Source organism: Rhamphochromis sp. 'chilingali' (genome assembly GCF_963969265.1).
Source record: "Rhamphochromis sp. 'chilingali' genome assembly, chromosome: 1".
Taxonomy (NCBI): Eukaryota; Metazoa; Chordata; class Actinopteri; order Cichliformes; family Cichlidae; genus Rhamphochromis; species Rhamphochromis sp. 'chilingali'.
The window spans coordinates 17648266-17720354 of record NC_137929.1 but is presented as its reverse complement, the minus strand read 5'-3'; positions in this window follow the sequence as shown (position 1 = coordinate 17720354).

The following is a 72089-nucleotide window of genomic DNA, read 5'->3' as shown; positions in this document are numbered from 1 at the left end:
CCACACCAGTGCCTGTGTCTTCTAGCTGAGGCGACTTACACCACACCAGGGCCTGTGGCTGCTGGCTGAGGCCACTTACACCACACCAGGGTCTGTGGCTCTTTCTCAGGCCACTTACACCACACCAGGGCCTGTGGCACTGGCTGAGGCCACTTACACCACACCAGGGCCTGTGGCTGCTGGCTGAGGCCACTTACACCACACCAGGGCCTGTGGCTGCTGGCTGAGGCCACTTACACCACACCAGGGCATGTGGCTGCTGGCTGAGGCCACCTACACCACACCAGGGCCTGTGGCTGCTGGCTGAGGCCACTTACACCACACCAGGGCCCTTTTGCTGCTGGCTGAGGCCACTTACACCACACCAGTGCCTGTGGCTTCTGGCTGAGGCGACTTACACCACACCAGGGCCTGTGGCTGCTGGCTGAGGCCACTTACACCACACCAGGGCCTGTGGCTGCTGGCTGAGGCCACTTACACCACACCAGGGCCTGTGGCTGCTGGCTGAGGCCACCTACACCACACCAGGGCCTGTGGCTGCTGGCTGAGGCCACTTACACCACACCAGGGCCTGTGGCTCTTGCTCAGGCCACTCACATTACACCAGGCCCTGCGCTTCTGGCCGAGGCCATCTTCACCAAACCAGGCCCTGTGGTTCTTGCTCAGGCCACTCACATCACACCAGGCCCTGCGCTTCTGGCCGAGGCCATCTTCACCAAACCAGGCCCTGTGCTGCTTGCTGTGGCCATGTACAACACACCAGGCCCTGTGCTGGTTCCTGAGGCCATCTTCAACAATCCAGGGCCTGTGCTGTTGGATAAATGCCAAACTGAGCCTTTGGGTTAGGGTATTATGCAAACATGCAGGTATGGTTATAGGATTGTCTTCGTAACTTCAGGTACTTGCCACCTAATCACTTGAATCCATAAATTGAGACATTGTGCTGGAGCCAGCAGCTTACGGCCATACCACCCTGAGCACGCCCGACCTCGTCTGATCTCGGAAGCTAAGCAGGGCTGGGCTTGGTTAGTACTTGGATGGGAGACTGCCTGGGAATACCTGGTGCTGTAAGCCTTTCATTTTCATGTCATTGAACCGCTTTTGATCCAGAGAAGGGGTGTATTAAAAGACCAAAAGCAGCTCCCCATTAATGAGGGCACATTAACGACACTGCTTTTGGCTCTTTTCCAATGTCTTGTGCTGCTAGCTGATGCAACCTACACCACACAAGGGCCTGAGTGACCGGCTGGGGCCACTTACACCACATCAGGGCCTGTGGCTCTGGCTGAGGCCACTTACACCACACCAGGGCCTGTGGCTGCTGGCTGAGGCCACTTACACCACACCAGGGCCTGTGGCTGCTGGCTGAGGCCACCTACACCACACCAGGGCATTAGTTGCTATTGAGGCCAATTACACCACACCAGGGTCTGTGGCTCTTGCTCAGGCAAGTTACATCACAACAGGGCCTGTGGCTGCTGCCTGAGGCCACATACACCACACCAGGGCCTTAGTTGCTATTGAGGCCAATTACACCACACCAGGGTCTGTGGCTCTTGCTCAGGCCACTTACACCACACCAGGGCCTGTGGCACTGGCTGAGGCCACTTACACCACACCAGGGCCTGTGGCTGCTGGCTGAGGCCACTTACACCACACCAGGGCCTGTGGCTGCTGGCTGAGGCCACCTACACCACACCAGGGCCTGTGGCTGCTGGCTGAGGCCACTTACACCACACCAGGGCCCTTTTGCTGCTGGCTGAGGCCACTTACACCACACCAGTGCCTGTGGCTTCTGGCTGAGGCTACTTACACCACACCAGGGCCTGTGGCTGCTGGCTGAGGCCACTTACACCACACCAGGGCCTGTGGCTCTTGCTCAGGCCACTTACACCACACCAGGGCCTGTGGCTCTTGCTCAGGCCACTTACACCACACCAGGGCCTGTGGCTGCTGGCTGAGGCCACTTACACCACACCAGGGCCTGTGGCTGCTGGCTGAGGCCAATTACACCACACCAGGGTCTGTGGCTCTTGCTCAGGCCACTTACACCACACCAGGGCCTGTGGCTGCTGGCTGAGGCGACTTACACCACACCAGGGCCCTTTTGCTGCTGGCTGAGGCCACTTACACCACACCAGTGCCTGTGGCTTCTGGCTGAGGCTACTTACACCACACCAGGGCCTGTGGCTGCTGGCTGAGGCCACTTACACCACACCAGGGCCTGTGGCTCTTGCTCAGGCCACTTACACCACACCAGGGCCTGTGGCTCTTGCTCAGGCCACTTACACCACACCAGGGCCTGTGGCTGCTGGCTGAGGCCACTTACACCACACCAGGGCCTGTGGCTGCTGGCTGAGGCCACTTACACCACACCAGTGCCTGTGGCTTCTGGCTGAGGCTACTTACACCACACCAGGGCCTGTGGCTGCTGGCTGAGGCCACTTACACCACACCAGGGCCTGTGGCTCTTGCTCAGGCCACTTACACCACACCAGGGCCTGTGGCTCTTGCTCAGGCCACTTACACCACACCAGGGCCTGTGGCTGCTGGCTGAGGCCACTTACACCACACCAGGGCCTGTGGCTGCTGGCTGAGGCCAATTACACCACACCAGGGTCTGTGGCTCTTGCTCAGGCCACTTACACCACACCAGGGCCTGAGTGACCGGCTGGGGCCACTTACACCACATCAGGGCCTGTGGCTCTGGCTGAGGCCACTTACACCACACCAGGGCCTGTGGCTGCTGCCTGAGGCCACATACACCACACCAGGGCCTTAGTTGCTATTGAGGCCAATTACACCACACCAGGGTCTGTGGCTCTTGCTCAGGCCACTTACACCACACCAGGGCCTGTGGCACTGGCTGAGGCCACTTACACCACACCAGGGCCTGTGGCTGCTGGCTGAGGCCACTTACACCACACCAGGGCCTGTGGCTGCTGGCTGAGGCCACTTACACCACACCAGGGCCTGTGGCTGCTGGCTGAGGCCACCTACACCACACCAGGGCCTGTGGCTGCTGGCTGAGGCCACTTACACCACACCAGGGCCCTTTTGCTGCTGGCTGAGGCCACTTACACCACACCAGTGCCTGTGGCTGCTGGCTGAGGCCACCTACACCACACCAGGGCCTGTGGCTGCTGGCTGAGGCCACTTACACCACACCAGGGCCCTTTTGCTGCTGGCTGAGGCCACTTACACCACACCAGGGCCTGTGGCTGCTGGCTGAGGCCACTTACACCACACCAAGGCCTGTTGCTCTTGCTCAGGCCACTCACATCACACCAGGCCCTGCGCTTCTGGCCGAGGCCATCTTCACCAAACCAGGCCCTGTGCTGCTTGCTGTGGCCATGTACAACACACCAGGCCCTGTGCTGGTTCCTGAGGCCATCTTCAACAATCCAGGGCCTGTGCTGTTGGATAAATGCCAAACTGAGCCTTTGGGTTAGGGTATTATGCAAACATGCAGGTATGGTTATAGGATTGTCTTCGTAACTTCAGGTACTTGCCACCTAATCACTTGAATCCATAAATTGAGACATTGTGCTGGAGCCAGCAGCTTACGGCCATACCACCCTGAGCACGCCCGACCTCGTCTGATCTCGGAAGCTAAGCAGGGCTGGGCTTGGTTAGTACTTGGATGGGAGACTGCCTGGGAATACCTGGTGCTGTAAGCCTTTCATTTTCATGTCATTGAACCGCTTTTGATCCAGAGAAGGGGTGTATTAAAAGACCAAAAGCAGCTGCCCATTAATGAGGGCACATTAACGACACTGCTTTTGGCTCTTTTCCAATGTCTTGTGCTGCTAGCTGATGCAACCTACACCACACAAGGGCCTGAGTGACCGGCTGGGGCCACTTACACCACATCAGGGCCTGTGGCTCTGGCTGAGGCCACTTACACCACACCAGGGCCTGTGGCTGCTGGCTGAGGCCACTTACACCACACCAGGGCCAGTGGCCCCTGGCTGAGGCCACCTACACCACACCAGGGCATTAGTTGCTATTGAGGCCAATTACACCACACCAGGGTCTGTGGCTCTTGCTCAGGCCACTTACACCACACCAGGGCCTGTGGCACTTGCTCAGGCCACTTACACCACACCAGGGCCTGTGGCACTGGCTGAGGCCACCTACACCACACCAGGGCCTGTGGCTGCTGGCTGAGGCCACTTACACCACACCAGGGCCCTTTTGCTGCTGGCTGAGGCCACTTACACCACACCAGTGCCTGTGGCTTCTGGCTGAGGCGACTTACACCACACCAGGGCCTGTGGCTGCTGGCTGAGGCCACTTACACCACACCAGGGCCTGTGGCTGCTGGCTGAGGCCAATTACACCACACCAGGGTCTGTGGCTCTTGTTCAGGCCACTTACACCACACCAGGGCCTGTGGCTGCTGGCTGAGGCGACTTACACCACACCAGGGCCCTTTTGCTGCTGGCTGAGGCCACTTACACCACACCAGTGCCTGTGGCTTCTGGCTGAGGCTACTTACACCACACCAGGGCCTGTGGCTGCTGGCTGAGGCCACTTACACCACACCAGGGCCTGTGGCTCTTGCTCAGGCCACTTACACCACACCAGGGCCTGTGGCTCTTGCTCAGGCCACTTACACCACACCAGGGCCTGTGGCTGCTGGCTGAGGCCACTTACACCACACCAGGGCCTGTGGCTGCTGGCTGAGGCCACTTACACCACACCAGTGCCTGTGGCTTCTGGCTGAGGCTACTTACACCACACCAGGGCCTGTGGCTGCTGGCTGAGGCCACTTACACCACACCAGGGCCTGTGGCTCTTGCTCAGGCCACTTACACCACACCAGGGCCTGTGGCTCTTGCTCAGGCCACTTACACCACACCAGGGCCTGTGGCTGCTGGCTGAGGCCACTTACACCACACCAGGGCCTGTGGCTGCTGGCTGAGGCCAATTACACCACACCAGGGTCTGTGGCTCTTGCTCAGGCCACTTACACCACACCAGGGCCTGAGTGACCGGCTGGGGCCACTTACACCACATCAGGGCCTGTGGCTCTGGCTGAGGCCACTTACACCACACCAGGGCCTGTGGCTGCTGCCTGAGGCCACATACACCACACCAGGGCCTTAGTTGCTATTGAGGCCAATTACACCACACCAGGGTCTGTGGCTCTTGCTCAGGCCACTTACACCACACCAGGGCCTGTGGCACTGGCTGAGGCCACTTACACCACACCAGGGCCTGTGGCTGCTGGCTGAGGCCACTTACACCACACCAGGGCCTGTGGCTGCTGGCTGAGGCCACTTACATCACACCAGGGCCTGTGGCTGCTGGCTGAGGCCACCTACACCACACCAGGGCCTGTGGCTGCTGGCTGAGGCCACTTACACCACACCAGGGCCCTTTTGCTGCTGGCTGAGGCCACTTACACCACACCAGTGCCTGTGGCTTCTGGCTGAGGCGACTTACACCACACCAGGGCCTGTGGCTGCTGGCTGAGGCCACTTACACCACACCAAGGCCTGTTGCTCTTGCTCAGGCCACTCACATCACACCAGGCCCTGCGCTTCTGGCCGAGGCCATCTTCACCAAACCAGGCCCTGTGCTGCTTGCTGTGGCCATGTACAACACACCAGGCCCTGTGCTGGTTCCTGAGGCCATCTTCAACAATCCAGGGCCTGTGCTGTTGGATAAATGCCAAACTGAGCCTTTGGGTTAGGGTATTATGCAAACATGCAGGTATGGTTATAGGATTGTCTTCGTAACTTCAGGTACTTGCCACCTAATCACTTGAATCCATAAATTGAGACATTGTGCTGGAGCCAGCAGCTTACGGCCATACCACCCTGAGCACGCCCGACCTCGTCTGATCTCGGAAGCTAAGCAGGGCTGGGCTTGGTTAGTACTTGGATGGGAGACTGTCTGGGAATACCTGGTGCTGTAAGCCTTTCCTTTTCATGTCATTGAACCGCTTTTGATCCAGAGAAGGGGTGTATTAAAAGACCAAAAGCAGCTGCCCATTAATGAGGGCACATTAACGACACTGCTTTTGGCTCTTTTCCAATGTCTTGTGCTGCTAGCTGATGCAACCTACACCACACAAGGGCCTGAGTGACCGGCTGGGGCCACTTACACCACATCAGGGCCTGTGGCTCTGGCTGAGGCCACTTACACCACACCAGGGCCTGTGGCTGCTGGCTGAGGCCACTTACACCACACCAGGGCCTGTGGCTGCTGGCTGAGGCCACCTACACCACACCAGGGCATTAGTTGCTATTGAGGCCAATTACACCACACCAGGGTCTGTGGCTCTTGCTCAGGCCACTTACACCACACCAGGGCCTGTGGCACTTGCTCAGGCCACTTACACCACACCAGGGCCTGTGGCACTGGCTGAGGCCACTTACACCACACCAGGGCCTGTGGCTGCTGGCTGAGGCCACTTACACCACACCAGGGCCTGTGGCTGCTGGCTGAGGCCACCTACACCACACCAGGGCCTGTGGCTGCTGGCTGAGGCCACTTACACCACACCAGGGCCCTTTTGCTGCTGGCTGAGGCCACTTACACCACACCAGTGCCTGTGGCTTCTGGCTGAGGCGACTTACACCACACCAGGGCCTGTGGCTGCTGGCTGAGGCCACTTACACCACACCAAGGCCTGTGGCTCTTGCTCAGGCCACTCACATCACACCAGGCCCTGCGCTTCTGGCCGAGGCCATCTTCACCAAACCAGGCCCTGTGCTGCTTGCTGTGGCCACTTACACCACACCAGGGCCTGTGGCTGCTGGCTGAGGCCACCTACACCACACCAGGGCCTGTGGCTGCTGGCTGAGGCGACTTAAACCACACCAGGGCCCTTTTGCTGCTGGCTGAGGCCACTTACACCACACCAGTGCCTGTGGCTTCTGGCTGAGGCGACTTACACCACACCAGGGCCTGTGGCTGCTGGCTGAGGCCAATTACACCACACCAGGGTCTGTGGCTCTTGCTCAGGCCACTTACACCACACCAGGGCCTGTGGCACTGGCTGAGGCCACTTACACCACACCAGGGCCTGTGGCTGCTGGCTGAGGCCACTTACACCACACCAGGGCCTGTGGCTGCTGGCTGAGGCCACCTACACCACACCAGGGCCTGTGGCTGCTGGCTGAGGCCACTTACACCACACCAGGGCCCTTTTGCTGCTGGCTGAGGCCACTTACACCACACCAGTGCCTGTGGCTTCTGGCTGAGGCGACTTACACCACACCAGGGCCTGTGGCTGCTGGCTGAGGCCACTTACACCACACCAAGGCCTGTTGCTCTTGCTCAGGCCACTCACATCACACCAGGCCCTGCGCTTCTGGCCGAGGCCATCTTCACCAAACCAGGCCCTGTGCTGCTTGTTGTGGCCATGTACAACACACCAGGCCCTGTGCTGGTCCCTGAGGCCATCTTCAACAATCCAGGGCCTGTGCTGTTGGATAAATGCCAAACTGAGCCTTTGTTTAGGGTATTATGCAAACATGCAGGTATGGTTATAGGATTGTCTTCGTAACTTCAGGTACTTGCCACCTAATCACTTGAATCCATAAATTGAGACATTGTGCTGGAGCCAGCAGCTTACGGCCATACCACCCTGAGCACGCCCGACCTCGTCTGATCTCGGAAGCTAAGCAGGGCTGGGCTTGGTTAGTACTTGGATGGGAGACTGCCTGGGAATACCTGGTGCTGTAAGCCTTTCATTTTCATGTCATTGAACCGCTTTTGATCCAGAGAAGGGGTGTATTAAAAGACCAAAAGCAGCTGCCCATTAATGAGGGCACATTAACGACACTGCTTTTGGCTCTTTTCCAATGTCTTGTGCTGCTAGCTGATGCAACCTACACCACACAAGGGCCTGAGTGACCGGCTGGGGCCACTTACACCACATCAGGGCCTGTGGCTCTGGCTGAGGCCACTTACACCACACCAGGGCCTGTGGCTGCTGGCTGAGGCCACTTACACCACACCAGGGCCTGTGGCTGCTGGCTGAGGCCACCTACACCACACCAGGGCATTAGTTGCTATTGAGGCCAATTACACCACACCAGGGTCTGTGGCTCTTGCTCAGGCCACTTACACCACACCAGGGCCTGTGGCTCTTGCTCAGGCCACTTACACCACACCAGGGCCTGTGGCACTGGCTGAGGCCACTTACACCACACCAGGGCCTGTGGCTGCTGGCTGAGGCCACTTACACCACACCAGGGCCTGTGGCTGCTGGCTGAGGCCACCTACACCACACCAGGGCCTGTGGCTGCTGGCTGAGGCCACTTACACCACACCAGGGCCCTTTTGCTGCTGGCTGAGGCCACTTACACCACACCAGTGCCTGTGGCTTCTGGCTGAGGCGACTTACACCACACCAGGGGCTGTGGCTGCTGGCTGAGGCCACTTACACCACACCAAGGCCTGTGGCTCTTGCTCAGGCCACTCACATCACACCAGGCCCTGCGCTTCTGGCCGAGGCCATCTTCACCAAACCAGGCCCTGTGCTGCTTGCTGTGGCCACCTACACCACACCAGGGCCTGTGGCTGCTGGCTGAGGCGACTTAAACCACACCAGGGCCCTTTTGCTGCTGGCTGAGGCCACTTACACCACACCAGTGCCTGTGGCTTCTGGCTGAGGCGACTTACACCACACCAGGGCCTGTGGCTGCTGGCTGAGGCCAATTACACCACACCAGGGTCTGTGGCTCTTGCTCAGGCCACTTACACCACACCAGGGCCTGTGGCTGCTGGCTGAGGCCACTTACACCACACCAAGGCCTGTTGCTCTTGCTCAGGCCACTCACATCACACCAGGCCCTGCGCTTCTGGCCGAGGCCATCTTCACCAAACCAGGCCCTGTGCTGCTTGCTGTGGCCATGTACAACACACCAGGCCCTGTGCTGGTCCCTGAGGCCATCTTCAACAATCCAGGGCCTGTGCTGTTGGATAAATGCCAAACTGAGCCTTTGGGTTAGGGTATTATGCAAACATGCAGGTATGGTTATAGGATTGTCTTCGTAACTTCAGGTACTTGCCACCTAATCACTTGAATCCATAAATTGAGACATTGTGCTGGAGCCAGCAGCTTACGGCCATACCACCCTGAGCACGCCCGACCTCGTCTGATCTCGGAAGCTAAGCAGGGCTGGGCTTGGTTAGTACTTGGATGGGAGACTGCCTGGGAATACCTGGTGCTGTAAGCCTTTCATGTCATTGAACCGCTTTTGATCCAGAGAAGGGGTGTATTAAAAGACCAAAAGCAGCTGCCCATTAATGAGGGCACATTAACGACACTGCTTTTGGCTCTTTTCCAATGTCTTGTGCTGCTAGCTGATGCCACCTACACCACACCAGGGCCTGAGTGACCGGCTGGGGCCACTTACACCACACCAGGGCCTGTGGCTGCTGGCTGAGGCCAGTTACACCACAACAGAGCCTGTGGCTGCTGGCTGAAGCCACTTACACCACACCAGGGCCTTAGTTGCTATTGAGGCCACTTACACCACACCAGGGCCTGTGGCTGCTGGCTGAGGCCACCTACACCACACCAGGGCCCTTTTGCTGCTCCCTGAGGCCACTTACACCACACCAGTGGCTGTGGATTCTGGCTGAGGCGACTTACACCACACCAGGGCCTGTGGCTGCTGGCTGAGGCCACTTACACCACACCAGGGCCTGTGGCTCTTGCTCAGGCCACTCACATCACACCAGGCCCTGCGCTTCTGGCCGAGGCCATCTTCACCAAACCAGGCCCTGTGCTGCTTGCTGTGGCCATGTAAAACACACCAGGTCCTGTGCTGGTTCTTGAGGCCATCTTCAACAATCCAGGGCCTGTGCTGTTGGATAAATGCCAAACTGAGCCTTTGGGTTAGGGTATTATGCAAACATGCAGGTTTGGTTATAGGATTGTCTTCGTAACTTCAGGTACTTGCCACCTAATCACTTGAATCCATAAATTGAGACATTGTGCTGGGGCCAGCAGCTTACGGCCATACCACCCTGAGCACGCCCGACCTCGTCTGATCTCGGAAGCTAAGCAGGGCTGTGCTTGGTTAGTACTTGGATGGGAGACTGCCTGGGAATACCTGGTGCTGTAAGCCTTTAATTTTCATGTCATTGAACCGCTTTTGATCCAGAGAAGGGGTGTATTAAAAGACCAAAAGCATCTGCCCATTAATGAGGGCACATTAACGACATTGCTTTTGGCTCTTTTCCAATGTCTTGTGCTGCTAGCTGATGCAACCTACACCACACAAGGGCCTGAGTGACCGGCTGGGGCCACTTACACCACATCAGGGCCTGTGGCTCTGGCTGAGGCCACTTACACCACACCAGGGCCTGTGGCTGCTGGCTGAGGCCACTTACACCACACCAGGGCCTGTGGCTGCTGGCTGAGGCCACCTACACCACACCAGGGCATTAGTTGCTATTGAGGCCAATTACACCACACCAGGGTCTGTGGCTCTTGCTCAGGCAAGTTACATCACAACAGGGCCTGTGGCTGCTGCCTGAGGCCACATACACCACACCAGGGCCTTAGTTCCTATTGAGGCCAATTACACCACACCAGGGTCTGTGGCTCTTGCTCAGGCCACTTAGACCACACCAGGGCCTGTGGCACTGGCTGAGGCCACTTACACCACACCAGGGCCTGTGGCTGCTGGCTGAGGCCACCTACACCACACCAGGGCCTGTGGCTGCTGGCTGAGGCGACTTACACCACACCAGGGCCCTTTTACTGCTGGCTGAGACCACTTACACCACACCAGTGCCTGTGGCTTCTGGCTGAGGCTACTTACACCACACCAGGGCCTGTGGCTGCTGGCTGAGGCCACTTACACCACACCAGGGCCTGTGGCTCTTGCTCAGGCCACTTACACCACACCAGGGCCTGTGGCTCTTGCTCAGGCCACTTACACCACACCAGGGCCTGTGGCTCTTGCTCAGGCCACTTACACCACACCAGGGCCTGTGGCTGCTGGCTGAGGCCACTTACACCACACCAGGGCCTGTGGCTGCTGGCTGAGGCCAATTACACCACACCAGGGCCTGTGGCTCTTGCTCAGGCCACTTACACCACACCAGGGCCTGTGGCACTGGCTGAGGCGACTTACACCACACCAGGGCCTGTGGCTGCTGGCTGAGGCCACTTACACCACACCAGGGCCTGTGGCTGCTGGCTGAGGCCACTTACACCACACCAGGGCCTGTGGCTGCTGGCTGAGGCCACTTACACCACACCAGGGCCTGTGGCTGCTGGCTGAGGCCACCTACACCACACCAGGGCCTGTGGCTGCTGGCTGAGGCGACTTACACCACACCAGGGCCCTTTTGCTGCTGGCTGAGGCCACTTGCACCACACCAGTGCCTGTGGCTTCTGGCTGAGGCGACTTACACCACACCAGGGCCTGTGGCTGCTGGCTGAGGCCACCTACACCACACCAGGGCCTGTGGCTGCTGGCTGAGGCCACTTACACCACACCAGGGCCTGTGGCTGCTGGCTAATGCCACCTACACCACACCAGGGCCTGTGGCTGCTGGCTGAGGCGACTTACACCACACCAGGGCCCTTTTGCTGCTGGCTGAGGCCACTTGCACCACACCAGGGCCTGTGGCTGCTGGCTGAGGCCACTTACACCACACCAGGGCCTGTGGCTGCTGGCTGAGGCCACTTACACCACACCAGGGCCTGTGGCTGCTGGCTGAGGCCACCTACACCACACCAGGGCCTGTGGCTGCTGGCTGAGGCCACTTAGACCACACCAGGGCCCTTTTGCTGCTGGCTGAGGCCACTCACATCACACCAGGCCCTGCGCTTCTGGCCGAGGCCATCTTCACCAAACCAGGCCCTGTGGTTCTTGCTCAGGCCACTTACACCACACCAGGGCCTTATTTGCTATTGAGGCCACTTACACCACACCAGGGCCTGTGGCTCTGGCTTAGGCCACTTACACCACACCAGGGCCTGTGGCACTGACTGAGGCCACTTAGACCACACCAGGGCCTGTGGCTGCTGGCTGAGGCCACTTACACCACACCAGGGCCTGTGGCTGCTGGCTGAGGCCACTTACACCAAACCAGGGCCTGTGGCTGCTTGCTGAGGCCATCTTCACCAAACCAGGCCCTGTGCTGCTTGCTGTGGCCATGTAAAACACACCAGGTCCTGTGCTGGTTCTTGAGGCCATCTTCAACAATCCAGGGCCTGTGCTGTTGGATAAATGCCAAACTGAGCCTTTGGGTTAGGGTATTATGCAAACATGCAGGTATGGTTATAGGATTGTCTTCGTAACTTCAGGTACTTGCCACCTAATCACTTGAATCCATAAATTGAGACATTGTGCTGGGGCCAGCAGCTTACGGCCATACCACCCTGAGCACGCCCGACCTCGTCTGATCTCGGAAGCTAAGCAGGGCTGGGCTTGGTTAGTACTTGGATGGGAGACTGCCTGAGAATACCTGGTGCTGTAAGCCTTTCATGTCATTGAACCGCTTTTGATCCAGAGAAGGGGTGTATTAAAAGACCAAAAGCAGCTCCCCATTAATGAGGGCACATTAACGACATTGCTTTTGGCTCTTTTCCAATGTCTTGTGCTGCTAGCTGATGCCACCTACACCACACCAGGGCCTGAGTGACCGGCTGGGGCCACTTACACCACATTGGGGCCTGTGGCTCTGGCTGAGGCCACTTACACCACACCAGGGCCTGTGGCTGCTGGCTGAGGCCACTTACACCACACCAGGGCCTGTGGCTGCTGGCTGAGGCCACCTACACCACACCAGGGCCTGTGGCTGCTGGCTGAGGCGACTTACACCACACCAGGGCCTGTGGCTGCTGGCTGAGGCCACCTACACCACACCAGGGCATTAGTTGCTATTGAGGCCAATTACACCACACCAGGGCCTGTGGCTCTTGCTCAGGCCACTTACACCACACCAGGGCCTGTGGCACTGGCTGAGGCCACTTACACCACACCAGGGCCTGTGGCTGCTGGCTGAGGCCACTTACACCACACCAGGGCCTGTGGCTGCTGGCTGAGGCCACTTACACCACACCAGGGCCTGTGGCTGCTGGCTGAGGCCACCTACACCACACCAGGGGCTGTGGCTGCTGGCTGAGGCCACTTACACCACACCAGGGCCCTTTTGCTGCTGGCTGAGGCCACTTACACCACACCAGGGCCTGTGGCTGCTGGCTGAGGCCAATTACACCACACCAGGGTCTGTGGCTCTTGCTCAGGCCACTTACACCACACCAGGGCCTGTGGCACTGGCTGAGGCCACTTACACCACACCAGGGCCTGTGGCTGCTGGCTGAGGCCACTTACACCACACCAGGGCCTGTGGCTGCTGGCTGAGGCCAGTTACACCACACCAGAGCCTGTGGCTGCTGGCTGAAGCCACTTACACCACACCAGGGCCTTAGTTGCTATTGAGGCCACTTACACCACACCAGGGCCTGTGGCTGCTGGCTGAGGCCACCTACACCACACCAGGGCCTGTGGCTGCTGGCTGAGGCGACTTACACCACACCAGGGCCCTTTTGCTGCTGGCTGAGGCCACTTACACCACACCAGTGGCTGTGGATTCTGGCTGAGGCGACTTACACCACACCAGGGCCTGTGGCTGCTGGCTGAGGCCACTTACACCACACCAGGGCCTGTGGCTCTTGCTCAGGCCACTCACATTACACCAGGCCCTGCGCTTCTGGCCGAGGCCATCTTCACCAAACCAGGCCCTGTGGTTCTTGCTCAGGCCACTTACACCACACCAGGGCCTTATTTGCTATTGAGGCCACTTACACCACACCAGGGCCTGTGGCTCTGGCTTAGGCCACTTACACCACACCAGGGCCTGTGGCACTTGCTCAGGCCACTTACACCACACCAGGGCCTGTGGCTGCTGGCTGAGGCCACTTACACCACACCAGGGCCTGTGGCTCTTGCTCAGGCCACTTACACCACACCAGGGCCTGTGGCACTGGCTGAGGCCACTTAGACCACACCAGGGCCTGTGGCTGCTGGCTGAGGCCACTTACACCACACCAGGGCCTGTGGCTGCTGGCTGAGGCCACTTACACCAAACCAGGGCCTGTGGCTGCTTGCTGAGGCCATCTTCACCAAACCAGGCCCTGTGCTGCTTGCTGTGGCCATGTAAAACACACCAGGTCCTGTGCTGGTTCTTGAGGCCATCTTCAACAATCCAGGGCCTGTGCTGTTGGATAAATGCCAAACTGAGCCTTTGGGTTAGGGTATTATGCAAACATGCAGGTATGGTTATAGGATTGTCTTCGTAACTTCAGGTACTTGCCACCTAATCACTTGAATCCATAAATTGAGACATTGTGCTGGGGCCAGCAGCTTACGGCCATACCACCCTGAGCACGCCCGACCTCGTCTGATCTTGGAAGCTAAGCAGGGCTGGGCTTGGCTAGTACTTGGATGGGAGACTACCTGGGAATACCTGGTGCTGTAAGCCTTTCATTTTCATGTCATTGAACCGCTTTTGATCCAGAGAAGGGGTGTATTAAAAGACAAAAAGCATCTGCCCATTAATGAGGGCACATTAACGACATTGCTTTTGGCTCTTTTCCAATGTCTTGTGCTGCTAGCTGATGCAACCTACACCACACAAGGGCCTGAGTGACCGGCTGGGGCCACTTACACCACATCAGGGCCTGTGGCTCTGGCTGAGGCCACTTACACCACACCAGGGCCTGTGGCTGCTGGCTGAGGCCACTTACACCACACCAGGGCCTGTGGCTGCTGGCTGAGGCCACCTACACCACACCAGGGCATTAGTTGCTATTGAGGCCAATTACACCACACCAGGGTCTGTGGCTCTTGCTCAGGCCACTTACACCACACCAGGGCCTGTGGCTCTTGCTCAGGCCACTTACACCACACCAGGGCCTGTGGCTGCTGGCTGAGGCCACTTACACCACACCAGGGCCTGTGGCTGCTGGCTGAGGCCACTTACACCACACCAGGGCCCTTTTGCTGCTGGCTGAGGCCACTTACACCACACCAGGGCCTGTGGCTGCTGGCTGAGGCCACTTACACCACACCAGGGCCTGTGGCTGCTGGCTGAGGCCACCTACACCACACCAGGGCCTGTGGCTGCTGGCTGAGGCGACTTACACCACACCAGGGCCCTTTTGCTGCTGGCTGAGGCCACTTACACCACACCAGTGCCTGTGTCTTCTAGCTGAGGCGACTTACACCACACCAGGGCCTGTGGCTGCTGGCTGAGGCCAATTACACCACACCAGGGTCTGTGGCTCTTGCTCAGGCCACTTACACCACACCAGGGCCTGTGGCACTGGCTGAGGCCACTTACACCACACCAGGGCCTGTGGCTGCTGGCTGAGGCCACTTACACCACACCAGGGCCTGTGGCTGCTGGCTGAGGCCACTTACACCACACCAGGGCCTGTGGCTGCTGGCTGAGGCCACCTACACCACACCAGGGCCTGTGGCTGCTGGCTGAGGCCACTTACACCACACCAGGGCCCTTTTGCTGCTGGCTGAGGCCACTTACACCACACCAGTGCCTGTGGCTTCTGGCTGAGGCGACTTACACCACACCAGGGCCTGTGGCTGCTGGCTGAGGCCACTTACACCACACCAAGGCCTGTTGCTCTTGCTCAGGCCACTCACATCACACCAGGCCCTGCGCTTCTGGCCGAGGCCATCTTCACCAAACCAGGCCCTGTGCTGCTTGCTGTGGCCATGTACAACACACCAGGCCCTGTGCTGGTTCCTGAGGCCATCTTCAACAATCCAGGGCCTGTGCTGTTGGATAAATGCCAAACTGAGCCTTTGGGTTAGGGTATTATGCAAACATGCAGGTATGGTTATAGGATTGTCTTCGTAACTTCAGGTACTTGCCACCTAATCACTTGAATCCATAAATTGAGACATTGTGCTGGAGCCAGCAGCTTACGGCCATACCACCCTGAGCACGCCCGACCTCGTCTGATCTCGGAAACTAAGCAGGGCTGGGCTTGGTTAGTACTTGGATGGGAGACTTCCTGGGAATACCTGGTGCTGTAAGCCTTTCATTTTCATGTCATTGAACCGCTTTTGATCCAGAGAAGGGGTGTATTAAAAGACCAAAAGCAGCTGCCCATTAATGAGGGCACATTAACGACACTGCTTTTGGCTCTTTTCCAATGTCTTGTGCTGCTAGCTGATGCAACCTACACCACACAAGGGCCTGAGTGACCGGCTGGGGCCACTTACACCACATCAGGGCCTGTGGCTCTGGCTGAGGCCACTTACACCACACCAGGGCCTGTGGCTGCTGGCTGAGGCCACTTACACCACACCAGGGCCTGTGGCTGCTGGCTGAGGCCACCTACACCACACCAGGGCATTAGTTGCTATTGAGGCCAATTACACCACACCAGGGTCTGTGGCTCTTGCTCAGGCAAGTTACATCACAACAGGGCCTGTGGCTGCTGCCTGAGGCCACATACACCACACCAGGGCCTTAGTTGCTATTGAGGCCAATTACACCACACCAGGGTCTGTGGCTCTTGCTCAGGCAAGTTACATCACAACAGGGCCTGTGGCTGCTGCCTGAGGCCACATACACCACACCAGGGCCTTAGTTGCTATTGAGGCCAATTACACCACACCAGGGTCTGTGGCTCTTGCTCAGGCCACTTACACCACACCAGGGCCTGTGGCACTGGCTGAGGCCACTTACACCACACCAGGGCCTGTGGCTGCTGGCTGAGGCCACTTACACCACACCAGGGCCTGTGGCTGCTGGCTGAGGCCACCTACACCACACCAGGGCCTGTGGCTGCTGGCTGAGGCGACTTACACCACACCAGGGCCCTTTTGCTGCTGGGTGAGGCCACTTACACCACACCAGTGCCTGTGGCTTCTGGCTGAGGCTACTTACACCACACCAGGGCCTGTGGCTGCTGGCTGAGGCCACTTACACCACACCAGGGCCTGTGGCTCTTGCTCAGGCCACTTACACCACACCAGGGCCTGTGGCTGCTGGCTGAGGCCACTTACACCACACCAGGGCCTGTGGCTGCTGGCTGAGGCCAATTTCACCACACCAGGGTCTGTGGCTCTTGCTCAGGCCACTTACACCACACCAGGGCCTGTGGCACTGGCTGAGGCCACTTACACCACACCAGGGCCTGAGTGACCGGCTGGGGCCACTTACACCACATCAGGGCCTGTGGCTCTGGCTGAGGCCACTTACACCACACCAGGGCCTGTGGCTGCTGGCTCAGGCAAGTTACATCACAACAGGGCCTGTGGCTGCTGCCTGAGGCCACATACACCACACCAGGGCCTTAGTTGCTATTGAGGCCAATTACACCACACCAGGGTCTGTGGCTCTTGCTCAGGCCACTTACACCACACCAGGGCCTGTGGCACTGGCTGAGGCCACTTACACCACACCAGGGCCTGTGGCTGCTGGCTGAGGCCACTTACACCACACCAGGGCCTGTGGCTGCTGGCTGAGGCCACTTACACCACACCAGGGCCTGTGGCTGCTGGCTGAGGCCACCTACACCACACCAGGGCCTGTGGCTGCTGGCTGAGGCCACTTACACCACACCAGGGCCCTTTTGCTGCTGGCTGAGGCCACTTACACCACACCAGTGCCTGTGGCTTCTGGCTGAGGCGACTTACACCACACCAGGGCCTGTGGCTGCTGGCTGAGGCCACTTACACCACACCAAGGCCTGTTGCTCTTGCTCAGGCCACTCACATCACACCAGGCCCTGCGCTTCTGGCCGAGGCCATCTTCACCAAACCAGGCCCTGTGCTGCTTGCTGTGGCCATGTACAACACACCAGGCCCTGTGCTGGTTCCTGAGGCCATCTTCAACAATCCAGGGCCTGTGCTGTTGGATAAATGCCAAACTGAGCCTTTGGGTTAGGGTATTATGCAAACATGCAGGTATGGTTATAGGATTGTCTTCGTAACTTCAGGTACTTGCCACCTAATCACTTGAATCCATAAATTGAGACATTGTGCTGGAGCCAGCAGCTTACGGCCATACCACCCTGAGCACGCCCGACCTCGTCTGATCTCGGAAACTAAGCAGGGCTGGGCTTGGTTAGTACTTGGATGGGAGACTTCCTGGGAATACCTGGTGCTGTAAGCCTTTCATTTTCATGTCATTGAACCGCTTTTGATCCAGAGAAGGGGTGTATTAAAAGACCAAAAGCAGCTGCCCATTAATGAGGGCACATTAACGACACTGCTTTTGGCTCTTTTCCAATGTCTTGTGCTGCTAGCTGATGCAACCTACACCACACAAGGGCCTGAGTGACCGGCTGGGGCCACTTACACCACATCAGGGCCTGTGGCTCTGGCTGAGGCCACTTACACCACACCAGGGCCTGTGGCTGCTGGCTGAGGCCACTTACACCACACCAGGGCCTGTGGCTGCTGGCTGAGGCCACCTACACCACACCAGGGCATTAGTTGCTATTGAGGCCAATTACACCACACCAGGGTCTGTGGCTCTTGCTCAGGCAAGTTACATCACAACAGGGCCTGTGGCTGCTGCCTGAGGCCACATACACCACACCAGGGCCTTAGTTGCTATTGAGGCCAATTACACCACACCAGGGTCTGTGGCTCTTGCTCAGGCAAGTTACATCACAACAGGGCCTGTGGCTGCTGCCTGAGGCCACATACACCACACCAGGGCCTTAGTTGCTATTGAGGCCAATTACACCACACCAGGGTCTGTGGCTCTTGCTCAGGCCACTTACACCACACCAGGGCCTGTGGCACTGGCTGAGGCCACTTACACCACACCAGGGCCTGTGGCTGCTGGCTGAGGCCACTTACACCACACCAGGGCCTGTGGCTGCTGGCTGAGGCCACCTACACCACACCAGGGCCTGTGGCTGCTGGCTGAGGCGACTTACACCACACCAGGGCCCTTTTGCTGCTGGGTGAGGCCACTTACACCACACCAGTGCCTGTGGCTTCTGGCTGAGGCTACTTACACCACACCAGGGCCTGTGGCTGCTGGCTGAGGCCACTTACACCACACCAGGGCCTGTGGCTCTTGCTCAGGCCACTTACACCACACCAGGGCCTGTGGCTGCTGGCTGAGGCCACTTACACCACACCAGGGCCTGTGGCTGCTGGCTGAGGCCAATTTCACCACACCAGGGTCTGTGGCTCTTGCTCAGGCCACTTACACCACACCAGGGCCTGTGGCACTGGCTGAGGCCACTTACACCACACCAGGGCCTGAGTGACCGGCTGGGGCCACTTACACCACATCAGGGCCTGTGGCTCTGGCTGAGGCCACTTACACCACACCAGGGCCTGTGGCTGCTGGCTCAGGCAAGTTACATCACAACAGGGCCTGTGGCTGCTGCCTGAGGCCACATACACCACACCAGGGCCTTAGTTGCTATTGAGGCCAATTACACCACACCAGGGTCTGTGGCTCTTGCTCAGGCCACTTACACCACACCAGGGCCTGTGGCACTGGCTGAGGCCACTTACACCACACCAGGGCCTGTGGCTGCTGGCTGAGGCGACTTACACCACACCAGGGCCCTTTTGCTGCTGGGTGAGGCCACTTACACCACACCAGTGCCTGTGGCTGCTGGCTGAGGCCACTTACACCACACCAGGGCCTGTGGCTGCTGGCTGAGGCCACCTACACCACACCAGGGCATTAGTTGCTATTGAGGCCAATTACACCACACCAGGGTCTGTGGCTCTTGCTCAGGCCACTTACACCACACCAGGGCCTGTGGCTCTTGCTCAGGCCACTTACACCACACCAGGGCCTGTGGCACTGGCTGAGGCCACTTACACCACACCAGGGCCTGTGGCTGCTGGCTGAGGCCACTTACACCACACCAGGGCCTGTGGCTGCTGGCTGAGGCCACTTACACCACACCAGGGCCTGTGGCTGCTGGCTGAGGCCACCTACACCACACCAGGGCCTGTGGCTGCTGGCTGAGGCCACTTACACCACACCAGGGCCCTTTTGCTGCTGGCTGAGGCCACTTACACCACACCAGTGCCTGTGTCTTCTAGCTGAGGCGACTTACACCACACCAGGGCCTGTGGCTGCTGGCTGAGGCCAATTACACCACACCAGGGTCTGTGGCTCTTGCTCAGGCCACTTACACCACACCAGGGCCTGTGGCACTGGCTGAGGCCACTTACACCACACCAGGGCCTGTGGCTGCTGGCTGAGGCCACTTACACCACACCAGGGCCTGTGGCTGCTGGCTGAGGCCACTTACACCACACCAGGGCCTGTGGCTGCTGGCTGAGGCCACCTACACCACACCAGGGCCTGTGGCTGCTGGCTGAGGCCACTTACACCACACCAGGGCCCTTTTGCTGCTGGCTGAGGCCACTTACACCACACCAGTGCCTGTGGCTTCTGGCTGAGGCGACTTACACCACACCAGGGCCTGTGGCTGCTGGCTGAGGCCACTTACACCACACCAAGGCCTGTTGCTCTTGCTCAGGCCACTCACATCACACCAGGCCCTGCGCTTCTGGCCGAGGCCATCTTCACCAAACCAGGCCCTGTGCTGCTTGCTGTGGCCATGTACAACACACCAGGCCCTGTGCTGGTTCCTGAGGCCATCTTCAACAATCCAGGGCCTGTGCTGTTGGATAAATGCCAAACTGAGCCTTTGGGTTAGGGTATTATGCAAACATGCAGGTATGGTTATAGGATTGTCTTCGTAACTTCAGGTACTTGCCACCTAATCACTTGAATCCATAAATTGAGACATTGTGCTGGAGCCAGCAGCTTACGGCCATACCACCCTGAGCACGCCCGACCTCGTCTGATCTCGGAAGCTAAGCAGGGCTGGGCTTGGTTAGTACTTGGATGGGAGACTACCTGGGAATACCTGGTGCTGTAAGCCTTTCATTTTCATGTCATTGAACCGCTTTTGATCCAGAGAAGGGGTGTATTAAAAGACCAAAAGCAGCTGCCCATTAATGAGGGCACATTAACGACACTGCTTTTGGCTCTTTTCCAATGTCTTGTGCTGTTAGCTGATGCAACCTACACCACACAAGGGCCTGAGTGACCGGCTGGGGCCACTTACACCACATCAGGGCCTGTGGCTCTGGCTGAGGCCACTTACACCACACCAGGGCCTGTGGCTGCTGGCTGAGGCCACTTACACCACACCAGGGCCTGTGGCTGCTGGCTGAGGCCACCTACACCACACCAGGGCATTAGTTGCTATTGAGGCCAATTACACCACACCAGGGTCTGTGGCTCTTGCTCAGGCAAGTTACATCACAACAGGGCCTGTGGCTGCTGCCTGAGGCCACATACACCACACCAGGGCCTTAGTTGCTATTGAGGCCAATTACACCACACCAGGGTCTGTGGCTCTTGCTCAGGCCACTTACACCACACCAGGGCCTGTGGCTCTTGCTCAGGCCACTTACACCACACCAGGGCCTGTGGCACTGGCTGAGGCCACTTACACCACACCAGGGCCTGTGGCTGCTGGCTGAGGCCACTTACACCACACCAGGGCCTGTGGCTGCTGGCTGAGGCCACTTACACCACACCAGGGCCTGTGGCTGCTGGCTGAGGCCACCTACACCACACCAGGGCCTGTGGCTGCTGGCTGAGGCCACTTACACCACACCAGGGCCCTTTTGCTGCTGGCTGAGGCCACTTACACCACACCAGTGCCTGTGTCTTCTAGCTGAGGCGACTTACACCACACCAGGGCCTGTGGCTGCTGGCTGAGGCCAATTACACCACACCAGGGTCTGTGGCTCTTGCTCAGGCCACTTACACCACACCAGGGCCTGTGGCACTGGCTGAGGCCACTTACACCACACCAGGGCCTGTGGCTGCTGGCTGAGGCCACTTACACCACACCAGGGCCTGTGGCTGCTGGCTGAGGCCACCTACACCACACCAGGGCCTGTGGCTGCTGGCTGAGGCCACTTACACCACACCAGGGCCCTTTTGCTGCTGGCTGAGGCCACTTACACCACACCAGTGCCTGTGGCTTCTGGCTGAGGCGACTTACACCACACCAGGGCCTGTGGCTGCTGGCTGAGGCCACTTACACCACACCAAGGCCTGTTGCTCTTGCTCAGGCCACTCACATCACACCAGGCCCTGCGCTTCTGGCCGAGGCCATCTTCACCAAACCAGGCCCTGTGCTGCTTGCTGTGGCCATGTACAACACACCAGGCCCTGTGCTGGTTCCTGAGGCCATCTTCAACAATCCAGGGCCTGTGCTGTTGGATAAATGCCAAACTGAGCCTTTGGGTTAGGGTATTATGCAAACATGCAGGTATGGTTATAGGATTGTCTTCGTAACTTCAGGTACTTGCCACCTAATCACTTGAATCCATAAATTGAGACATTGTGCTGGAGCCAGCAGCTTACGGCCATACCACCCTGAGCACGCCCGACCTCGTCTGATCTCGGAAGCTAAGCAGGGCTGGGCTTGGCTAGTACTTGGATGGGAGACTGCCTGGGAATACCTGGTGCTGTAAGCCTTTCATTTTCATGTCATTGAACCGCTTTTGATCCAGAGAAGGGGTGTATTAAAAGACCAAAAGCATCTGCCCATTAATGAGGGCACATTAACGACATTGCTTTTGGCTCTTTTCCAATGTCTTGTGCTGCTAGCTGATGCAACCTACACCACACAAGGGCCTGAGTGACCGGCTGGGGCCACTTACACCACATCAGGGCCTGTGGCTCTGGCTGAGGCCACTTACACCACACCAGGGCCTGTGGCTGCTGGCTGAGGCCACTTACACCACACCAGGGCCTGTGGCTGCTGGCTGAGGCCACCTACACCACACCAGGACATTAGTTGCTATTGAGGCCAATTACACCACACCAGGGTCTGTGGCTCTTGCTCAGGCCACTTACAACACACCAGGGCCTGTGGCTCTTGCTCAGGCCACTTACACCACACCAGGGCCTGTGGCACTGGCTGAGGCCACTTACACCACACCAGGGCCTGTGGCTGCTGGCTGAGGCCACTTACACCACACCAGGGCCTGTGGCTGCTGGCTGAGGCCACTTACACCACACCAGGGCCTGTGGCTGCTGGCTGAGGCCACCTACACCACACCAGGGCCTGTGGCTGCTGGCTGAGGCGACTTACACCACACCAGGGCCCTTTTGCTGCTGGCTGAGGCCACTTACGCCACACCAGTGCCTGTGTCTTCTAGCTGAGGCGACTTACACCACACCAGGGCCTGTGGCTGCTGGCTGAGGCCAATTACACCACACCAGGGTCTGTGGCTCTTGCTGAGGCCACTTACACCACACCAGGGCCTGTGGCACTGGCTGAGGCCACTTACACCACACCAGGGCCTGTGGCTGCTGGCTGAGGCCACTTACACCACACCAGGGCCTGTGGCTGCTGGCTGAGGCCACCTACACCACACCAGGGCCTGTGGCTGCTGGCTGAGGCCACTTACACCACACCAGGGCCCTTTTGCTGCTGGCTGAGGCCACTTACACCACACCAGTGCCTGTGGCTTCTGGCTGAGGCCACTTACACCACACCAGGGCCTGTGGCTGCTGGCTGAGGCCACTTACACCACACCAGGGCCTTATTTGCTATTGAGGCCACTTACACCACACCAGGGCCTGTGGCTCTGGCTTAGGCCACTTACACCACACCAGGGCCTGTGGCACTTGCTCAGGCCACTTACACCACACCAGGGCCTGTGGCTGCTGGCTGAGGCCACTTACACCACACCAGGGCCTGTGGCTCTTGCTCAGGCCACTTACACCACACCAGGGCCTGTGGCACTGGCTGAGGCCACTTAGACCACACCAGGGCCTGTGGCTGCTGGCTGAGGCCACTTACACCACACCAGGGCCTGTGGCTGCTGGCTGAGGCCACTTACACCACACCAGGGCCTGTGGCTGCTGGCTGAGGCCACCTACACCACACCAGGGCATTAGTTGCTATTGAGGCCAATTACACCACACCAGGGTCTGTGGCTCTTGCTCAGGCCACTTACACCACACCAGGGCCTGTGGCTCTTGCTCAGGCCACTTACACCACACCAGTGCCTGTGTCTTCTAGCTGAGGCGACTTACACCACACCAGGGCCTGTGGCTGCTGGCTGAGGCCAATTACACCACACCAGGGTCTGTGGCTCTTGCTCAGGCCACTTACACCACACCAGGGCCTGTGGCACTGGCTGAGGACACTTACACCACACCAGGGCCTGTGGCTGCTGGCTGAGGCCACTTACACCACACCAGGGCCTGTGGCTGCTGGCTGAGGCCACTTACACCACACCAGGGCCTGTGGCTGCTGGCTGAGGCCACCTACACCACACCAGGGCCTGTGGCTGCTGGCTGAGGCCACTTACACCACACCAGGGCCCTTTTGCTGCTGGCTGAGGCCACTTACACCACACCAGTGCCTGTGGCTTCTGGCTGAGGCTACTTACACCACACCAGGGCCTGTGGCTGCTGGCTGAGGCCACCTACACCACACCAGGGCCTGTGGCTGCTGGCTTAGGCCACCTACACCACACCAGGGCATTAGTTGCTATTGAGGCCAATTACACCACACCAGGGTCTGTGGCTCTTGCTCAGGCCACTTACACCACACCAGGGCCTGTGGCTCTTGCTCAGGCCACTTACACCACACCAGGGCCTGTGGCACTGGCTGAGGCCACTTACACCACACCAGGGCCTGTGGCTGCTGGCTGAGGCCACTTACACCACACCAGGGCCCTTTTGCTGCTGGCTGAGGCCACTTACACCACACCAGTGCCTGTGTCTTCTAGCTGAGGCGACTTACACCACACCAGGGCCTGTGGCTGCTGGCTGAGGCCACTTACACCACACCAGGGTCTGTGGCTCTTGCTCAGGCCACTTACACCACACCAGGGCCTGTGGCACTGGCTGAGGCCACTTACACCACACCAGGGCCTGTGGCTGCTGGCTGAGGCCACTTACACCACACCAGGGCCTGTGGCTGCTGGCTGAGGCCACTTACACCACACCAGGGCATGTGGCTGCTGGCTGAGGCCACCTACACCACACCAGGGCCTGTGGCTGCTGGCTGAGGCCACTTACACCACACCAGGGCCCTTTTGCTGCTGGCTGAGGCCACTTACACCACACCAGTGCCTGTGGCTTCTGGCTGAGGCGACTTACACCACACCAGGGCCTGTGGCTGCTGGCTGAGGCCACTTACACCACACCAGGGCCTGTGGCTGCTGGCTGAGGCCACTTACACCACACCAGGGCCTGTGGCTGCTGGCTGAGGCCACCTACACCACACCAGGGCCTGTGGCTGCTGGCTGAGGCCACTTACACCACACCAGGGCCTGTGGCTCTTGCTCAGGCCACTCACATTACACCAGGCCCTGCGCTTCTGGCCGAGGCCATCTTCACCAAACCAGGCCCTGTGGTTCTTGCTCAGGCCACTCACATCACACCAGGCCCTGCGCTTCTGGCCGAGGCCATCTTCACCAAACCAGGCCCTGTGCTGCTTGCTGTGGCCATGTACAACACACCAGGCCCTGTGCTGGTTCCTGAGGCCATCTTCAACAATCCAGGGCCTGTGCTGTTGGATAAATGCCAAACTGAGCCTTTGGGTTAGGGTATTATGCAAACATGCAGGTATGGTTATAGGATTGTCTTCGTAACTTCAGGTACTTGCCACCTAATCACTTGAATCCATAAATTGAGACATTGTGCTGGAGCCAGCAGCTTACGGCCATACCACCCTGAGCACGCCCGACCTCGTCTGATCTCGGAAGCTAAGCAGGGCTGGGCTTGGTTAGTACTTGGATGGGAGACTGCCTGGGAATACCTGGTGCTGTAAGCCTTTCATTTTCATGTCATTGAACCGCTTTTGATCCAGAGAAGGGGTGTATTAAAAGACCAAAAGCAGCTGCCCATTAATGAGGGCACATTAACGACACTGCTTTTGGCTCTTTTCCAATGTCTTGTGCTGCTAGCTGATGCAACCTACACCACACAAGGGCCTGAGTGACCGGCTGGGGCCACTTACACCACATCAGGGCCTGTGGCTGCTGGCTGAGGCCACTTACACCACACCAGGGCATTAGTTGCTATTGAGGCCAATTACACCACACCAGGGTCTGTGGCTCTTGCTCAGGCCACTTACACCACACCAGGGCCTGTGGCTCTTGCTCAGGCCACTTACACCACACCAGGGCCTGTGGCTGCTGGCTGAGGCCACCTACACCACACCAGGGCATTAGTTGCTATTGAGGCCAATTCCACCACACCAGGGTCTGTGGCTCTTGCTCAGGCAAGTTACATCACAACAGGGCCTGTGGCTGCTGCCTGAGGCCACATACACCACACCAGGGCCTTAGTTGCTATTGAGGCCAATTACACCACACCAGGGTCTGTGGCTCTTGCTCAGGCCACTTACACCACACCAGGGCCTGTGGCACTGGCTGAGGCCACTTACACCACACCAGGGCCTGTGGCTGCTGGCTGAGGCCACTTACACCACACCAGGGCCTGTGGCTGCTGGCTGAGGCCACCTACACCACACCAGGGCCTGTGGCTGCTGGCTGAGGCGACTTACACCACACCAGGGCCCTTTTGCTGCTGGCTGAGGCCACTTACACCACACCAGTGCCTGTGGCTTCTGGCTGAGGCTACTTACACCACACCAGGGCCTGTGGCTGCTGGCTGAGGCCACTTACACCACACCAGGGCCTGTGGCTCTTGCTCAGGCCACTTACACCACACCAGGGCCTGTGGCTGCTGGCTGAGGCCACTTACACCACACCAGGGCCTGTGGCTGCTGGCTGAGGCCAATTACACCACACCAGGGTCTGTGGCTCTTGCTCAGGCCACTTACACCACACCAAGGCCTGTGGCACTGGCTGAGGCCACTTACACCACACCAGGGCCTGAGTGACCGGCTGGGGCCACTTACACCACATCAGGGCCTGTGGCTCTGGCTGAGGCCACTTACACCACACCAGGGCCTGTGGCTGCTGGCTCAGGCAAGTTACATCACAACAGGGCCTGTGGCTGCTGCCTGAGGCCACATACACAACACCAGGGCCTTAGTTGCTATTGAGGCCAATTACACCACACCAGGGTCTGTGGCTCTTGCTCAGGCCACTTACACCACACCAGGGCCTGTGGCACTGGCTGAGGCCACTTACACCACACCAGGGCCTGTGGCTGCTGGCTGAGGCCACTTACACCACACCAGGGCCTGTGGCTGCTGGCTGAGGCCACCTACACCACACCAGGGCCTGTGGCTGCTGGCTGAGGCGACTTACACCACACCAGGGCCCTTTTGCTGCTGGCTGAGGCCACTTACACCACACCAGTGCCTGTGGCTTCTGGCTGAGGCCACTTACACCACACCAGGGCCTGTGGCTGCTGGCTGAGGCCACTTACACCAAACCAGGGCCTGTGGCTGCTTGCTGAGGCCATCTTCACCAAACCAGGCCCTGTGCTGCTTGCTGTGGCCATGTAAAACACACCAGGTCCTGTGCTGGTTCTTGAGGCCATCTTCAACAATCCAGGGCCTGTGCTGTTGGATAAATGCCAAACTGAGCCTTTGGGTTAGGGTATTATGCAAACATGCAGGTATGGTTATAGGATTGTCTTCGTAACTTCAGGTACTTGCCACCTAATCACTTGAATCCATAAATTGAGACATTGTGCTGGGGCCAGCAGCTTACGGCCATACCACCCTGAGCACGCCCGACCTCGTCTGATCTCGGAAGCTAAGCAGGGCTGGGCTTGGCTAGTACTTGGATGGGAGACTGCCTGGGAATACCTGGTGCTGTAAGCCTTTCATTTTCATGTCATTGAACCGCTTTTGATCCAGAGAAGGGGTGTATTAAAAGACCAAAAGCATCTGCCCATTAATGAGGGCACATTAACGACATTGCTTTTGGCTCTTTTCCAATGTCTTGTGCTGCTAGCTGATGCAACCTACACCACACAAGGGCCTGAGTGACCGGCTGGGGCCACTTACACCACATCAGGGCCTGTGGCTCTGGCTGAGGCCACTTACACCACACCAGGGCCTGTGGCTGCTGGCTGAGGCCACTTACACCACACCAGGGCCTGTGGCTGCTGGCTGAGGCCACCTACACCACACCAGGGCATTAGTTGCTATTGAGGCCAATTACACCACACCAGGGTCTGTGGCTCTTGCTCAGGCCACTTACACCACACCAGGGCCTGTGGCTCTTGCTCAGGCCACTTACACCACACCAGGGCCTGTGGCACTGGCTGAGGCCACTTACACCACACCAGGGCCTGTGGCTGCTGGCTGAGGCCACTTACACCACACCAGGGCCCTTTTGCTGCTGGCTGAGGCCACTTACACCACACCAGTGCCTGTGTCTTCTAGCTGAGGCGACTTACACCACACCAGGGCCTGTGGCTGCTGGCTGAGGCCACTTACACCACACCAGGGTCTGTGGCTCTTGCTCAGGCCACTTACACCACACCAGGGCCTGTGGCACTGGCTGAGGCCACTTACACCACACCAGGGCCTGTGGCTGCTGGCTGAGGCCACTTACACCACACCAGGGCCTGTGGCTGCTGGCTGAGGCCACTTACACCACACCAGGGCCTGTGGCTGCTGGCTGAGGCCACTTACACCACACCAGGGCATGTGGCTGCTGGCTGAGGCCACCTACACCACACCAGGGCCTGTGGCTGCTGGCTGAGGCCACTTACACCACACCAGGGCCCTTTTGCTGCTGGCTGAGGCCACTTACACCACACCAGTGCCTGTGGCTTCTGGCTGAGGCGACTTACACCACACCAGGGCCTGTGGCTGCTGGCTAAGGCCACTTACACCACACCAGGGCCTGTGGCTGCTGGCTGAGGCCACTTACACCACACCAGGGCCTGTGGCTGCTGGCTGAGGCCACCTACACCACACCAGGGCCTGTGGCTGCTGGCTGAGGCCACTTACACCACACCAGGGCATTAGTTGCTATTGAGGCCAATTACACCACACCAGGGTCTGTGGCTCTTGCTCAGGCCACTTACACCACACCAGGGCCTGTGGCTCTTGCTCAGGCCACTTACACCACACCAGGGCCTGTGGCACTGGCTGAGGCCACTTACACCACACCAGGGCCTGTGGCTGCTGGCTGAGGCCACTTACACCACACCAGGGCCTGTGGCTGCTGGCTGAGGCCACCTACACCACACCAGGGCCTGTGGCTGCTGGCTGAGGCGACTTACACCACACCAGGGCCCTTTTGCTGCTGGCTGAGGCCACTTACACCACACCAGTGCCTGTGTCTTCTAGCTGAGGCGACTTACACCACACCAGGGCCTGTGGCTGCTGGCTGAGGCCAATTACACCACACCAGGGTCTGTGGCTCTTGCTCAGGCCACTTACACCACACCAGGGCCTGTGGCACTGGCTGAGGCCACTTACACCACACCAGGGCCTGTGGCTGCTGGCTGAGGCCACTTACACCACACCAGGGCCTGTGGCTGCTGGCTGAGGCCACTTACACCACACCAGGGCCTGTGGCTGCTGGCTGAGGCCACCTACACCACACCAGGGCCTGTGGCTGCTGGCTGAGGCCACTTACACCACACCAGGGCCCTTTTGCTGCTGGCTGAGGCCACTTACACCACACCAGTGCCTGTGGCTTCTGGCTGAGGCGACTTACACCACACCAGGGCCTGTGGCTGCTGGCTGAGGCCACTTACACCACACCAAGGCCTGTTGCTCTTGCTCAGGCCACTCACATCACACCAGGCCCTGCGCTTCTGGCCGAGGCCATCTTCACCAAACCAGGCCCTGTGCTGCTTGCTGTGGCCATGTACAACACACCAGGCCCTGTGCTGGTTCCTGAGGCCATCTTCAACAATCCAGGGCCTGTGCTGTTGGATAAATGCCAAACTGAGCCTTTGGGTTAGGGTATTATGCAAACATGCAGGTATGGTTATAGGATTGTCTTCGTAACTTCAGGTACTTGCCACCTAATCACTTGAATCCATAAATTGAGACATTGTGCTGGGGCCAGCAGCTTACGGCCATACCACCCTGAGCACGCCCGACCTCGTCTGATCTCGGAAGCTAAGCAGGGCTGGGCTTGGTTAGTACTTGGATGGGAGACTGCCTGGGAATACCTGGTGCTGTAAGCCTTTCATTTTCATGTCATTGAACCGCTTTTGATCCAGAGAAGGGGTGTATTAAAAGACCAAAAGCAGCTGCCCATTAATGAGGGCACATTAACGACACTGCTTTTGGCTCTTTTCCAATGTCTTGTGCTGCTAGCTGATGCAACCTACACCACACAAGGGCCTGAGTGACCGGCTGGGGCCACTTACACCACATCAGGGCCTGTGGCTCTGGCTGAGGCCACTTACACCACACCAGGGCCTGTGGCTGCTGGCTGAGGCCACTTACACCACACCAGGGCCTGTGGCTGCTGGCTGAGGCCACCTACACCACACCAGGGCATTAGTTGCTATTGAGGCCAATTACACCACACCAGGGTCTGTGGCTCTTGCTCAGGCCACTTACATCACAACAGGGCCTGTGGCTGCTGCCTGAGGCCACATACACCACACCAGGGCCTTAGTTGCTATTGAGGCCAATTACACCACACCAGGGTCTGTGGCTCTTGCTCAGGCCACTTACACCACACCAGGGCCTGTGGCACTGGCTGAGGCCACTTACACCACACCAGGGCCTGTGGCTGCTGGCTGAGGCCACTTACACCACACCAGGGCCTGTGGCTGCTGGCTGAGGCCACCTACACCACACCAGGGCCTGTGGCTGCTGGCTGAGGCGACTTACACCACACCAGGGCCCTTTTGCTGCTGGCTGAGGCCACTTACACCACACCAGTGCCTGTGGCTTCTGGCTGAGGCTACTTACACCACACCAGGGCCTGTGGCTGCTGGCTGAGGCCACTTACACCACACCAGGGCCTGTGGCTCTTGCTCAGGCCACTTACACCACACCAGGGCCTGTGGCTGCTGGCTGAGGCCACTTACACCACACCAGGGCCTGTGGCTGCTGGCTGAGGCCACTTACACCACACCAAGGCCTGTTGCTCTTGCTCAGGCCACTCACATCACACCAGGCCCTGCGCTTCTGGCCGAGGCCATCTTCACCAAACCAGGCCCTGTGCTGCTTGCTGTGGCCATGTACAACACACCAGGCCCTGTGCTGGTTCCTGAGGCCATCTTCAACAATCCAGGGCCTGTGCTGTTGGATAAATGCCAAACTGAGCCTTTGGGTTAGGGTATTATGCAAACATGCAGGTATGGTTATAGGATTGTCTTCGTAACTTCAGGTACTTGCCACCTAATCACTTGAATCCATAAATTGAGACATTGTGCTGGAGCCAGCAGCTTACGGCCATACCACCCTGAGCACGCCCGACCTCGTCTGATCTCGGAAGCTAAGCAGGGCTGGGCTTGGTTAGTACTTGGATGGGAGACTGCCTGGGAATACCTGGTGCTGTAAGCCTTTCATTTTCATGTCATTGAACCGCTTTTGATCCAGAGAAGGGGTGTATTAAAAGACCAAAAGCAGCTGCCCATTAATGAGGGCACATTAACGACACTGCTTTTGGCTCTTTTCCAATGTCTTGTGCTGCTAGCTGATGCAACCTACACCACACAAGGGCCTGAGTGACCGGCTGGGGCCACTTACACCACATCAGGGCCTGTGGCTCTGGCTGAGGCCACTTACACCACACCAGGGCCTGTGGCTGCTGGCTGAGGCCACTTACACCACACCAGGGCCTGTGGCTGCTGGCTGAGGCCACCTACACCACACCAGGGCATTAGTTGCTATTGAGGCCAATTACACCACACCAGGGTCTGTGGCTCTTGCTCAGGCAAGTTACATCACAACAGGGCCTGTGGCTGCTGCCTGAGGCCACATACACCACACCAGGGCCTTAGTTGCTATTGAGGCCAATTACACCACACCAGGGTCTGTGGCTCTTGCTCAGGCCACTTACACCACACCAGGGCCTGTGGCACTGGCTGAGGCCACTTACACCACACCAGGGCGTGTGGCTGCTGGCTGAGGCCACTTACACCACACCAGGGCCCTTTTGCTGCTGGCTGAGGCCACTTACACCACACCAGTGCCTGTGTCTTCTAGCTGAGGCGACTTACACCACACCAGGGCCTGTGGCTGCTGGCTGAGGCCACTTACACCACACCAGGGTCTGTGGCTCTTTCTCAGGCCACTTACACCACACCAGGGCCTGTGGCACTGGCTGAGGCCACTTACACCACACCAGGGCCTGTGGCTGCTGGCTGAGGCCACTTACACCACACCAGGGCCTGTGGCTGCTGGCTGAGGCCACTTACACCACACCAGGGCATGTGGCTGCTGGCTGAGGCCACCTACACCACACCAGGGCCTGTGGCTGCTGGCTGAGGCCACTTACACCACACCAGGGCCCTTTTGCTGCTGGCTGAGGCCACTTACACCACACCAGTGCCTGTGGCTTCTGGCTGAGGCGACTTACACCACACCAGGGCCTGTGGCTGCTGGCTGAGGCCACTTACACCACACCAGGGCCTGTGGCTGCTGGCTGAGGCCACTTACACCACACCAGGGCCTGTGGCTGCTGGCTGAGGCCACCTACACCACACCAGGGCCTGTGGCTGCTGGCTGAGGCCACTTACACCACACCAGGGCCTGTGGCTCTTGCTCAGGCCACTCACATTACACCAGGCCCTGCGCTTCTGGCCGAGGCCATCTTCACCAAACCAGGCCCTGTGGTTCTTGCTCAGGCCACTCACATCACACCAGGCCCTGCGCTTCTGGCCGAGGCCATCTTCACCAAACCAGGCCCTGTGCTGCTTGCTGTGGCCATGTACAACACACCAGGCCCTGTGCTGGTTCCTGAGGCCATCTTCAACAATCCAGGGCCTGTGCTGTTGGATAAATGCCAAACTGAGCCTTTGGGTTAGGGTATTATGCAAACATGCAGGTATGGTTATAGGATTGTCTTCGTAACTTCAGGTACTTGCCACCTAATCACTTGAATCCATAAATTGAGACATTGTGCTGGAGCCAGCAGCTTACGGCCATACCACCCTGAGCACGCCCGACCTCGTCTGATCTCGGAAGCTAAGCAGGGCTGGGCTTGGTTAGTACTTGGATGGGAGACTGCCTGGGAATACCTGGTGCTGTAAGCCTTTCATTTTCATGTCATTGAACCGCTTTTGATCCAGAGAAGGGGTGTATTAAAAGACCAAAAGCAGCTCCCCATTAATGAGGGCACATTAACGACACTGCTTTTGGCTCTTTTCCAATGTCTTGTGCTGCTAGCTGATGCAACCTACACCACACAAGGGCCTGAGTGACCGGCTGGGGCCACTTACACCACATCAGGGCCTGTGGCTCTGGCTGAGGCCACTTACACCACACCAGGGCCTGTGGCTGCTGGCTGAGGCCACTTACACCACACCAGGGCCTGTGGCTGCTGGCTGAGGCCACCTACACCACACCAGGGCATTAGTTGCTATTGAGGCCAATTACACCACACCAGGGTCTGTGGCTCTTGCTCAGGCAAGTTACATCACAACAGGGCCTGTGGCTGCTGCCTGAGGCCACATACACCACACCAGGGCCTTAGTTGCTATTGAGGCCAATTACACCACACCAGGGTCTGTGGCTCTTGCTCAGGCCACTTACACCACACCAGGGCCTGTGGCACTGGCTGAGGCCACTTACACCACACCAGGGCCTGTGGCTGCTGGCTGAGGCCACTTACACCACACCAGGGCCTGTGGCTGCTGGCTGAGGCCACCTACACCACACCAGGGCCTGTGGCTGCTGGCTGAGGCCACTTACACCACACCAGGGCCCTTTTGCTGCTGGCTGAGGCCACTTACACCACACCAGTGCCTGTGGCTTCTGGCTGAGGCTACTTACACCACACCAGGGCCTGTGGCTGCTGGCTGAGGCCACTTACACCACACCAGGGCCTGTGGCTCTTGCTCAGGCCACTTACACCACACCAGGGCCTGTGGCTCTTGCTCAGGCCACTTACACCACACCAGGGCCTGTGGCTGCTGGCTGAGGCCACTTACACCACACCAGGGCCTGTGGCTGCTGGCTGAGGCCAATTACACCACACCAGGGTCTGTGGCTCTTGCTCAGGCCACTTACACCACACCAGGGCCTGTGGCTGCTGGCTGAGGCCACTTACACCACACCAGGGCCCTTTTGCTGCTGGCTGAGGCCACTTACACCACACCAGTGCCTGTGGCTTCTGGCTGAGGCGACTTACACCACACCAGGGCCTGTGGCTGCTGGCTGAGGCCACTTACACCACACCAAGGCCTGTGGCTCTTGCTCAGGCCACTCACATCACACCAGGCCCTGCGCTTCTGGCCGAGGCCATCTTCACCAAACCAGGCCCTGTGCTGCTTGCTGTGGCCACCTACACCACACCAGGGCCTGTGGCTGCTGGCTGAGGCGACTTAAACCACACCAGGGCCCTTTTGCTGCTGGCTGAGGCCACTTACACCACACCAGTGCCTGTGGCTTCTGGCTGAGGCGACTTACACCACACCAGGGCCTGTGGCTGCTGGCTGAGGCCAATTACACCACACCAGGGTCTGTGGCTCTTGCTCAGGCCACTTACACCACACCAGGGCCTGTGGCTGCTGGCTGAGGCCACTTACACCACACCAAGGCCTGTTGCTCTTGCTCAGGCCACTCACATCACACCAGGCCCTGCGCTTCTGGCCGAGGCCATCTTCACCAAACCAGGCCCTGTGCTGCTTGCTGTGGCCATGTACAACACACCAGGCCCTGTGCTGGTCCCTGAGGCCATCTTCAACAATCCAGGGCCTGTGCTGTTGGATAAATGCCAAACTGAGCCTTTGGGTTAGGGTATTATGCAAACATGCAGGTATGGTTATAGGATTGTCTTCGTAACTTCAGGTACTTGCCACCTAATCACTTGAATCCATAAATTGAGACATTGTGCTGGAGCCAGCAGCTTACGGCCATACCACCCTGAGCACGCCCGACCTCGTCTGATCTCGGAAGCTAAGCAGGGCTGGGCTTGGTTAGTACTTGGATGGGAGACTGCCTGGGAATACCTGGTGCTGTAAGCCTTTCATTTTCATGTCATTGAACCGCTTTTGATCCAGAGAAGGGGTGTATTAAAAGACCAAAAGCAGCTGCCCATTAATGAGGGCACATTAACGACACTGCTTTTGGCTCTTTTCCAATGTCTTGTGCTGCTAGCTGATGCAACCTACACCACACAAGGGCCTGAGTGACCGGCTGGGGCCACTTACACCACATCAGGGCCTGTGGCTCTGGCTGAGGCCACTTACACCACACCAGGGCCTGTGGCTGCTGGCTGAGGCCACTTACACCACACCAGGGCCTGTGGCTGCTGGCTGAGGCCACCTACACCACACCAGGGCCTGTGGCTGCTGGCTGAGGCCAATTACACCACACCAGGGCCTGTGGCACTGGCTGAGGCCACTTACACCACACCAGGGCCTGTGGCTCTTGCTCAGGCCACTTACACCACACCAGGGCCTGTGGCACTGGCTGAGGCCACTTACACCACACCAGGGCCTGTGGCTGCTGGCTGAGGCCACTTACACCACACCAGGGCCTGTGGCTGCTGGCTGCTGGCTGAGGCCACTTACACCACACCAGGGCCTGTGGCTGCTGGCTGAGGCCACCTACACCACACCAGGGCCTGTGGCTGCTGGCTGAGGCCACTTACACCACACCAGGGCCCTTTTGCTGCTGGCTGAGGCCACTTACACCACATCAGGGCCTGTGGCTCTGGCTGAGGCCACTTACACCACACCAGTGCCTGTGGCTTCTGGCTGAGGCCACTTACACCACACCAGGGCCTGTGGCTGCTGGCTGAGGCCACTTACACCACACCAAGGCCTGTTGCTCTTGCTCAGGCCACTCACATCACACCAGGCCCTGCGCTTCTGGCCGAGGCCATCTTCACCAAACCAGGCCCTGTGCTGCTTGTTGTGGCCATGTACAACACACCAGGCCCTGTGCTGGTCCCTGAGGCCATCTTCAACAATCCAGGGCCTGTGCTGTTGGATAAATGCCAAACTGAGCCTTTGTTTAGGGTATTATGCAAACATGCAGGTATGGTTATAGGATTGTCTTCGTAACTTCAGGTACTTGCCACCTAATCACTTGAATCCATAAATTGAGACATTGTGCTGGAGCCAGCAGCTTACGGCCATACCACCCTGAGCACGCCCGACCTCGTCTGATCTCGGAAGCTAAGCAGGGCTGGGCTTGGTTAGTACTTGGATGGGAGACTGCCTGGGAATACCTGGTGCTGTAAGCCTTTCATTTTCATGTCATTGAACCGCTTTTGATCCAGAGAAGGGGTGTATTAAAAGACCAAAAGCAGCTGCCCATTAATGAGGGCACATTAACGACACTGCTTTTGGCTCTTTTCCAATGTCTTGTGCTGCTAGCTGATGCAACCTACACCACACAAGGGCCTGAGTGACCGGCTGAGGCCACTTACACCACACCAGGGCCTGTGGCTGCTGGCTGAGGCCACCTACACCACACCAGGGCCTGTGGCTGCTGGCTGAGGCCACTTACACCACACCAGGGCCCTTTTGCTGCTGGCTGAGGCCACTTACACCACACCAGTGCCTGTGGCTTCTGGCTGAGGCGACTTACACCACACCAGGGCCTGTGGCTGCTGGCTGAGGCCACTTACACCACACCAAGGCCTGTTGCTCTTACTCAGGCCACTCACATCACACCAGGCCCTGCGCTTCTGGCCGAGGCCATCTTCACCAAACCAGGCCCTGTGCTGCTTGCTGTGGCCATGTACAACACACCAGGCCCTGTGCTGGTTCCTGAGGCCATCTTCAACAATCCAGGGCCTGTGCTGTTGGATAAATGCCAAACTGAGCCTTTGGGTTAGGGTATTATGCAAACATGCAGGTATGGTTATAGGATTGTCTTCGTAACTTCAGGTACTTGCCACCTAATCACTTGAATCCATAAATTGAGACATTGTGCTGGAGCCAGCAGCTTACGGCCATACCACCCTGAGCACGCCTGATCTCGGAAGCTAAGCAGGGCTGGGCTTGGTTAGTACTTGGATGGGAGACTGCCTGGGAATACCTGGTGCTGTAAGCCTTTCATTTTCATGTCATTGAACCGCTTTTGATCCAGAGAAGGGGTGTATTAAAAGACCAAAAGCAGCTGCCCATTAATGAGGGCACATTAACGACACTGCTTTTGGCTCTTTTCCAATGTCTTGTGCTGCTAGCTGATGCAACCTACACCACACAAGGGCCTGAGTGACCGGCTGGGGCCACTTACACCACATCAGGGCCTGTGGCTCTGGCTGAGGCCACTTACACCACACCAGGGCCTGTGGCTGCTGGCTGAGGCCACTTACACCACACCAGGGCCTGTGGCTGCTGGCTGAGGCCACCTACACCACACCAGGGCATTAGTTGCTATTGAGGCCAATTACACCACACCAGGGTCTGTGGCTCTTGCTCAGGCCACTTACACCACACCAGGGCCTGTGGCTCTTGCTCAGGCCACTTACACCACACCAGGGCCTGTGGCACTGGCTGAGGCCACTTACACCACACCAGGGCCTGTGGCTGCTGGCTGAGGCCACTTACACCACACCAGGGCCTGTGGCTGCTGGCTGAGGCCACCTACACCACACCAGGGCCTGTGGCTGCTGGCTGAGGCCACTTACACCACACCAGGGCCCTTTTGCTGCTGGCTGAGGCCACTTACACCACACCAGTGCCTGTGGCTTCTGGCTGAGGCGACTTACACCACACCAGGGCCTGTGGCTGCTGGCTGAGGCCACTTACACCACACCAGGGCATTAGTTGCTATTGAGGCCAATTACACCACACCAGGGTCTGTGGCTCTTGCTCAGGCCACTTACACCACACCAGGGCCTGTGGCTCTTGCTCAGGCCACTTACACCACACCAGGGCCTGTGGCACTGGCTGAGGCCACTTACACCACACCAGGGCCTGTGGCTGCTGGCTGAGGCCACTTACACCACACCAGTGCCTGTGGCTTCTGGCTGAGGCGACTTACACCACACCAGGGCCTGTGGCTGCTGGCTGAGGCCACTTACACCACACCAAGGCCTGTTGCTCTTGCTCAGGCCACTCACATCACACCAGGCCCTGCGCTTCTGGCCGAGGCCATCTTCACCAAACCAGGCCCTGTGCTGCTTGCTGTGGCCATGTACAACACACCAGGCCCTGTGCTGGTTCCTGAGGCCATCTTCAACAATCCAGGGCCTGTGCTGTTGGATAAATGCCAAACTGAGCCTTTGGGTTAGGGTATTATGCAAACATGCAGGTATGGTTATAGGATTGTCTTCGTAACTTCAGGTACTTGCCACCTAATCACTTGAATCCATAAATTGAGACATTGTGCTGGAGCCAGCAGCTTACGGCCATACCACCCTGAGCACGCCCGACCTCGTCTGATCTCGGAAGCTAAGCAGGGCTGGGCTTGGTTAGTACTTGGATGGGAGACTGCCTGGGAATACCTGGTCCTGTAAGCCTTTCATTTTCATGTCATTGAACCGCTTTTGATCCAGAGAAGGGGTGTATTAAAAGACCAAAAGCAGCTGCCCATTAATGAGGGCACATTAACGACACTGCTTTTGGCTCTTTTCCAATGTCTTGTGCTGCTAGCTGATGCAACCTACACCACACAAGGGCCTGAGTGACCGGCTGGGGCCACTTACACCACATCAGGGCCTGTGGCTCTGGCTGAGGCCACTTACACCACACCAGGGCCTGTGGCTGCTGGCTGAGGCCACTTACACCACACCAGGGCCTGTGGCTGCTGGCTGAGGCCACCTACACCACACCAGGGCATTAGTTGCTATTGAGGCCAATTACACCACACCAGGGTCTGTGGCTCTTGCTCAGGCCACTTACACCACACCAGGGCCTGTGGCTCTTGCTCAGGCCACTTACACCACACCAGGGCCTGTGGCACTGGCTGAGGCCACTTACACCACACCAGGGCCTGTGGCTGCTGGCTGAGGCCACTTACACCACACCAGGGCCTGTGGCTGCTGGCTGAGGCCACCTACACCACACCAGGGCATTAGTTGCTATTGAGGCCAATTACACCACACCAGGGTCTGTGGCTCTTGCTCAGGCCACTTACACCACACCAGGGCCTGTGGCTCTTGCTCAGGCCACTTACACCACACCAGGGCCTGTGGCACTGGCTGAGGCCACTTACACCACACCAGGGCCTGTGGCTGCTGGCTGAGGCCACCTACACCACACCAGGGCCTGTGGCTGCTGGCTGAGGCCACTTACACCACACCAGGGCCCTTTTGCTGCTGGCTGAGGCCACTTACACCACACCAGTGCCTGTGGCTTCTGGCTGAGGCGACTTACACCACACCAGGGCCTGTGGCTGCTGGCTGAGGCCACTTACACCACACCAAGGCCTGTTGCTCTTGCTCAGGCCACTCACATCACACCAGGCCCTGCGCTTCTGGCCGAGGCCATCTTCACCAAACCAGGCCCTGTGCTGCTTGCTGTGGCCATGTACAACACACCAGGCCCTGTGCTGGTTCCTGAGGCCATCTTCAACAATCCAGGGCCTGTGCTGTTGGATAAATGCCAAACTGAGCCTTTGGGTTAGGGTATTATGCAAACATGCAGGTATGGTTATAGGATTGTCTTCGTAACTTCAGGTACTTGCCACCTAATCACTTGAATCCATAAATTGAGACATTGTGCTGGAGCCAGCAGCTTACGGCCATACCACCCTGAGCACGCCTGACCTCGTCTGATCTCGGAAGCTAAGCAGGGCTGGGCTTGGTTAGTACTTGGATGGGAGACTGCCTGGGAATACCTGGTGCTGTAAGCCTTTCATTTTCATGTCATTGAACCGCTTTTGATCCAGAGAAGGGGTGTATTAAAAGACCAAAAGCAGCTGCCCATTAATGAGGGCACATTAACGACACTGCTTTTGGCTCTTTTCCAATGTCTTGTGCTGCTAGCTGATGCAACCTACACCACACAAGGGCCTGAGTGACCGGCTGGGGCCACTTACACCACATCAGGGCCTGTGGCTCTGGCTGAGGCCACTTACACCACACCAGGGCCTGTGGCTGCTGGCTGAGGCCACCTACACCACACCAGGGCCTGTGGCTGCTGGCTGAGGCCAATTACACCACACCAGGGCCTGTGGCACTGGCTGAGGCCACTTACACCACACCAGGGCCTGTGGCTCTTGCTCAGGCCACTTACACCACACCAGGGCCTGTGGCACTGGCTGAGGCCACTTACACCACACCAGGGCCTGTGGCTGCTGGCTGAGGCCACTTACACCACACCAGGGCCTGTGGCTGCTGGCTGAGGCCACTTACACCACACCAGGGCCTGTGGCTGCTGGCTGAGGCCACTTACACCACACCAGGGCCCTTTTGCTGCTGGCTGAGGCCACTTACACCACACCAGTGCCTGTGGCTTCTGGCTGAGGCGACTTACACCACACCAGGGCCTGTGGCTGCTGGCTGAGGCCACTTACACCACACCAAGGCCTGTTGCTCTTACTCAGGCCACTCACATCACACCAGGCCCTGCGCTTCTGGCCGAGGCCATCTTCACCAAACCAGGCCCTGTGCTGCTTGCTGTGGCCATGTACAACACACCAGGCCCTGTGCTGGTTCCTGAGGCCATCTTCAACAATCCAGGGCCTGTGCTGTTGGATAAATGCCAAACTGAGCCTTTGGGTTAGGGTATTATGCAAACATGCAGGTATGGTTATAGGATTGTCTTCGTAACTTCAGGTACTTGCCACCTAATCACTTGAATCCATAAATTGAGACATTGTGCTGGAGCCAGCAGCTTACGGCCATACCACCCTGAGCACGCCCGACCTCGTCTGATCTCGGAAGCTAAGCAGGGCTGGGCTTGGTTAGTACTTGGATGGGAGACTGCCTGGGAATACCTGGTGCTGTAAGCCTTTCATTTTCATGTCATTGAACCGCTTTTGATCCAGAGAAGGGGTGTATTAAAAGACCAAAAGCAGCTGCCCATTAATGAGGGCACATTAACGACACTGCTTTTGGCTCTTTTCCAATGTCTTGTGCTGCTAGCTGATGCAACCTACACCACACAAGGGCCTGAGTGACCGGCTGTGGCCACTTACACCACATCAGGGCCTGTGGCTCTGGCTGAGGCCACTTACACCACACCAGGGCCTGTGGCTGCTGGCTGAGGCCACTTACACCACACCAGGGCCTGTGGCTGCTGGCTGAGGCCACCTACACCACACCAGGGCATTAGTTGCTATTGAGGCCAATTACACCACACCAGGGTCTGTGGCTCTTGCTCAGGCCACTTACACCACACCAGGGCCTGTGGCTCTTGCTCAGGCCACTTACACCACACCAGGGCCTGTGGCACTGGCTGAGGCCACTTACACCACACCAGGGCCTGTGGCTGCTGGCTGAGGCCACTTACACCACACCAGGGCCTGTGGCTGCTGGCTGAGGCCACCTACACCACACCAGGGCCTGTGGCTGCTGGCTGAGGCCACTTACACCACACCAGGGCCCTTTTGCTGCTGGCTGAGGCCACTTACACCACACCAGTGCCTGTGGCTTCTGGCTGAGGCGACTTACACCACACCAGGGCCTGTGGCACTGGCTGAGGCCACTTACACCACACCAAGGCCTGTGGCTCTTGCTCAGGCCACTCACATCACACCAGGCCCTGCGCTTCTGGCCGAGGCCATCTTCACCAAACCAGGCCCTGTGCTGCTTGCTGTGGCCACCTACACCACACCAGGGCCTGTGGCTGCTGACTGAGGCGACTTAAACCACACCAGGGCCCTTTTGCTGCTGGCTGAGGCCACTTACACCACACCAGTGCCTGTGGCTTCTGGCTGAGGCGACTTACACCACACCAGGGCCTGTGGCTGCTGGCTGAGGCCAATTACACCACACCAGGGTCTGTGGCTCTTGCTCAGGCCACTTACACCACACCAGGGCCTGTGGCTGCTGGCTGAGGCCACTTACACCACACCAAGGCCTGTTGCTCTTGCTCAGGCCACTCACATCACACCAGGCCCTGCGCTTCTGGCCGAGGCCATCTTCACCAAACCAGGCCCTGTGCTGCTTGCTGTGGCCATGTACAACACACCAGGCCCTGTGCTGGTCCCTGAGGCCATCTTCAACAATCCAGGGCCTGTGCTGTTGGATAAATGCCAAACTGAGCCTTTGGGTTAGGGTATTATGCAAACATGCAGGTATGGTTATAGGATTGTCTTCGTAACTTCAGGTACTTGCCACCTAATCACTTGAATCCATAAATTGAGACATTGTGCTGGAGCCAGCAGCTTACGGCCATACCACCCTGAGCACGCCCGACCTCGTCTGATCTCGGAAGCTAAGCAGGGCTGGGCTTGGTTAGTACTTGGATGGGAGACTGCCTGGGAATACCTGGTGCTGTAAGCCTTTCATTTTCATGTCATTGAACCGCTTTTGATCCAGAGAAGGGGTGTATTAAAAGACCAAAAGCAGCTGCCCATTAATGAGGGCACATTAACGACACTGCTTTTGGCTCTTTTCCAATGTCTTGTGCTGCTAGCTGATGCAACCTACACCACACAAGGGCCTGAGTGACCGGCTGGGGCCACTTACACCACATCAGGGCCTGTGGCTCTGGCTGAGGCCACTTACACCACACCAGGGCCTGTGGCTGCTGGCTGAGGCCACCTACACCACACCAGGGCCTGTGGCTGCTGGCTGAGGCCAATTACACCACACCAGGGCCTGTGGCACTGGCTGAGGCCACTTACACCACACCAGGGCCTGTGGCTCTTGCTCAGGCCACTTACACCACACCAGGGCCTGTGGCACTGGCTGAGGCCACTTACACCACACCAGGGCCTGTGGCTGCTGGCTGAGGCCACTTACACCACACCAGGGCCTGTGGCTGCTGGCTGAGGCCACTTACACCACACCAGGGCCTGTGGCTGCTGGCTGAGGCCACTTACACCACACCAGGGCCCTTTTGCTGCTGGCTGAGGCCACTTACACCACACCAGTGCCTGTGGCTTCTGGCTGAGGCGACTTACACCACACCAGGGCCTGTGGCTGCTGGCTGAGGCCACTTACACCACACCAAGGCCTGTTGCTCTTACTCAGGCCACTCACATCACACCAGGCCCTGCGCTTCTGGCCGAGGCCATCTTCACCAAACCAGGCCCTGTGCTGCTTGCTGTGGCCATGTACAACACACCAGGCCCTGTGCTGGTTCCTGAGGCCATCTTCAACAATCCAGGGCCTGTGCTGTTGGATAAATGCCAAACTGAGCCTTTGGGTTAGGGTATTATGCAAACATGCAGGTATGGTTATAGGATTGTCTTCGTAACTTCAGGTACTTGCCACCTAATCACTTGAATCCATAAATTGAGACATTGTGCTGGAGCCAGCAGCTTACGGCCATACCACCCTGAGCACGCCCGACCTCGTCTGATCTCGGAAGCTAAGCAGGGCTGGGCTTGGTTAGTACTTGGATGGGAGACTGCCTGGGAATACCTGGTGCTGTAAGCCTTTCATTTTCATGTCATTGAACCGCTTTTGATCCAGAGAAGGGGTGTATTAAAAGACCAAAAGCAGCTGCCCATTAATGAGGGCACATTAACGACACTGCTTTTGGCTCTTTTCCAATGTCTTGTGCTGCTAGCTGATGCAACCTACACCACACAAGGGCCTGAGTGACCGGCTGTGGCCACTTACACCACATCAGGGCCTGTGGCTCTGGCTGAGGCCACTTACACCACACCAGGGCCTGTGGCTGCTGGCTGAGGCCACTTACACCACACCAGGGCCTGTGGCTGCTGGCTGAGGCCACCTACACCACACCAGGGCATTAGTTGCTATTGAGGCCAATTACACCACACCAGGGTCTGTGGCTCTTGCTCAGGCCACTTACACCACACCAGGGCCTGTGGCTCTTGCTCAGGCCAGTTACACCACACCAGGGCCTGTGGCACTGGCTGAGGCCACTTACACCACACCAGGGCCTGTGGCTGCTGGCTGAGGCCACTTACACCACACCAGGGCCTGTGGCTGCTGGCTGAGGCCACCTACACCACACCAGGGCCTGTGGCTGCTGGCTGAGGCCACTTACACCACACCAGGGCCCTTTTGCTGCTGGCTGAGGCCACTTACACCACACCAGTGCCTGTGGCTTCTGGCTGAGGCGACTTACACCACACCAGGGCCTGTGGCACTGGCTGAGGCCACTTACACCACACCAAGGCCTGTGGCTCTTGCTCAGGCCACTCACATCACACCAGGCCCTGCGCTTCTGGCCGAGGCCATCTTCACCAAACCAGGCCCTGTGCTGCTTGCTGTGGCCACCTACACCACACCAGGGCCTGTGGCTGCTGGCTGAGGCGACTTAAACCACACCAGGGCCCTTTTGCTGCTGGCTGAGGCCACTTACACCACACCAGTGCCTGTGGCTTCTGGCTGAGGCGACTTACACCACACCAGGGCCTGTGGCTGCTGGCTGAGGCCAATTACACCACACCAGGGTCTGTGGCTCTTGCTCAGGCCACTTACACCACACCAGGGCCTGTGGCTGCTGGCTGAGGCCACTTACACCACACCAAGGCCTGTTGCTCTTGCTCAGGCCACTCACATCACACCAGGCCCTGCGCTTCTGGCCGAGGCCATCTTCACCAAACCAGGCCCTGTGCTGCTTGCTGTGGCCATGTACAACACACCAGGCCCTGTGCTGGTCCCTGAGGCCATCTTCAACAATCCAGGGCCTGTGCTGTTGGATAAATGCCAAACTGAGCCTTTGGGTTAGGGTATTATGCAAACATGCAGGTATGGTTATAGGATTGTCTTCGTAACTTCAGGTACTTGCCACCTAATCACTTGAATCCATAAATTGAGACATTGTGCTGGAGCCAGCAGCTTACGGCCATACCACCCTGAGCACGCCCGACCTCGTCTGATCTCGGAAGCTAAGCAGGGCTGGGCTTGGTTAGTACTTGGATGGGAGACTGCCTGGGAATACCTGGTGCTGTAAGCCTTTCATTTTCATGTCATTGAACCGCTTTTGATCCAGAGAAGGGGTGTATTAAAAGACCAAAAGCAGCTGCCCATTAATGAGGGCACATTAACGACACTGCTTTTGGCTCTTTTCCAATGTCTTGTGCTGCTAGCTGATGCAACCTACACCACACAAGGGCCTGAGTGACCGGCTGGGGCCACTTACACCACATCAGGGCCTGTGGCTCTGGCTGAGGCCACTTACACCACACCAGGGCCTGTGGCTGCTGGCTGAGGCCACTTACACCACACCAGGGCCTGTGGCTGCTGGCTGAGGCCACCTACACCACACCAGGGCATTAGTTGCTATTGAGGCCAATTACACCACACCAGGGTCTGTGGCTCTTGCTCAGGCCACTTACACCACACCAGGGCCTGTGGCTCTTGCTCAGGCCACTTACACCACACCAGGGCCTGTGGCACTGGCTGAGGCCACTTACACCACACCAGGGCCTGTGGCTGCTGGCTGAGGCCACTTACACCACACCAGGGCCTGTGGCTGCTGGCTGAGGCCACCTACACCACACCAGGGCATTAGTTGCTATTGAGGCCAATTACACCACACCAGGGTCTGTGGCTCTTGCTCAGGCCACTTACACCACACCAGGGCCTGTGGCTCTTGCTCAGGCCACTTACACCACACCAGGGCCTGTGGCACTGGCTGAGGCCACTTACACCACACCAGGGCCTGTGGCTGCTGGCTGAGGCCACCTACACCACACCAGGGCCTGTGGCTGCTGGCTGAGGCCACTTACACCACACCAGGGCCCTTTTGCTGCTGGCTGAGGCCACTTACACCACACCAGTGCCTGTGGCTTCTGGCTGAGGCGACTTACACCACACCAGGGCCTGTGGCTGCTGGCTGAGGCCACTTACACCACACCAAGGCCTGTTGCTCTTGCTCAGGCCACTCACATCACACCAGGCCCTGCGCTTCTGGCCGAGGCCATCTTCACCAAACCAGGCCCTGTGCTGCTTGCTGTGGCCATGTACAACACACCAGGCCCTGTGCTGGTTCCTGAGGCCATCTTCAACAATCCAGGGCCTGTGCTGTTGGATAAATGCCAAACTGAGCCTTTGGGTTAGGGTATTATGCAAACATGCAGGTATGGTTATAGGATTGTCTTCGTAACTTCAGGTACTTGCCACCTAATCACTTGAATCCATAAATTGAGACATTGTGCTGGAGCCAGCAGCTTACGGCCATACCACCCTGAGCACGCCCGACCTCGTCTGATCTCGGAAGCTAAGCAGGGCTGGGCTTGGTTAGTACTTGGATGGGAGACTGCCTGGGAATACCTGGTGCTGTAAGCCTTTCATTTTCATGTCATTGAACCGCTTTTGATCCAGAGAAGGGGTGTATTAAAAGACCAAAAGCAGCTGCCCATTAATGAGGGCACATTAACGACACTGCTTTTGGCTCTTTTCCAATGTCTTGTGCTGCTAGCTGATGCAACCTACACCACACAAGGGCCTGAGTGACCGGCTGGGGCCACTTACACCACATCAGGGCCTGTGGCTCTGGCTGAGGCCACTTACACCACACCAGGGCCTGTGGCTGCTGGCTGAGGCCACTTACACCACACCAGGGCCTGTGGCTGCTGGCTGAGGCCACCTACACCACACCAGGGCATTAGTTGCTATTGAGGCCAATTACACCACACCAGGGTCTGTGGCTCTTGCTCAGGCCACTTACACCACACCAGGGCCTGTGGCTCTTGCTCAGGCCACTTACACCACACCAGGGCCTGTGGCACTGGCTGAGGCCACTTACACCACACCAGGGCCTGTGGCTGCTGGCTGAGGCCACTTACACCACACCAGGGCCTGTGGCTGCTGGCTGAGGCCACCTACACCACACCAGGGCCTGTGGCTGCTGGCTGAGGCCAATTACACCACACCAGGGCCTGTGGCACTGGCTGAGGCCACTTACACCACACCAGGGCCTGTGGCTCTTGCTCAGGCCACTTACACCACACCAGGGCCTGTGGCACTGGCTGAGGCCACTTACACCACACCAGGGCCTGTGGCTGCTGGCTGAGGCCACTTACACCACACCAGGGCCTGTGGCTGCTGGCTGAGGCCACTTACACCACACCAGGGCCTGTGGCTGCTGGCTGAGGCCACTTACACCACACCAGGGCCCTTTTGCTGCTGGCTGAGGCCACTTACACCACACCAGTGCCTGTGGCTTCTGGCTGAGGCGACTTACACCACACCAGGGCCTGTGGCTGCTGGCTGAGGCCACTTACACCACACCAAGGCCTGTTGCTCTTACTCAGGCCACTCACATCACACCAGGCCCTGCGCTTCTGGCCGAGGCCATCTTCACCAAACCAGGCCCTGTGCTGCTTGCTGTGGCCATGTACAACACACCAGGCCCTGTGCTGGTTCCTGAGGCCATCTTCAACAATCCAGGGCCTGTGCTGTTGGATAAATGCCAAACTGAGCCTTTGGGTTAGGGTATTATGCAAACATGCAGGTATGGTTATAGGATTGTCTTCGTAACTTCAGGTACTTGCCACCTAATCACTTGAATCCATAAATTGAGACATTGTGCTGGAGCCAGCAGCTTACGGCCATACCACCCTGAGCACGCCCGACCTCGTCTGATCTCGGAAGCTAAGCAGGGCTGGGCTTGGTTAGTACTTGGATGGGAGACTGCCTGGGAATACCTGGTGCTGTAAGCCTTTCATTTTCATGTCATTGAACCGCTTTTGATCCAGAGAAGGGGTGTATTAAAAGACCAAAAGCAGCTGCCCATTAATGAGGGCACATTAACGACACTGCTTTTGGCTCTTTTCCAATGTCTTGTGCTGCTAGCTGATGCAACCTACACCACACAAGGGCCTGAGTGACCGGCTGTGGCCACTTACACCACATCAGGGCCTGTGGCTCTGGCTGAGGCCACTTACACCACACCAGGGCCTGTGGCTGCTGGCTGAGGCCACTTACACCACACCAGGGCCTGTGGCTGCTGGCTGAGGCCACCTACACCACACCAGGGCATTAGTTGCTATTGAGGCCAATTACACCACACCAGGGTCTGTGGCTCTTGCTCAGGCCACTTACACCACACCAGGGCCTGTGGCTCTTGCTCAGGCCACTTACACCACACCAGGGCCTGTGGCACTGGCTGAGGCCACTTACACCACACCAGGGCCTGTGGCTGCTGGCTGAGGCCACTTACACCACACCAGGGCCTGTGGCTGCTGGCTGAGGCCACCTACACCACACCAGGGCCTGTGGCTGCTGGCTGAGGCCACTTACACCACACCAGGGCCCTTTTGCTGCTGGCTGAGGCCACTTACACCACACCAGTGCCTGTGGCTTCTGGCTGAGGCGACTTACACCACACCAGGGCCTGTGGCACTGGCTGAGGCCACTTACACCACACCAAGGCCTGTGGCTCTTGCTCAGGCCACTCACATCACACCAGGCCCTGCGCTTCTGGCCGAGGCCATCTTCACCAAACCAGGCCCTGTGCTGCTTGCTGTGGCCACCTACACCACACCAGGGCCTGTGGCTGCTGACTGAGGCGACTTAAACCACACCAGGGCCCTTTTGCTGCTGGCTGAGGCCACTTACACCACACCAGTGCCTGTGGCTTCTGGCTGAGGCGACTTACACCACACCAGGGCCTGTGGCTGCTGGCTGAGGCCAATTACACCACACCAGGGTCTGTGGCTCTTGCTCAGGCCACTTACACCACACCAGGGCCTGTGGCTGCTGGCTGAGGCCACTTACACCACACCAAGGCCTGTTGCTCTTGCTCAGGCCACTCACATCACACCAGGCCCTGCGCTTCTGGCCGAGGCCATCTTCACCAAACCAGGCCCTGTGCTGCTTGCTGTGGCCATGTACAACACACCAGGCCCTGTGCTGGTCCCTGAGGCCATCTTCAACAATCCAGGGCCTGTGCTGTTGGATAAATGCCAAACTGAGCCTTTGGGTTAGGGTATTATGCAAACATGCAGGTATGGTTATAGGATTGTCTTCGTAACTTCAGGTACTTGCCACCTAATCACTTGAATCCATAAATTGAGACATTGTGCTGGAGCCAGCAGCTTACGGCCATACCACCCTGAGCACGCCCGACCTCGTCTGATCTCGGAAGCTAAGCAGGGCTGGGCTTGGTTAGTACTTGGATGGGAGACTGCCTGGGAATACCTGGTGCTGTAAGCCTTTCATTTTCATGTCATTGAACCGCTTTTGATCCAGAGAAGGGGTGTATTAAAAGACCAAAAGCAGCTGCCCATTAATGAGGGCACATTAACGACACTGCTTTTGGCTCTTTTCCAATGTCTTGTGCTGCTAGCTGATGCAACCTACACCACACAAGGGCCTGAGTGACCGGCTGGGGCCACTTACACCACATCAGGGCCTGTGGCTCTGGCTGAGGCCACTTACACCACACCAGGGCCTGTGGCTGCTGGCTGAGGCCACCTACACCACACCAGGGCCTGTGGCTGCTGGCTGAGGCCAATTACACCACACCAGGGCCTGTGGCACTGGCTGAGGCCACTTACACCACACCAGGGCCTGTGGCTCTTGCTCAGGCCACTTACACCACACCAGGGCCTGTGGCACTGGCTGAGGCCACTTACACCACACCAGGGCCTGTGGCTGCTGGCTGAGGCCACTTACACCACACCAGGGCCTGTGGCTGCTGGCTGAGGCCACTTACACCACACCAGGGCCTGTGGCTGCTGGCTGAGGCCACTTACACCACACCAGGGCCCTTTTGCTGCTGGCTGAGGCCACTTACACCACACCAGTGCCTGTGGCTTCTGGCTGAGGCGACTTACACCACACCAGGGCCTGTGGCTGCTGGCTGAGGCCACTTACACCACACCAAGGCCTGTTGCTCTTACTCAGGCCACTCACATCACACCAGGCCCTGCGCTTCTGGCCGAGGCCATCTTCACCAAACCAGGCCCTGTGCTGCTTGCTGTGGCCATGTACAACACACCAGGCCCTGTGCTGGTTCCTGAGGCCATCTTCAACAATCCAGGGCCTGTGCTGTTGGATAAATGCCAAACTGAGCCTTTGGGTTAGGGTATTATGCAAACATGCAGGTATGGTTATAGGATTGTCTTCGTAACTTCAGGTACTTGCCACCTAATCACTTGAATCCATAAATTGAGACATTGTGCTGGAGCCAGCAGCTTACGGCCATACCACCCTGAGCACGCCCGACCTCGTCTGATCTCGGAAGCTAAGCAGGGCTGGGCTTGGTTAGTACTTGGATGGGAGACTGCCTGGGAATACCTGGTGCTGTAAGCCTTTCATTTTCATGTCATTGAACCGCTTTTGATCCAGAGAAGGGGTGTATTAAAAGACCAAAAGCAGCTGCCCATTAATGAGGGCACATTAACGACACTGCTTTTGGCTCTTTTCCAATGTCTTGTGCTGCTAGCTGATGCAACCTACACCACACAAGGGCCTGAGTGACCGGCTGTGGCCACTTACACCACATCAGGGCCTGTGGCTCTGGCTGAGGCCACTTACACCACACCAGGGCCTGTGGCTGCTGGCTGAGGCCACTTACACCACACCAGGGCCTGTGGCTGCTGGCTGAGGCCACCTACACCACACCAGGGCATTAGTTGCTATTGAGGCCAATTACACCACACCAGGGTCTGTGGCTCTTGCTCAGGCCACTTACACCACACCAGGGCCTGTGGCTCTTGCTCAGGCCAGTTACACCACACCAGGGCCTGTGGCACTGGCTGAGGCCACTTACACCACACCAGGGCCTGTGGCTGCTGGCTGAGGCCACTTACACCACACCAGGGCCTGTGGCTGCTGGCTGAGGCCACCTACACCACACCAGGGCCTGTGGCTGCTGGCTGAGGCCACTTACACCACACCAGGGCCCTTTTGCTGCTGGCTGAGGCCACTTACACCACACCAGTGCCTGTGGCTTCTGGCTGAGGCGACTTACACCACACCAGGGCCTGTGGCACTGGCTGAGGCCACTTACACCACACCAAGGCCTGTGGCTCTTGCTCAGGCCACTCACATCACACCAGGCCCTGCGCTTCTGGCCGAGGCCATCTTCACCAAACCAGGCCCTGTGCTGCTTGCTGTGGCCACCTACACCACACCAGGGCCTGTGGCTGCTGGCTGAGGCGACTTAAACCACACCAGGGCCCTTTTGCTGCTGGCTGAGGCCACTTACACCACACCAGTGCCTGTGGCTTCTGGCTGAGGCGACTTACACCACACCAGGGCCTGTGGCTGCTGGCTGAGGCCAATTACACCACACCAGGGTCTGTGGCTCTTGCTCAGGCCACTTACACCACACCAGGGCCTGTGGCTGCTGGCTGAGGCCACTTACACCACACCAAGGCCTGTTGCTCTTGCTCAGGCCACTCACATCACACCAGGCCCTGCGCTTCTGGCCGAGGCCATCTTCACCAAACCAGGCCCTGTGCTGCTTGCTGTGGCCATGTACAACACACCAGGCCCTGTGCTGGTCCCTGAGGCCATCTTCAACAATCCAGGGCCTGTGCTGTTGGATAAATGCCAAACTGAGCCTTTGGGTTAGGGTATTATGCAAACATGCAGGTATGGTTATAGGATTGTCTTCGTAACTTCAGGTACTTGCCACCTAATCACTTGAATCCATAAATTGAGACATTGTGCTGGAGCCAGCAGCTTACGGCCATACCACCCTGAGCACGCCCGACCTCGTCTGATCTCGGAAGCTAAGCAGGGCTGGGCTTGGTTAGTACTTGGATGGGAGACTGCCTGGGAATACCTGGTGCTGTAAGCCTTTCATTTTCATGTCATTGAACCGCTTTTGATCCAGAGAAGGGGTGTATTAAAAGACCAAAAGCAGCTGCCCATTAATGAGGGCACATTAACGACACTGCTTTTGGCTCTTTTCCAATGTCTTGTGCTGCTAGCTGATGCAACCTACACCACACAAGGGCCTGAGTGACCGGCTGGGGCCACTTACACCACATCAGGGCCTGTGGCTCTGGCTGAGGCCACTTACACCACACCAGGGCCTGTGGCTGCTGGCTGAGGCCACTTACACCACACCAGGGCCTGTGGCTGCTGGCTGAGGCCACCTACACCACACCAGGGCATTAGTTGCTATTGAGGCCAATTACACCACACCAGGGTCTGTGGCTCTTGCTCAGGCCACTTACACCACACCAGGGCCTGTGGCTCTTGCTCAGGCCACTTACACCACACCAGGGCCTGTGGCACTGGCTGAGGCCACTTACACCACACCAGGGCCTGTGGCTGCTGGCTGAGGCCACTTACACCACACCAGGGCCTGTGGCTGCTGGCTGAGGCCACCTACACCACACCAGGGCCTGTGGCTGCTGGCTGAGGCCACTTACACCACACCAGGGCCCTTTTGCTGCTGGCTGAGGCCACTTACACCACACCAGTGCCTGTGGCTTCTGGCTGAGGCGACTTACACCACACCAGGGCCTGTGGCTGCTGGCTGAGGCCACTTACACCACACCAGGGCATTAGTTGCTATTGAGGCCAATTACACCACACCAGGGTCTGTGGCTCTTGCTCAGGCCACTTACACCACACCAGGGCCTGTGGCTCTTGCTCAGGCCACTTACACCACACCAGGGCCTGTGGCACTGGCTGAGGCCACTTACACCACACCAGGGCCTGTGGCTGCTGGCTGAGGCCACTTACACCACACCAGTGCCTGTGGCTTCTGGCTGAGGCGACTTACACCACACCAGGGCCTGTGGCTGCTGGCTGAGGCCACTTACACCACACCAAGGCCTGTTGCTCTTGCTCAGGCCACTCACATCACACCAGGCCCTGCGCTTCTGGCCGAGGCCATCTTCACCAAACCAGGCCCTGTGCTGCTTGCTGTGGCCATGTACAACACACCAGGCCCTGTGCTGGTTCCTGAGGCCATCTTCAACAATCCAGGGCCTGTGCTGTTGGATAAATGCCAAACTGAGCCTTTGGGTTAGGGTATTATGCAAACATGCAGGTATGGTTATAGGATTGTCTTCGTAACTTCAGGTACTTGCCACCTAATCACTTGAATCCATAAATTGAGACATTGTGCTGGAGCCAGCAGCTTACGGCCATACCACTCTGAGCACGCCCGACCTCGTCTGATCTCGGAAGCTAAGCAGGGCTGGGCTTGGTTAGTACTTGGATGGGAGACTACCTGGGAATACCTGGTGCTGTAAGCCTTTCATTTTCATGTCATTGAACCGCTTTTGATCCAGAGAAGGGGTGTATTAAAAGACCAAAAGCAGCTGCCCATTAATGAGGGCACATTAACGACACTGCTTTTGGCTCTTTTCCAATGTCTTGTGCTGCTAGCTGATGCAACCTACACCACACAAGGGCCTGAGTGACTGGCTGGGGCCACTTACACCACATCAGGGCCTGTGGCTCTGGCTGAGGCCACTTACACCACACCAGGGCCTGTGGCTGCTGGCTGAGGCCACTTACACCACACCAGGGCCTGTGGCTGCTGGCTGAGGCCACCTACACCACACCAGGGCATTAGTTGCTATTGAGGCCAATTACACCACACCAGGGTCTGTGGCTCTTGCTCAGGCCACTTACACCACACCAGGGCCTGTGGCTCTTGCTCAGGCCACTTACACCACACCAGGGCCTGTGGCACTGGCTGAGGCCACTTACACCACACCAGGGCCTGTGGCTGCTGGCTGAGGCCACTTACACCACACCAGGGCCTGTGGCTGCTGGCTGAGGCCACCTACACCACACCAGGGCATTAGTTGCTATTGAGGCCAATTACACCACACCAGGGTCTGTGGCTCTTGCTCAGGCCACTTACACCACACCAGGGCCTGTGGCTCTTGCTCAGGCCACTTACACCACACCAGGGCCTGTGGCACTGGCTGAGGCCACTTACACCACACCAGGGCCTGTGGCTGCTGGCTGAGGCCACCTACACCACACCAGGGCCTGTGGCTGCTGGCTGAGGCCACTTACACCACACCAGGGCCCTTTTGCTGCTGGCTGAGGCCACTTACACCACACCAGTGCCTGTGGCTTCTGGCTGAGGCGACTTACACCACACCAGGGCCTGTGGCTGCTGGCTGAGGCCACTTACACCACACCAAGGCCTGTTGCTCTTGCTCAGGCCACTCACATCACACCAGGCCCTGCGCTTCTGGCCGAGGCCATCTTCACCAAACCAGGCCCTGTGCTGCTTGCTGTGGCCATGTACAACACACCAGGCCCTGTGCTGGTTCCTGAGGCCATCTTCAACAATCCAGGGCCTGTGCTGTTGGATAAATGCCAAACTGAGCCTTTGGGTTAGGGTATTATGCAAACATGCAGGTATGGTTATAGGATTGTCTTCGTAACTTCAGGTACTTGCCACCTAATCACTTGAATCCATAAATTGAGACATTGTGCTGGAGCCAGCAGCTTACGGCCATACCACCCTGAGCACGCCCGACCTCGTCTGATCTCGGAAGCTAAGCAGGGCTGGGCTTGGTTAGTACTTGGATGGGAGACTGCCTGGGAATACCTGGTGCTGTAAGCCTTTCATTTTCATGTCATTGAACCGCTTTTGATCCAGAGAAGGGGTGTATTAAAAGACCAAAAGCAGCTGCCCATTAATGAGGGCACATTAACGACACTGCTTTTGGCTCTTTTCCAATGTCTTGTGCTGCTAGCTGATGCAACCTACACCACACAAGGGCCTGAGTGACCGGCTGGGGCCACTTACACCACATCAGGGCCTGTGGCTCTGGCTGAGGCCACTTACACCACACCAGGGCCTGTGGCTGCTGGCTGAGGCCACTTACACCACACCAGGGCCTGTGGCTGCTGGCTGAGGCCACCTACACCACACCAGGGCATTAGTTGCTATTGAGGCCAATTACACCACACCAGGGTCTGTGGCTCTTGCTCAGGCCACTTACACCACACCAGGGCCTGTGGCTCTTGCTCAGGCCACTTACACCACACCAGGGCCTGTGGCACTGGCTGAGGCCACTTACACCACACCAGGGCCTGTGGCTGCTGGCTGAGGCCACTTACACCACACCAGGGCCTGTGGCTGCTGGCTGAGGCCACCTACACCACACCAGGGCCTGTGGCTGCTGGCTGAGGCCACTTACACCACACCAGGGCCCTTTTGCTGCTGGCTGAGGCCACTTACACCACACCAGTGCCTGTGGCTTCTGGCTGAGGCGACTTACACCACACCAGGGCCTGTGGCTGCTGGCTGAGGCCACTTACACCACACCAGGGCATTAGTTGCTATTGAGGCCAATTACACCACACCAGGGTCTGTGGCTCTTGCTCAGGCCACTTACACCACACCAGGGCCTGTGGCTCTTGCTCAGGCCACTTACACCACACCAGGGCCTGTGGCACTGGCTGAGGCCACTTACACCACACCAGGGCCTGTGGCTGCTGGCTGAGGCCACTTACACCACACCAGTGCCTGTGGCTTCTGGCTGAGGCGACTTACACCACACCAGGGCCTGTGGCTGCTGGCTGAGGCCACTTACACCACACCAAGGCCTGTTGCTCTTGCTCAGGCCACTCACATCACACCAGGCCCTGCGCTTCTGGCCGAGGCCATCTTCACCAAACCAGGCCCTGTGCTGCTTGCTGTGGCCATGTACAACACACCAGGCCCTGTGCTGGTTCCTGAGGCCATCTTCAACAATCCAGGGCCTGTGCTGTTGGATAAATGCCAAACTGAGCCTTTGGGTTAGGGTATTATGCAAACATGCAGGTATGGTTATAGGATTGTCTTCGTAACTTCAGGTACTTGCCACCTAATCACTTGAATCCATAAATTGAGACATTGTGCTGGAGCCAGCAGCTTACGGCCATACCACCCTGAGCACGCCCGACCTCGTCTGATCTCGGAAGCTAAGCAGGGCTGGGCTTGGTTAGTACTTGGATGGGAGACTGCCTGGGAATACCTGGTGCTGTAAGCCTTTCATTTTCATGTCATTGAACCGCTTTTGATCCAGAGAAGGGGTGTATTAAAAGACCAAAAGCAGCTGCCCATTAATGAGGGCACATTAACGACACTGCTTTTGGCTCTTTTCCAATGTCTTGTGCTGCTAGCTGATGCAACCTACACCACACAAGGGCCTGAGTGACCGGCTGGGGCCACTTACACCACATCAGGGCCTGTGGCTCTGGCTGAGGCCACTTACACCACACCAGGGCCTGTGGCTGCTGGCTGAGGCCACTTACACCACACCAGGGCCTGTGGCTGCTGGCTGAGGCCACCTACACCACACCAGGGCATTAGTTGCTATTGAGGCCAATTACACCACACCAGGGTCTGTGGCTCTTGCTCAGGCCACTTACACCACACCAGGGCCTGTGGCTCTTGCTCAGGCCACTTACACCACACCAGGGCCTGTGGCACTGGCTGAGGCCACTTACACCACACCAGGGCCTGTGGCTGCTGGCTGAGGCCACTTACACCACACCAGGGCCTGTGGCTGCTGGCTGAGGCCACCTATACCACACCAGGGCATTAGTTGCTATTGAGGCCAATTACACCACACCAGGGTCTGTGGCTCTTGCTCAGGCCACTTACACCACACCAGGGCCTGTGGCTCTTGCTCAGGCCACTTACACCACACCAGGGCCTGTGGCACTGGCTGAGGCCACTTACACCACACCAGGGCCTGTGGCTGCTGGCTGAGGCCACCTACACCACACCAGGGCCTGTGGCTGCTGGCTGAGGCCACTTACACCACACCAGGGCCCTTTTGCTGCTGGCTGAGGCCACTTACACCACACCAGTGCCTGTGGCTTCTGGCTGAGGCGACTTACACCACACCAGGGCCTGTGGCTGCTGGCTGAGGCCACTTACACCACACCAAGGCCTGTTGCTCTTGCTCAGGCCACTCACATCACACCAGGCCCTGCGCTTCTGGCCGAGGCCATCTTCACCAAACCAGGCCCTGTGCTGCTTGCTGTGGCCATGTACAACACACCAGGCCCTGTGCTGGTTCCTGAGGCCATCTTCAACAATCCAGGGCCTGTGCTGTTGGATAAATGCCAAACTGAGCCTTTGGGTTAGGGTATTATGCAAACATGCAGGTATGGTTATAGGATTGTCTTCGTAACTTCAGGTACTTGCCACCTAATCACTTGAATCCATAAATTGAGACATTGTGCTGGAGCCAGCAGCTTACGGCCATACCACCCTGAGCACGCCCGACCTCGTCTGATCTCGGAAGCTAAGCAGGGCTGGGCTTGGTTAGTACTTGGATGGGAGACTGCCTGGGAATACCTGGTGCTGTAAGCCTTTCATTTTCATGTCATTGAACCGCTTTTGATCCAGAGAAGGGGTGTATTAAAAGACCAAAAGCAGCTGCCCATTAATGAGGGCACATTAACGACACTGCTTTTGGCTCTTTTCCAATGTCTTGTGCTGCTAGCTGATGCAACCTACACCACACAAGGGCCTGAGTGACCGGCTGGGGCCACTTACACCACATCAGGGCCTGTGGCTCTGGCTGAGGCCACTTACACCACACCAGGGCCTGTGGCTGCTGGCTGAGGCCACCTACACCACACCAGGGCCTGTGGCTGCTGGCTGAGGCCAATTACACCACACCAGGGCCTGTGGCACTGGCTGAGGCCACTTACACCACACCAGGGCCTGTGGCTCTTGCTCAGGCCACTTACACCACACCAGGGCCTGTGGCACTGGCTGAGGCCACTTACACCACACCAGGGCCTGTGGCTGCTGGCTGAGGCCACTTACACCACACCAGGGCCTGTGGCTGCTGGCTGAGGCCACTTACACCACACCAGGGCCTGTGGCTGCTGGCTGAGGCCACTTACACCACACCAGGGCCCTTTTGCTGCTGGCTGAGGCCACTTACACCACACCAGTGCCTGTGGCTTCTGGCTGAGGCGACTTACACCACACCAGGGCCTGTGGCTGCTGGCTGAGGCCACTTACACCACACCAAGGCCTGTTGCTCTTACTCAGGCCACTCACATCACACCAGGCCCTGCGCTTCTGGCCGAGGCCATCTTCACCAAACCAGGCCCTGTGCTGGTTCCTGAGGCCATCTTCAACAATCCAGGGCCTGTGCTGTTGGATAAATGCCAAACTGAGCCTTTGGGTTAGGGTATTATGCAAACATGCAGGTATGGTTATAGGATTGTCTTCGTAACTTCAGGTACTTGCCACCTAATCACTTGAATCCATAAATTGAGACATTGTGCTGGAGCCAGCAGCTTACGGCCATACCACCCTGAGCACGCCCGACCTCGTCTGATCTCGGAAGCTAAGCAGGGCTGGGCTTGGTTAGTACTTGGATGGGAGACTGCCTGGGAATACCTGGTGCTGTAAGCCTTTCATTTTCATGTCATTGAACCGCTTTTGATCCAGAGAAGGGGTGTATTAAAAGACCAAAAGCAGCTGCCCATTAATGAGGGCACATTAACGACACTGCTTTTGGCTCTTTTCCAATGTCTTGTGCTGCTAGCTGATGCAACCTACACCACACAAGGGCCTGAGTGACCGGCTGTGGCCACTTACACCACATCAGGGCCTGTGGCTCTGGCTGAGGCCACTTACACCACACCAGGGCCTGTGGCTGCTGGCTGAGGCCACTTACACCACACCAGGGCCTGTGGCTGCTGGCTGAGGCCACCTACACCACACCAGGGCATTAGTTGCTATTGAGGCCAATTACACCACACCAGGGTCTGTGGCTCTTGCTCAGGCCACTTACACCACACCAGGGCCTGTGGCTCTTGCTCAGGCCACTTACACCACACCAGGGCCTGTGGCACTGGCTGAGGCCACTTACACCACACCAGGGCCTGTGGCTGCTGGCTGAGGCCACTTACACCACACCAGGGCCTGTGGCTGCTGGCTGAGGCCACCTACACCACACCGGGGCCTGTGGCTGCTGGCTGAGGCCACTTACACCACACCAGGGCCCTTTTGCTGCTGGCTGAGGCCACTTACACCACACCAGTGCCTGTGGCTTCTGGCTGAGGCGACTTACACCACACCAGGGCCTGTGGCTGCTGGCTGAGGCCACTTACACCACACCAAGGCCTGTGGCTCTTGCTCAGGCCACTCACATCACACCAGGCCCTGCGCTTCTGGCCGAGGCCATCTTCACCAAACCAGGCCCTGTGCTGCTTGCTGTGGCCACTTACACCACACCAGGGCCTGTGGCTGCTGGCTGAGGCCACCTACACCACACCAGGGCCTGTGGCTGCTGGCTGAGGCGACTTAAACCACACCAGGGCCCTTTTGCTGCTGGCTGAGGCCACTTACACCACACCAGTGCCTGTGGCTTCTGGCTGAGGCGACTTACACCACACCAGGGCCTGTGGCTGCTGGCTGAGGCCAATTACACCACACCAGGGTCTGTGGCTCTTGCTCAGGCCACTTACACCACACCAGGGCCTGTGGCACTGGCTGAGGCCACTTACACCACACCAGGGCCTGTGGCTGCTGGCTGAGGCCACTTACACCACACCAGGGCCTGTGGCTGCTGGCTGAGGCCACCTACACCACACCAGGGCCTGTGGCTGCTGGCTGAGGCCACTTACACCACACCAGGGCCCTTTTGCTGCTGGCTGAGGCCACTTACACCACACCAGTGCCTGTGGCTTCTGGCTGAGGCGACTTACACCACACCAGGGCCTGTGGCTGCTGGCTGAGGCCACTTACACCACACCAAGGCCTGTTGCTCTTGCTCAGGCCACTCACATCACACCAGGCCCTGCGCTTCTGGCCGAGGCCATCTTCACCAAACCAGGCCCTGTGCTGCTTGTTGTGGCCATGTACAACACACCAGGCCCTATGCTGGTCCCTGAGGCCATCTTCAACAATCCAGGGCCTGTGCTGTTGGATAAATGCCAAACTGAGCCTTTGTTTAGGGTATTATGCAAACATGCAGGTATGGTTATAGGATTGTCTTCGTAACTTCAGGTACTTGCCACCTAATCACTTGAATCCATAAATTGAGACATTGTGCTGGAGCCAGCAGCTTACGGCCATACCACCCTGAGCACTCCCGACCTCGTCTGATCTCGGAAGCTAAGCAGGGCTGGGCTTGGTTAGTACTTGGATGGGAGACTGCCTGGGAATACCTGGTTCTGTAAGCCTTTCATTTTCATGTCATTGAACCGCTTTTGATCCAGAGAAGGGGTGTATTAAAAGACCAAAAGCAGCTGCCCATTAATGAGGGCACATTAACGACACTGCTTTTGGCTCTTTTCCAATGTCTTGTGCTGCTAGCTGATGCAACCTACACCACACAAGGGCCTGAGTGACCGGCTGGGGCCACTTACACCACATCAGGGCCTGTGGCTGCTGGCTGAGGCCACTTACACCACACCAGGGCCTGTGGCTGCTGGCTGAGGCCACCTACACCACACCAGGGCCTGTGGCTGCTGGCTGAGGCCAATTACACCACACCAGGGCCTGTGGCACTGGCTGAGGCCACTTACACCACACCAGGGCCTGTGGCTCTTGCTCAGGCCACTTACACCACACCAGGGCCTGTGGCACTGGCTGAGGCCACTTACACCACACCAGGGCCTGTGGCTGCTGGCTGAGGCCACTTACACCACACCAGGGCCTGTGGCTGCTGGCTGAGGCCACTTACACCACACCAGTGCCTGTGGCTGCTGGCTGAGGCCACCTACACCACACCAGGGCCTGTGGCTGCTGGCTGAGGCCACTTACACCACACCAGGGCCCTTTTGCTGCTGGCTGAGGCCACTTACACCACACCAGTGCCTGTGGCTTCTGGCTGAGGCGACTTACACCACACCAGGGCCTGTGGCTGCTGGCTGAGGCCACTTACACCACACCAAGGCCTGTTGCTCTTACTCAGGCCACTCACATCACACCAGGCCCTGCGCTTCTGGCCGAGGCCATCTTCACCAAACCAGGCCCTGTGCTGCTTGCTGTGGCCACTTACACCACACCAGGGCCTGTGGCTGCTGGCTGAGGCCACCTACACCACACCAGGGCCTGTGGCTGCTGGCTGAGGCGACTTAAACCACACCAGGGCCCTTTTGCTGCTGGCTGAGGCCACTTACACCACACCAGTGCCTGTGGCTTCTGGCTGAGGCGACTTACACCACACCAGGGCCTGTGGCTGCTGGCTGAGGCCAATTACACCACACCAGGGTCTGTGGCTCTTGCTCAGGCCACTTACACCACACCAGGGCCTGTGGCACTGGCTGAGGCCACTTACACCACACCAGGGCCTGTGGCTGCTGGCTGAGGCCACTTACACCACACCAGGGCCTGTGGCTGCTGGCTGAGGCCACCTACACCACACCAGGGCCTGTGGCTGCTGGCTGAGGCCACTTACACCACACCAGGGCCCTTTTGCTGCTGGCTGAGGCCACTTACACCACACCAGTGCCTGTGGCTTCTGGCTGAGGCCACTTACACCACACCAGGGCCTGTGGCTGCTGGCTGAGGCCACTTACACCACACCAAGGCCTGTTGCTCTTGCTCAGGCCACTCACATCACACCAGGCCCTGCGCTTCTGGCCGAGGCCATCTTCACCAAACCAGGCCCTGTGCTGCTTGCTGTGGCCATGTACAACACACCAGGCCCTGTGCTGGTCCCTGAGGCCATCTTCAACAATCCAGGGCCTGTGCTGTTGGATAAATGCCAAACTGAGCCTTTGTTTAGGGTATTATGCAAACATGCAGGTATGGTTATAGGATTGTCTTCGTAACTTCAGGTACTTGCCACCTAATCACTTGAATCCATAAATTGAGACATTGTGCTGGAGCCAGCAGCTTACGGCCATACCACCCTGAGCACGCCCGACCTCGTCTGATCTCGGAAGCTAAGCAGGGCTGGGCTTGGTTAGTACTTGGATGGGAGACTGCCTGGGAATACCTGGTGCTGTAAGCCTTTCATTTTCATGTCATTGAACCGCTTTTGATCCAGAGAAGGGGTGTATTAAAAGACCAAAAGCAGCTGCCCATTAATGAGGGCACATTAACGACACTGCTTTTGGCTCTTTTCCAATGTCTTGTGCTGCTAGCTGATGCAACCTACACCACACAAGGGCCTGAGTGACCGGCTGGGGCCACTTACACCACATCAGGGCCTGTGGCTCTGGCTGAGGCCACTTACACCACACCAGGGCCTGTGGCTGCTGGCTGAGGCCACTTACACCACACCAGGGCCTGTGGCTGCTGGCTGAGGCCACCTACACCACACCAGGGCCTGTGGCTGCTGGCTGAGGCCAATTACACCACACCAGGGCCTGTGGCACTGGCTGAGGCCACTTACACCACACCAGGGCCTGTGGCTCTTGCTCAGGCCACTTACACCACACCAGGGCCTGTGGCACTGGCTGAGGCCACTTACACCACACCAGGGCCTGTGGCTGCTGGCTGAGGCCACTTACACCACACCAGGGCCTGTGGCTGCTGGCTGAGGCCACTTACACCACACCAGGGCCTGTGGCTGCTGGCTGAGGCCACCTACACCACACCAGGGCCTGTGGCTGCTGGCTGAGGCCACTTACACCACACCAGGGCCCTTTTGCTGCTGGCTGAGGCCACTTACACCACACCAGTGCCTGTGGCTTCTGGCTGAGGCGACTTACACCACACCAGGGCCTGTGGCTGCTGGCTGAGGCCACTTACACCACACCAGGGCCTGTTGCTCTTACTCAGGCCACTCACATCACACCAGGCCCTGCGCTTCTGGCCGAGGCCATCTTCACCAAACCAGGCCCTGTGCTGCTTGCTGTGGCCATGTACAACACACCAGGCCCTGTGCTGGTTCCTGAGGCCATCTTCAACAATCCAGGGCCTGTGCTGTTGGATAAATGCCAAACTGAGCCTTTGGGTTAGGGTATTATGCAAACATGCAGGTATGGTTATAGGATTGTCTTCGTAACTTCAGGTACTTGCCACCTAATCACTTGAATCCATAAATTGAGACATTGTGCTGGAGCCAGCAGCTTACGGCCATACCACCCTGAGCACGCCCGACCTCGTCTGATCTCGGAAGCTAAGCAGGGCTGGGCTTGGTTAGTACTTGGATGGGAGACTGCCTGGGAATACCTGGTGCTGTAAGCCTTTCATTTTCATGTCATTGAACCGCTTTTGATCCAGAGAAGGGGTGTATTAAAAGACCAAAAGCAGCTGCCCATTAATGAGGGCACATTAACGACACTGCTTTTGGCTCTTTTCCAATGTCTTGTGCTGCTAGCTGATGCAACCTACACCACACAAGGGCCTGAGTGACCGGCTGGGGCCACTTACACCACATCAGGGCCTGTGGCTCTGGCTGAGGCCACTTACACCACACCAGGGCCTGTGGCTGCTGGCTGAGGCCACTTACACCACACCAGGGCCTGTGGCTGCTGGCTGAGGCCACCTACACCACACCAGGGCATTAGTTGCTATTGAGGCCAATTACACCACACCAGGGTCTGTGGCTCTTGCTCAGGCCACTTACACCACACCAGGGCCTGTGGCTCTTGCTCAGGCCACTTACACCACACCAGGGCCTGTGGCACTGGCTGAGGCCACTTACACCACACCAGGGCCTGTGGCTGCTGGCTGAGGCCACTTACACCACACCAGGGCTGTGGCTGCTGGCTGAGGCCACCTACACCACACCAGGGCCTGTGGCTGCTGGCTGAGGCCACTTACACCACACCAGGGCCCTTTTGCTGCTGGCTGAGGCCACTTACACCACACCAGTGCCTGTGGCTTCTGGCTGAGGCGACTTACACCACACCAGGGCCTGTGGCTGCTGGCTGAGGCCACTTACACCACACCAGGGCATTAGTTGCTATTGAGGCCAATTACACCACACCAGGGTCTGTGGCTCTTGCTCAGGCCACTTACACCACACCAGGGCCTGTGGCTCTTGCTCAGGCCACTTACACCACACCAGGGCCTGTGGCACTGGCTGAGGCCACTTACACCACACCAGGGCCTGTGGCTGCTGGCTGAGGCCACTTACACCACACCAGTGCCTGTGGCTTCTGGCTGAGGCGACTTACACCACACCAGGGCCTGTGGCTGCTGGCTGAGGCCACTTACACCACACCAAGGCCTGTTGCTCTTGCTCAGGCCACTCACATCACACCAGGCCCTGCGCTTCTGGCCGAGGCCATCTTCACCAAACCAGGCCCTGTGCTGCTTGCTGTGGCCATGTACAACACACCAGGCCCTGTGCTGGTTCCTGAGGCCATCTTCAACAATCCAGGGCCTGTGCTGTTGGATAAATGCCAAACTGAGCCTTTGGGTTAGGGTATTATGCAAACATGCAGGTATGGTTATAGGATTGTCTTCGTAACTTCAGGTACTTGCCACCTAATCACTTGAATCCATAAATTGAGACATTGTGCTGGAGCCAGCAGCTTACGGCCATACCACCCTGAGCACGCCCGACCTCGTCTGATCTCGGAAGCTAAGCAGGGCTGGGCTTGGTTAGTACTTGGATGGGAGACTGCCTGGGAATACCTGGTGCTGTAAGCCTTTCATTTTCATGTCATTGAACCGCTTTTGATCCAGAGAAGGGGTGTATTAAAAGACCAAAAGCAGCTGCCCATTAATGAGGGCACATTAACGACACTGCTTTTGGCTCTTTTCCAATGTCTTGTGCTGCTAGCTGATGCAACCTACACCACACAAGGGCCTGAGTGACCGGCTGGGGCCACTTACACTACATCAGGGCCTGTGGCTCTGGCTGAGGCCACTTACACCACACCAGGGCCTGTGGCTGCTGGCTGAGGCCACTTACACCACACCAGGGCCTGTGGCTGCTGGCTGAGGCCACCTACACCACACCAGGGCATTAGTTGCTATTGAGGCCAATTACACCACACCAGGGTCTGTGGCTCTTGCTCAGGCCACTTACACCACACCAGGGCCTGTGGCTCTTGCTCAGGCCACTTACACCACACCAGGGCCTGTGGCACTGGCTGAGGCCACTTACACCACACCAGGGCCTGTGGCTGCTGGCTGAGGCCACTTACACCACACCAGGGCCTGTGGCTGCTGGCTGAGGCCACCTACACCACACCAGGGCATTAGTTGCTATTGAGGCCAATTACACCACACCAGGGTCTGTGGCTCTTGCTCAGGCCACTTACACCACACCAGGGCCTGTGGCTCTTGCTCAGGCCACTTACACCACACCAGGGCCTGTGGCACTGGCTGAGGCCACTTACACCACACCAGGGCCTGTGGCTGCTGGCTGAGGCCACCTACACCACACCAGGGCCTGTGGCTGCTGGCTGAGGCCACTTACACCACACCAGGGCCCTTTTGCTGCTGGCTGAGGCCACTTACACCACACCAGTGCCTGTGGCTTCTGGCTGAGGCGACTTACACCACACCAGGGCCTGTGGCTGCTGGCTGAGGCCACTTACACCACACCAAGGCCTGTTGCTCTTGCTCAGGCCACTCACATCACACCAGGCCCTGCGCTTCTGGCCGAGGCCATCTTCACCAAACCAGGCCCTGTGCTGCTTGCTGTGGCCATGTACAACACACCAGGCCCTGTGCTGGTTCCTGAGGCCATCTTCAACAATCCAGGGCCTGTGCTGTTGGATAAATGCCAAACTGAGCCTTTGGGTTAGGGTATTATGCAAACATGCAGGTATGGTTATAGGATTGTCTTCGTAACTTCAGGTACTTGCCACCTAATCACTTGAATCCATAAATTGAGACATTGTGCTGGAGCCAGCAGCTTACGGCCATACCACTCTGAGCACGCCCGACCTCGTCTGATCTCGGAAGCTAAGCAGGGCTGGGCTTGGTTAGTACTTGGATGGGAGACTGCCTGGGAATACCTGGTTCTGTAAGCCTTTCATTTTCATGTCATTGAACCGCTTTTGATCCAGAGAAGGGGTGTATTAAAAGACCAAAAGCAGCTGCCCATTAATGAGGGCACATTAACGACACTGCTTTTGGCTCTTTTCCAATGTCTTGTGCTGCTAGCTGATGCAACCTACACCACACAAGGGCCTGAGTGACCGGCTGGGGCCACTTACACCACATCAGGGCCTGTGGCTCTGGCTGAGGCCACTTACACCACACCAGGGCCTGTGGCTGCTGGCTGAGGCCACTTACACCACACCAGGGCCTGTGGCTGCTGGCTGAGGCCACCTACACCACACCAGGGCATTAGTTGCTATTGAGGCCAATTACACCACACCAGGGTCTGTGGCTCTTGCTCAGGCCACTTACACCACACCAGGGCCTGTGGCACTGGCTGAGGCCACTTACACCACACCAGGGCCTGTGGCTGCTGGCTGAGGCCACTTACACCACACCAGGGCCTGTGGCTGCTGGCTGAGGCCACCTACACCACACCAGGGCCTGTGGCTGCTGGCTGAGGCGACTTACACCACACCAGGGCCCTTTTGCTGCTGGCTGAGGCCACTTACACCACACCAGTGCCTGTGGCTTCTGGCTGAGGCTACTTACACCACACCAGGGCCTGTGGCTGCTGGCTGAGGCCACTTACACCACACCAGGGCCTGTGGCTCTTGCTCAGGCCACTTACACCACACCAGGGCCTGTGGCTCTTGCTCAGGCCACTTACACCACACCAGGGCCTGTGGCTGCTGGCTGAGGCCACTTACACCACACCAGGGCCTGTGGCTGCTGGCTGAGGCCAATTACACCACACCAGGGCCCTTTTGCTGCTGGCTGAGGCCACTTACACCACACCAGTGCCTGTGGCTTCTGGCTGAGGCGACTTACACCACACCAGGGCCTGTGGCTGCTGGCTGAGGCCACTTACACCACACCAAGGCCTGTGGCTCTTGCTCAGGCCACTCACATCACACCAGGCCCTGCGCTTCTGGCCGAGGCCATCTTCACCACACCAGGCCCTGTGCTGCTTGCTGTGGCCACTTACACCACACCAGGGCCTGTGGCTGCTGGCTGAGGCCACCTACACCACACCAGGGCCTGTGGCTGCTGGCTGAGGCGACTTAAACCACACCAGGGCCCTTTTGCTGCTGGCTGAGGCCACTTACACCACACCAGTGCCTGTGGCTTCTGGCTGAGGCGACTTACACCACACCAGGGCCTGTGGCTGCTGGCTGAGGCCAATTACACCACACCAGGGTCTGTGGCTCTTGCTCAGGCCACTTACACCACACCAGGGCCTGTGGCACTGGCTGAGGCCACTTACACCACACCAGGGCCTGTGGCTGCTGGCTGAGGCCACTTACACCACACCAGGGCCTGTGGCTTCTGGCTGAGGCTACTTACACCACACCAGGGCCTGTGGCTGCTGGCTGAGGCCACTTACACCACACCAGGGCCTGTGGCTCTTGCTCAGGCCACTTACACCACACCAGGGCCTGTGGCTCTTGCTCAGGCCACTTACACCACACCAGGGCCTGTGGCTGCTGGCTGAGGCCACTTACACCACACCAGGGCCTGTGGCTGCTGGCTGAGGCCAATTACACCACACCAGGGCCCTTTTGCTGCTGGCTGAGGCCACTTACACCACACCAGTGCCTGTGGCTTCTGGCTGAGGCGACTTACACCACACCAGGGCCTGTGGCTGCTGGCTGAGGCCACTTACACCACACCAAGGCCTGTGGCTCTTGCTCAGGCCACTCACATCACACCAGGCCCTGCGCTTCTGGCCGAGGCCATCTTCACCACACCAGGCCCTGTGCTGCTTGCTGTGGCCACTTACACCACACCAGGGCCTGTGGCTGCTGGCTGAGGCCACCTACACCACACCAGGGCCTGTGGCTGCTGGCTGAGGCGACTTAAACCACACCAGGGCCCTTTTGCTGCTGGCTGAGGCCACTTACACCACACCAGTGCCTGTGGCTTCTGGCTGAGGCGACTTACACCACACCAGGGCCTGTGGCTGCTGGCTGAGGCCAATTACACCACACCAGGGTCTGTGGCTCTTGCTCAGGCCACTTACACCACACCAGGGCCTGTGGCACTGGCTGAGGCCACTTACACCACACCAGGGCCTGTGGCTGCTGGCTGAGGCCACTTACACCACACCAGGGCCTGTGGCTGCTGGCTGAGGCCACTTACACCACACCAGGGCCTGTGGCTGCTGGCTGAGGCCACCTACACCACACCAGGGCCTGTGGCTGCTGGCTGAGGCCACTTACACCACACCAGGGCCCTTTTGCTGCTGGCTGAGGCCACTTACACCACACCAGTGCCTGTGGCTTCTGGCTGAGGCGACTTACACCACACCAGGGCCTGTGGCTGCTGGCTGAGGCCACTTACACCACACCAAGGCCTGTTGCTCTTACTCAGGCCACTCACATCACACCAGGCCCTGCGCTTCTGGCCGAGGCCATCTTCACCAAACCAGGCCCTGTGCTGCTTGCTGTGGCCATGTACAACACACCAGGCCCTGTGCTGGTTCCTGAGGCCATCTTCAACAATCCAGGGCCTGTGCTGTTGGATAAATGCCAAACTGAGCCTTTGGGTTAGGGTATTATGCAAACATGCAGGTATGGTTATAGGATTGTCTTCGTAACTTCAGGTACTTGCCACCTAATCACTTGAATCCATAAATTGAGACATTGTGCTGGAGCCAGCAGCTTACGGCCATACCACCCTGAGCACGCCCGACCTCGTCTGATCTCGGAAGCTAAGCAGGGCTGGGCTTGGTTAGTACTTGGATGGGAGACTACCTGGGAATACCTGGTGCTGTAAGCCTTTCATTTTCATGTCATTGAACCGCTTTTGATCCAGAGAAGGGGTGTATTAAAAGACCAAAAGCAGCTGCCCATTAATGAGGGCACATTAACGACACTGCTTTTGGCTCTTTTCCAATGTCTTGTGCTGCTAGCTGATGCAACCTACACCACACAAGGGCCTGCGTGACCGGCTGGGGCCACTTACACCACATCAGGGCCTGTGGCTTCTGGCTGAGGCCACTTACACCACACCAGGGCCTGTGGCTGCTGGCTGAGGCCACTTACACCACACCAGGGCCTGTGGCTGCTGGCTGAGGCCACCTACACCACACCAGGGCATTAGTTGCTATTGAGGCAAATTACACCACACCAGGGTCTGTGGCTCTTGCTCAGGCCACTTACACCACACCAGGGCCTGTGGCTCTTGCTCAGGCCACTTACACCACACCAGGGCCTGTGGCACTGGCTGAGGCCACTTACACCACACCAGGGCCTGTGGCTGCTGGCTGAGGCCACTTACACCACACCAGGGCCTGTGGCTGCTGGCTGAGGCCACCTACACCACACCAGGGCCTGTGGCTGCTGGCTGAGGCCACTTACACCACACCAGGGCCCTTTTGCTGCTGGCTGAGGCCACTTACACCACACCAGTGCCTGTGGCTTCTGGCTGAGGCGACTTACACCACACCAGGGCCTGTGGCTGCTGGCTGAGGCCACTTACACCACACCAAGGCCTGTGGCTCTTGCTCAGGCCACTCACATCACACCAGGCCCTGCGCTTCTGGCCGAGGCCATCTTCACCAAACCAGGCCCTGTGCTGCTTGCTGTGGCCACTTACACCACACCAGGGCCTGTGGCTGCTGGCTGAGGTCACCTACACCACACCAGGGCCTGTGGCTGCTGGCTGAGGCGACTTAAACCACACCAGGGCCCTTTTGCTGCTGGCTGAGGCCACTTACACCACACCAGTGCCTGTGGCTTCTGGCTGAGGCGACTTACACCACACCAGGGCCTGTGGCTGCTGGCTGTGGCCATGTACACCACACCAGGGTCTGTGGCTCTTGCTCAGGCCACTTACACCACACCAGGGCCTGTGGCACTGACTGAGGCCACTTACACCACACCAGGGCCTGTGGCTGCTGGCTGAGGCCACTTACACCACACCAGGGCCTGTGGCTGCTGGCTGAGGCCACCTACACCACACCAGGGCCTGTGGCTGCTGGCTGAGGCCACTTACACCACACCAGGGCCCTTTTGCTGCTGGCTGAGGCCACTTACACCACACCAGTGCCTGTGGCTTCTGGCTGAGGCGACTTACACCACACCAGGGCCTGTGGCTGCTGGCTGAGGCCACTTACACCACACCAAGGCCTGTTGCTCTTGCTCAGGCCACTCACATCACACCAGGCCCTGCGCTTCTGGCCGAGGCCATCTTCACCAAACCAGGCCCTGTGCTGCTTGCTGTGGCCATGTACAACACACCAGGCCCTGTGCTGGTCCCTGAGGCCATCTTCAACAATCCAGGGCCTGTGCTGTTGGATAAATGCCAAACTGAGCCTTTGTTTAGGGTATTATGCAAACATGCAGGTATGGTTATAGGATTGTCTTCGTAACTTCAGGTACTTGCCACCTAATCACTTGAATCCATAAATTGAGACATTGTGCTGGAGCCAGCAGCTTACGGCCATACCACCCTGAGCACGCCCGACCTCGTCTGATCTCGGAAGCTAAGCAGGGCTGGGCTTGGTTAGTACTTGGATGGGAGACTCCCTGGGAATACCTGGTGCTGTAAGCCTTTCATTTTCATGTCATTGAACCGCTTTTGATCCAGAGAAGGGGTGTATTAAAAGACCAAAAGCAGCTGCCCATTAATGAGGGCACATTAACGACACTGCTTTTGGCTCTTTTCCAATGTCTTGTGCTGCTAGCTGATGCAACCTACACCACACAAGGGCCTGAGTGACCGGCTGGGGCCACTTACACCACATCAGGGCCTGTGGCTCTGGCTGAGGCCACTTACACCACACCAGGGCCTGTGGCTGCTGGCTGAGGCCACTTACACCACACCAGGGCCTGTGGCTGCTGGCTGAGGCCACCTACACCACACCAGGGCCTGTGGCTGCTGGCTGAGGCCAATTACACCACACCAGGGCCTGTGGCACTGGCTGAGGCCACTTACACCACACCAGGGCCTGTGACTCTTGCTCAGGCCACTTACACCACACCAGGGCCTGTGGCACTGGCTGAGGCCACTTACACCACACCAGGGCCTGTGGCTGCTGGCTGAGGCCACTTACACCACACCAGGGCCTGTGGCTGCTGGCTGAGGCCACTTACACCACACCAGGGCCTGTGGCTGCTGGCTGAGGCCACCTACACCACACCAGGGCCTGTGGCTGCTGGCTGAGGCCACTTACACCACACCAGGGCCCTTTTGCTGCTGGCTGAGGCCACTTACACCACACCAGTGCCTGTGGCTTCTGGCTGAGGCGACTTACACCACACCAGGGCCTGTGGCTGCTGGCTGAGGCCACTTACACCACACCAAGGCCTGTTGCTCTTACTCAGGCCACTCACATCACACCAGGCCCTGCGCTTCTGGCCGAGGCCATCTTCACCAAACCAGGCCCTGTGCTGCTTGCTGTGGCCATGTACAACACACCAGGCCCTGTGCTGGTCCCTGAGGCCATCTTCAACAATCCAGGGCCTGTGCTGTTGGATAAATGCCAAACTGAGCCTTTGTTTAGGGTATTATGCAAACATGCAGGTATGGTTATAGGATTGTCTTCGTAACTTCAGGTACTTGCCACCTAATCACTTGAATCCATAAATTGAGACATTGTGCTGGAGCCAGCAGCTTACGGCCATACCACCCTGAGCACGCCCGACCTCGTCTGATCTCGGAAGCTAAGCAGGGCTGGGCTTGGTTAGTACTTGGATGGGAGACTACCTGGGAATACCTGGTGCTGTAAGCCTTTCATTTTCATGTCATTGAACCGCTTTTGATCCAGAGAAGGGGTGTATTAAAAGACCAAAAGCAGCTGCCCATTAATGAGGGCACATTAACGACACTGCTTTTGGCTCTTTTCCAATGTCTTGTGCTGCTAGCTGATGCAACCTACACCACACAAGGGCCTGCGTGACCGGCTGGGGCCACTTACACCACATCAGGGCCTGTGGCTTCTGGCTGAGGCCACTTACACCACACCAGGGCCTGTGGCTGCTGGCTGAGGCCACTTACACCACACCAGGGCCTGTGGCTGCTGGCTGAGGCCACCTACACCACACCAGGGCATTAGTTGCTATTGAGGCCAATTACACCACACCAGGGTCTGTGGC